Source organism: Phoenix dactylifera, chromosome 13, assembly GCF_009389715.1.
Source record: "Phoenix dactylifera cultivar Barhee BC4 chromosome 13, palm_55x_up_171113_PBpolish2nd_filt_p, whole genome shotgun sequence".
In the NCBI taxonomy this organism is placed as follows: Eukaryota; Viridiplantae; Streptophyta; class Magnoliopsida; order Arecales; family Arecaceae; genus Phoenix; species Phoenix dactylifera.
The window spans coordinates 6,262,284-6,334,372 of record NC_052404.1 but is presented as its reverse complement, the minus strand read 5'-3'; the positions used below and the strand labels follow the sequence as shown (position 1 = coordinate 6,334,372).

The 72,089-nt window shown below is 39.1% G+C and overlaps 1 protein-coding gene and 1 pseudogene across 1 annotated transcript; one reads left to right on the top strand and one right to left on the bottom strand.

Annotated features, from left to right (window-relative positions):
• Positions 1 to 32,080: 32,080 nt before the first annotated feature.
• LOC120112940 (F-box/kelch-repeat protein At3g23880-like) lies at positions 32,081 to 33,202 on the top strand. The gene has a single exon (XM_039133157.1). It carries the CDS (start codon positions 32,081 to 32,083, stop codon positions 33,200 to 33,202), a length of 1,122 nt encoding a protein of 373 aa, XP_038989085.1.
• Positions 33,203 to 34,548: 1,346 nt separating this feature from the next.
• Positions 34,549 to 41,893, bottom strand: LOC120112879 (annotated as a pseudogene).
• Positions 41,894 to 72,089: the final 30,196 nt, after the last annotated feature.

The window sequence follows — 72,089 nt, the reverse complement described above, 5'->3', positions numbered from 1 at the left end:
AGTTTGGATGAGCCAAAAATTGAATTGGATTAAATTTAAGCTCAATTAGGGTCTGACCTGATTAGATTGGATTCAACCAAATTGCTTTGTTTTAATCCGGGTTTAACCAAATTTGATTAGGTGCAACCCAAGGGGATTAGGCTCTGATGATGTGGTAATTAGTGGTGACATGGAATTGGATTTTATGAATTTTAAATAAACCAAATTATTGCATGGCGCATGGACCCATTGCTTGACACATGGCGACATTGTTTGTTGTTTGAATTTGAATTCAAACATTAAGCAATATATTAAATGATTCATGCATCAAATAATTTTTGAAGCTGGCGTGTGAACCTCTGAATCATTTAAATTCAAATTTCAAATGAAATATATGCGACAAGAGGAAGAAAAATTCTGCCGCATGGATTTCAAATTCCTTCCCTCTTGCGCATGTGTTTAAAATTTGAATTTAAATCAGATTTGGTTGAGATCTGATTGGGTTGTTCTTATTCCATTGCATGCACCAACTAAAGGAGATTTTCTGAAGATAATTTTCAAATTTTGAATGAAATTCGGAGGCCATTAAAAGGTGTCAAACATGGGCGCCGGCAAATCATCCATTGCAGCCTTCTTCCTCACACGCCTCCTCCTCCTCTTCTTCTCCATTTTAGATAGGATTTTCAGGGTGAATATCTAGAAGATTCAAGATCAGATCTGAGTCCTCTACTTCCCTTACAAACCTCGTCTCCATCTGCTTCAAGACGATTGTTCAAGAGTTGATTGAATCCCGGCAAGCAGATTTCAGCTTTCAAGTATTCTGCAGCTGCTAGCACTATTGCGGAAGAAGATCCTTCAGGGCTTCGTGTGTACTTCTCGTAGAGGCTATTTGTGTGCGTGGCTGCGAAGTCAAGAATTAGATCCACAACTTTCATCCATCATAAAAGGTATTAATCTAGCATTAATCATTTATTATAGTGTCAAGGTCTAGATCCGATTTCCTGAGGTTTTACCCTCTTTTAGGGCTCCTCACGGAGATATCTCCAGAATCCATTCGATGGATATTCGGAGATTAATTGGAATAGAATTCTTAAATTTCAGATCTGATAGTTAATCATGCATAAAAGTTTTAGCATAATTGTTTAAACGATTTCGGCATAATCTTATGTGTTCTTAATGTGCTGATTTCTAGATTTAGGCCCTGTTTGGAGGAGCTGTTGGCAGTAGAGCTGTTGGAAATAGAGCTGTTGGAAGTAGAGTTGTCTGAAGTAGAGCTGTTATAAAAAGCTGTTTGCTGTTTGGTAACTACATTTCTAAAGTGCTGTGGCGCTTTAACATGTGTTTGGTAAACAAACTGAAAAAGTACTTTTGTGTGACAAAATGACCATAAAGGACATTACTAGTATTATAAAACAGAGCATAATAAAATATAATATGTATTAATACATAAAAATATGATATAGTATAATATTAATATAATATAATATAATATTATTATAATATAGTACTATAATACTGTGATACTATAGAATAATAATTTAATATAATATTAAATTATTTAATATGACATATCAATATATTATGGTATAATGTAATATAATATTATATTTATAGTATAATCAATAATAAATATATAAATATTATAATTGTTAGTGTAAATTTATTTTTCATCCTTCTGATGACCATTTGCAGTTAACCAGCGGCAATCTCGACGGAAGGGAGCCAAGGCGGACGCACGTTGCCGTGGGCGGACGCCGCCGCCCAAAAGGGCACCCCACGATTTCCAATATCATCAAAAATATGAGCATAAATTAATTTTCCATAATATAACATAATATTAAATTATTTAACATAATATATTAACATATTATGATATAATGTAATATAATATTATATTTATAGTATAATACATAATAAGGTATAAAATATTATAATTATTAGCATAAATTAATTTCTCATAATATAATATAATATTAAATTATCTAACATAACATATTAATGTATTATGATACAATATTATATTATATTTATAGTATAATACAATAATAAAAATATAAAAAAATTTAATTATTAGCGTAAATTAATTTTTACTCTGCTGATGACCATTTATCTTCCTAACAAATTTTCTTGCTAGATGATAAAATTGGTTAAACAATTACTAATATTTTTATTTATTTATTTATTTATTTATTTTATTTTCTCTATTTTTTTCATTTCCTTTTCTTCTTTTTTTTCTTTTCTTTTATTTTCTTTTCTTCTTTTTCTTTTCTTTTCTTTTCCTTCTCTTCTTTCTTTTTCCTCCTTCCCGAAGCTTCTCCCCTCCCTTCTTCCTCCCTTGCCTCACTTCTCCCGCATGGTCATGGAAGGGGCGATCAAGCTCCCGGCGGCGCGACGACGGGAGGATGGGCGACGAAGCCGAAGAGAGAAGCTTTGAGGAAGAGGGAGAGCGGTCGGGGGAGAGGGAGAGGTGGTTGGGCGAGGGAGAAGAGGCGGAGGGAGTCAGGGGCGGCGACGGGGGAGAGGGAGCAGCAGAGGAGGATGGAGAAGAGGAAGACGATGTCGGAGGCGGCGGCGGGGGAGAGAGAGCGGCAGAGGAGGAGGGCGTTGGCGACAGCAGTAGGGGAGAGGGAACGACAGAGGAGGAGGGAGAAAAGGCGGAGGGCGTCGAGGGCGGCGGCGAGGGAGACGGAACGGCGGCGGAGGAGGGAGAAGAGGGGGAGGGCGTCATGGGCGGCGGCGGGGGAGATGGAGAGGAGGGGGATGGGCGGAAGAGGAAGAGGAAGAGGAGGGTGATGGGCGGAAGAGGAAGAGGCGGTGGTTGGGCCACTTTGGGAGGAAAAAAGGATTTTTAAATGGGGGTACTTTTGGTAAAATAACAGCTTTCCGACAAAGCTGAAAACAGCTTTTGGGAGGAAGCTATAAATTAGAGCTTCCCCCCAAAAGCTTGAGGATGATAGTGTTATTTTGATGATTAACAAGCAATTATCTAGAGTATGTTATAAGTTAAATCGATACTTCATTTATAAGTTTATTACTCTCAGTACATTTTGAATAAACTGATATAGATACATTTCATTGTTCATTTGAATGAATCTAACCTTGAGATGCAGCAAAGTGTGGATTAAGTCGACCCAAAGGATGATTGGGTCGACCCCGGCACATCAAGAAAACATTTGGCACACTTCTGCAAAAATGGCAAAGATGAACACTGAGTTGGGTCGACCCAAGGAAAGCATGAGTCGACCCAAGGATCAAGATCCTCAAAACAAGACAGAAAAATGGTTCTCTGGATTTACTGAGAGGGTCGACCCAAACAGTAGTTGAGTCGACCCAAGCTTGAGTCGACCCAAACCCTGAGAGGGTCGACCCAAAGGCAAGACAGAAATGAAGACAGAAAAGGTTCTCTGGAAACCCTGTTAGGGTCGACCCAAGAAGAAGTTGAGTTGACCCAAGTGAACTTTGAGTCGACCCAAAGAAAGGTTGGGTAGACCCAAGTGAAGGAAGGCTGAATTATAAAGTTTTGTGTTTCTGAGAGGGTCGACCCAAGGAATGTTTGAGTCGACCCAAGCAAAAGTTGGGTCGACCTAAGGACAGGTTGAGCCGACTCAAACACGGAATGAAGCATAACGGCTAGTTCTGCAGATGTACTTTTTGTCCTTCCAAAAGTCAGTAACGGCTAGTTTTTGAATTCTAACCATTGGGACTTGTCCAATGGATGTAGAAAGCTATTTAAAGTGGCACTATTCATCAGATAGAACATCCTTTCAAAAGAATATCAAAGAGTACACAAGAAAGAGGAAAGTGCCCTAATCTTCTTACATCCAAGTGCTTCATTCAAGAATCAAAGAAAAGGGGTTGAGCAGATTCAAAGAGTCATCTAGAGCTCCATCCCTTCCCTTGAAGAGTGAAGCATCCTTGGACAAAGAGAGAGAAGTACACTACAAGCGATAATACTTTCTAAACTCTTCTTTGTAATTTATATTGTTTCATTTGCTCATCTAGGAGTTTAAATCTTCTTTCTTAGTTTATTAAACTACCTTGTAAAGGTTGGTTGGTTAGCCCGCAAAAACCAACGGAATAGGTTGATTGGTGACCCCGGAAAAACAATTGTAAAAGGTTCGTTGGAGAGCCCACAAAACAACAAAAGGTTCGTTGGTGAGCCGTAAACCAACATAGGTTTTTGGTGAACCCGGAAAAACTAAAGTGTAAAGGTTTTTGGATTGTGAGCCCGGAAAACATCCAACTGTAATCCGTAGGGGAATTATAGTGAATTCCCAAGAGGTCGCTTGGGAGTGGACGTAGGTGCTTAAGGAGAGCACCGAACCACTACATATTTGTGTTGTTTGATTGTTGATTGTTTTAGCTTACTAATCATACAATTGACTAAGTAAGTTAGTTAAAATCGAAAGAAATCAATTCCCCCCCCCCCCCCCCCTCTTGGCTTGTCACCCTTGGGCAACAAGTGGTATCAGAGCAAGGTGCTCTAATAGTACTCATTTGATCTCACAATCAAGAGTTAAAGATCATGACAACCCAAGTGGGATGTTCTATGAGTGAGGGGCAATCCACAAATAGAACCACCTCTATTTAATTGGCACAAAACTACACATATTGGAAAGCTAGGATGAGGATATTCATTCAAGCTTCTGACTATGAACTATGGTACATCATCACTAGAGGACCTCACACACCACACTTAACATAGAGGGCACTATCATACCCAAACCAGAAATGGATTGAAATGAAAGTGATAGAAGATAGCACAGTTAAATGCAAAAGCTATAAATGTACTTTACTGCTCATTAGATGTAAGTGAATTTAATAGAATATCTACTTGCTCTAACTGCTAAAGAAATTTGGGACAAACTTGAGGTCACCCATGAAGGGACCAATCAAGTTAAAGAGTCAAAGATAAACATATTGGTACACAAGTAATGAATTGTTTAAAATGGAATCTACTGAGTCCATAACTGATATGTTTACTCGTTTTACTGACATTTATAAATGGGCTTAAGAGTTTAGGAAAGTCTTATTCTAACTCTAATTTGGTACGAAAAATTCTCAGGTCTCTACCAAGAATTTGGGAGGCCAAGGTAAACCGCTATTCAAGAGCTAAGGACCTCAAACACACTGCAATTAGAGGAGCTTCTAGGATCACTCATGACCCATGAGTTGACAATGAGGCAAAATTCAGAAATGAGGTCAAGAGAAGAAAGCCCATTGCCCTAAAGACTACCACCCCTAAACAACAAACTGAATCGGAAGATTCAGATGATGATGAAGAAATTGATGAAGAAGGGATGGCTATGCTTGGGAGAAAAATTCAGAAAATTTATGAGAGGTAAGAATAGATTCCATAAAAGAAACCCTTCATCAAAGGTAATTCAAGCAAAGAGAAGGGTAAGGACAAAGAAAAGGAAAAAGAAACTCCCATTTGTTATGAATGTGAACAAACCCGGGCATTATAAGATAGATTGCCCGGATTTGAAATGGATGGCAAGAAAACTGAAAAAGAAGAACTTCATGGCTGAATGGAGTGAAAGTGAGGAATCAAGTTCGGAAGAGGAAGATCATCAAGAGACGGCCCAAATGTGTCATATGGCCAATGACGATGAGGTAGATTCTGAACTTGACTGTGATTTTACTGTTGATGAATTACATGATGCATTCTTGGAACTCATGGAAGAACATAAGAAACTAATTAATAAAAATAAAGTTCTAAAGAAGAAATCATTCTCTTGTCAAAGATAAGTTAAAATTGTCTCATAACTGTGAAACATTAAGTAGGAAACTTACAAATGAAACCAAGAATTTAATTGCTGAAAATATCAAGCTAAAAGATGATGCTGAAAAATATAAATCCTTGGTAGATAAATTTACACTTAGTTCTACTAAATTAAATATGATTCTTGATAGTCAAAAAGCTGTATATGATAAGGCTGGTTTAGGTTATAAAACAAATAAGAAACAAAAATTCTTAAAGAACATTTTTGTAAAAGCTAAAAGTGAAAATATTACTTGTTATTGCTGCAATAAGTTAGGACATAGAGCATATGAATGTAACTTTAGAAAGTCCAATCAAAACAAATTAAGTAATAATCAAAAGATTAAATTAAAGAAAGTTTGGGTTCCAAAAGGAACATGGAGTACTAACCCTAAAGGACCCAACCTTAGTTTGGGTACCTAAAGTTTCTTCTTGATATTGATTGCAGGTGTGTCTTACAGCTGATAAAGTGGAAAAAACGATGGTATCTAGATAGCGGCTGTTCAAGACACATGACCGGTGACGTAGATCAATTTGTCACCTTGGAATCAAAGAAGGATGGAGTAGTAACCTATGGAGACAATGGTAAAGGGCATATCATTGGAAAGGGTAAAATTTTCATTACTCCATCTATTTTCATAGAAAATATCTTATTAGTCAAGGGTTTGAAACATAACCTTCTTAGCATAAGTCCAATTTTGTGATAAAGGGTTTAAAGTCACGTTTGAAGCATCTGTATGCATAATCACAAATCCTAAAGATAATAGCATTGTACTTGTAGGACAAAGGCAAAGAAATATTTTACTTAGTAGATCTTCATGAGTTAGGCAAGAAAAATGGATTATGCTTAATTACTAATGGAAGAAAAGAAAAACTGAAACTAGTTGGCTTTGGCATCGAAGACTAGGACATGCTAGTATGGAATTAATATCAAAACTAGTCAAGAAGCAATTAATAAAAGATGTGCCAAAATTGATCTTTGAAAAGGACAAAATATGTGGACCATGTTCATTAGGGAAAACAAACTAAATCATCTTTCAAATCAAAGAATATAGTATCAACAACTAGACCATTTGAACTCATACACATGGATTTATTTGGACCTACTAGAACTACAAGTCTAGGAGGGAAGAAGTATGGACTAGTTATTGTTGATGATTTTTCAAGATATACATGGGTTTCATTTTTGGCACATAAGAATGAAGCATTTTCAGAATTCTTGAAACTATATAATAATATCATAAATGAAAAGAAACTCACCTTAGTAGCAATTCGAAGTGATCATGGTACCGAATTTGAAAATCAACACTTTGAAGAATTTTGTACTAAACATGGTATACCACATCAATTTTCAGCACCTAGAACGCCCTCAACAAAATGGGGTTGTTGAAAGGAAAAATAGGACATTGGCAGAAATGGCACGCACAATGTTGTGTGAGTCAAATCTTCCAAAGTACTTTTGGGCTGAAGCTATAAGCACTGCTTGCCATATTCTAAATCGAGTTTTAATACGACCAATAACCAAGAAAAACTCCTTATGAACTTTGGAAGAATAAGAAACCAACTGCTAAATATCTTAAAGTTTTTGGATGTAGATGTTTCATCTTAAACAATGGCAAGGAGGATCTAAGTAAATTTGATGCCAAGTCAGATGAAGGTATCTTCTTAGGATACTCCACATCTAGCAGGGCATACAGAGTATTCAATAAAAGGACTTTAGTAGTGGAAGAGTCAGTCAATATTATATTTGATGAGTCTGATAGTGAGTCTGCTAGGAAAGAAAATATTGTTGATGATGATACAGGAATTATCGACTTTGAAAAGTTGAATATTGATGACGTACCAAATCAAGATAAGGGAGATGATTGCGTGCCACCTCAATCCCAAAACTTGCTAAAGGAATGGAGGTATGCATATGGACACCCTAAAGACTTAATCATTGGTGATCCATCACAAGGGGTAAGAACTCGATCATCTCTTAGAAATTTAAATGATTATCTTACTTTTGTTTCACAATTAGAACCTAAGACTTATGAAGAAGCTGAAAAAGATACTAATTGGATAAATGCCATGCAAGAAGAATTGAATCAATTTAAAAGAAGTAATGTATGGACATTAACTGAAAGACCAAAGCATAACTCAGTAATTGGAACAAAATGGATATTTAGAAATAAATTAGATGAAAGTGGATTAGTCATAAGAAATAAGGCTAGACTTGTAGCTAAGGGATACAATCAAGAAGAAGGAATAGACTTTGATGAAACATTTGCTCCTGTAGCTAGATTAGAGGCTATTAGATTACTTCTAGCATTTGCATGTTTCATGGATTTCAAATTATATCAAATGGATGTGAAGAGTGCTTTCTTAAATGGTTTTATTGAGGAGGAAGTATATGTAGAACAACCTCCTGGTTTTGAGAATCATGAATTGCCAAATCATATGTTTAAACTACATAAGGCATTATATGGATTAAAGCAAGCACCTAGGGCTTGGTATGATCGTTTAAGCAAATTTCTGCTTAATAATGACTTTAGTAGAGGAAATGTAGATAAAACTCTATTTCTCAAAAGAAAGGACAAAAATCTATTAGTGGCACAAATATATGTAGATGACATAATCTTTGGTGCCATAAATAATACTCTTTGGAAAGAATTTGCTGATTTAATGCATGGAGAATTTGAAATGAGTTTGATGGGAGAACTAAGCTTCTTTCTTGGATTACAAATCAAACAAAGTAAAGAAGGCATTTTCATTCATCAAACTAAGTATACAAAGGAAATACTAAAGAAATTTGGGAATGAAAATCATAAGGGAGTAGGCACTCCAATGAATCCTACTAGTAAGCTAGACAAAGATGAAAAAGAGAAGAGTATTGATATTAAGCTCTATAGAGGACTAATTGGATCCTTGCTCTACCTTACTGCTAGTAGACCCGACATCGTATTTAGTATAGGAATATGTGCTAGATACCAATCGGATCCTAAGAAGTCACATTTAAGTGCTGTTAAAAGAATCCTTAAATATTTAAGAGGAACTACCAATATAGGATTATGGTACTCAAGAGACTCCTGTCTAGATTTGCTTGCATATTCAAATGCGGATTTTGCCGGATGCAAATTAGATAGGAGAGCACAAGTGGCACATGTCAATTCTTAGGAAATAACTTAGTATCATGGTTTAGCAAAAAGCAGAATTCAGTGGCACTGTCCACAGCTGAAGCTGAATATATAGCTGCTGGTAGTTGTTGTGCTCAAGTATTATGGCTTAAGCAACAACTAGAGGACTATGGAGTTAAGCTAGATAATATTCCTATTAAATGTGATAATACTAGTGCCATCAATCTTACTAAAAATCCAGTTCAGTATTCTAAAGCCAAACACATAGAAATAAGGTATTATTTTATTAGGGATCATGTGCAAAATGGAAATGTATGTATTGAGCATATATGCACTGAAAAATAATTAGCCGACATATTTACAAAACCATTGAGTGAAGATAGATTCTGCGTGCTAAGGAGGGAATTAGGCATATGTGATCCTTTTTATTGAAGAAATATAAAAGGGAGCTAGTAGTCTCATGATACATTCCTCTAATTTCTAAAATCCCATGAAACATGAGTCAAACTTGTTATCTATAGATTCCTTACTCATGTATCATTGTCCCAGAAAGGATTTATAAGGATTGGAAGCAAAGAAAATTTTTAGAAGCAAAAAAGAAGAGAAAAAAAAATTCTGCACTTGGGTCGACCCAACCCAGAATAGGGTCGACCCAACGTTGAGTCGACCCAAGAAAATTCTTGAGTCGACCCAACATCGGGACCCCACTGTAAAAGGGGACCCGAGAGCAAAATTAGGGCACTGTTTGCCCTTGTCCTCTTCTGAATACTCTAATCCCCACTCTCCAAACTCCTCCAAACTCCTCCAAACAGTAGATTATCTTAAGATCTTGGAGAAATGGGACCCAAAAGAGCCGTAGCCAAGAGATCCGGAAGAGTCCACACGGATCCAATGTGAGGAAAGGCAACCTACGGAGCCATCTACCGTGTCTCCACGACGTGAGGCACGTGCGGAGCCACCTCCTCCTCCATCCCCCTCTGCTATACTTGCAAGATTTGCGGGGAGACCGGTTACAACGGAGAGAAGGATCCATTCCGAGTTCTTTGATCAAGAAGGATTTCGGTTGAGGGAATGGATCCAAAGGCGAGGTTGGGAGTATCTTTGCTCCCTAGATGTGTTGATCTATCCCGGATTGGTTCAAGAGTTCTATGCCTTCCTTAAAACTGGTATTGGAGGGCTTGTTTCGGAAGTTCAAGGAGTTCGAGTTCGAGTTTTCGAGGAGAGCTTGAGTGAGCTACTTCATCTACCCTGCGTAGGAGCCACTCCGGAAAAGCCTGAAAATAAAATGAGAGACCTACAGTTGATCATGGAAAATGAGAAGTTCGACTTCTCCGAGAAGGTAATAGCTAGTTCTCTTTTTGCTGAAATGAGATTGCTGCTCAGTATTATAAATAGGATTTTATTTCCAAAGACCGGGAGATTCGATCTCATCACAGAGCGAGATCTAGCAGTGATGGAGTGTATGATTCAGGGGAGTCCCCTAAATCTTCCGGCCATGATACTGAGACAGATGAGGAAGGTGATCTGCAACTCGAGGGTATCACTACCTTATGGTATGATACTCACTTTGATTTTTCGACAGCACGGTATATCTCTCGAGGGGGAGGCATCCAAGAGTCTGCATCATACTGACACATACACTGCACGAACACTTATACGCATGGGATATGAAAAAGTGAACGGGCAGTGGCTTCACACTGGAGCAGGCATTCAGGGTGAGGCACCAGAGGGAGATGCACCAGAGGCTGAGGATGAGGAGGATATGGATCATCCTACTGCACCTTTAGAGGCTGGACCATCGTCATCCGTTCCTCCGAGAGATACGGATGAGTTCTGGAGCAGGATGACTGAGCTCATGTCAGCTTAGGCGAGGACTATTACTGACGGGCTGACGAGCCGATTGGACGCCCGATTGGACGTCATGTCTGCTGAGATCAGTGATCTGAGGCAGCAGATAGGAGCACTCCGGAGAGAGAGAGAGACCCATGGACCATCTGTGCCACAGGCTGCTGAGTCAGAGATTTCGGCACAGAGTCATCCAGCTCGTCGTGCTCCACGCCAGACACAATCTCACCAGGCTCGACCTCCCCTCGCCACGTACACTAGAAGGATGAGGGCTAGATCCCAGCCATTAGATTCTTCCCTAGGCTGATCTTAGCATTTCTGTTTAGAGCCTAGGCTAGATATCTAGTTCTCATATATATCTTGCTTTTATCATGTATCTTTAAATCTTGATTAAGGAATATTGTACCTGTTGTTGTTTTTGAACTTGAATGTACTCAAATGTTCCTATTTTGATCAATGAAGTTTGAATGGTTGTTATTTATTGCATCTTTTCCATGTACCTATTTGATGATAACAAAAAGGGGGAGAAGTAAAGAAAGAGTAATAGGGGAGAAGTAAAGATATCTTTAGAGTAAATAAAGTAACAAAAAGGGGAGAAGTAAAAGAAGAATACAAGAGGAAAAGTAAGAAGGAGAAGTAAAGAAAAAGAAATAACTTGTAAAACAAATTGAAAATCATGTAAGAAAGCATATACATCTAAGGGGGAGCAATTTGCAACAAAGAAAATGTTCAACTCAAAAATTTATATCAAATTTCAGAATTTGGCACACATAATTTCAGAATTTGGCACGCACCTTTCACACCTCGATACATAACCTGAAACTCATGTTTTATCTCAAATTTTTGGAGTTTCATCTTTAATGAATTATAAATGAAAGGGGGAGTAACACAAAAAGTCAAATTGGCAACATTTAAATGAAATAGGGGGAGACTTCACTCCTATATATGAAAAGCTGAAATTCAGCAAGTTAAACCCTTTCACAAAACTGAATTTAAGATAAGTATCAATTGGCTCATACTCTTTATTTTGTAATCATCAAAAAGGGGGAGATTGAGGATGATAGTGTTATTTTGATGATTAACAAGCAATTATCTAGAGTATGTGATAAGTTAAATCGATACTTCATTAATAAGTTTATTACTCTCAGTACATTTTGAATAAACTGAATATAGATACATTTCATTGTTCATTTGAATGAATCTAACCTTGAGATGCAGCAAAGTGTGGATTGAGTCGACCCAAAGGATGATTGGGTCGACCCCGGCACATCAAGAAAATATTTGGCACACTTCTGCAAAAATGGCAAAGATGAACAGTGAGTTGGGTTCGACCCAAGGAAAGCATGAGTCGACCCAAGGATCAAGATCCTCAAAACAAGACAGAAAAATGGTTCTCTGGATTTACTGAGAGGGTCGACCCAAACAGTAGTTGAGTCGACCCAAGCTTGAGTCGACCCAAACCCTGAGAGGGTCGACCCAAAGGCAAGACAGAAATGAAGACAGAAAAGGTTCTCTGGAAACCCTGTTAGGGTCGACCCAAGAAGAAGTTGAGTCGACCCAAGTGAACTTTGAGTCGACCCAAAGAAAGGTTGGGTAGACCCAAGTGAAGGAAGGCTGAATTATAAAGTTTCTGTGTTTCTGAGAGGGTCGACCCAAGGAATGTTTGAGTCGACCCAAGCAAAAGTTGGATCGACCCAAGGACAGGTTGAGCCGACTCAAACACGGGATGAAGCATAACGGCTAGTTTCTGCAGATGTACTTTTTGTCCTTCCAAAAGTCAGTAACGGCTAGTTTTTGAATTCTAACCATTGGGGCTTGTCCAATTGATGTAGGAAGCTATTTAAAGTGGCACTATTCATCAGATAGAACATCCTTTCAAAGAATATCAAAGAGTACACAAGAAAGAGAAAGTGCCCTAATCTTCTTCATCCAAGTGCTTCATTCAAGAATCAAAGAAAGGGGTTGAGCAGATTCAAAGAGTCATCTAGAGCTCCATCCTCCCTTGAAGAGTGAAGCATCCTTGACAAGAAGAGAGAAGTCACTACAAGCGATAAATACTTTCTAAACTCTTCTTTGTAGTTTATATTGTTTCATTTGCTCATCTAGGAGTTTAAATCTTCTTTCTTAGTTTATTAAACTACTTGTAAAGGTTGGTTGGTTAGCCCGCAAAACTAACGGAATAGGTTGATTGGTGAACCTGGAAAACCAATTGTAAAGGTTCGTTGGTGAGCCCGCAAACCAACAAAGGTTCGTTGGTGAGCCCGCAAAACAAACAAGGTTCGTTGGTGAGCCCGTAAAACCAACATAGGTTTTTGGTGAACCCGGAAAACCAAAATATAAAGGTTTTTGGATTGTGAGCTCGGAAAACAATCCAACTGTAATCCGCGGGATTATAGTGAATTCCCAAGGGGTCGCTTGGGAAGTGGACGTAGGTGCTAAGGAGAGCACCGAACCACTATATTTTGTGTTGTTTGTATTGTGATTTGTTTTAGCTTACTAATCATACAATTGACTTAAGTAAGTTAGTTAAAATCGAAAGAAATCAATTCACCCCCCCCCTCTTGGCTTGTCACCTTGGGCAACAAAGCTGTTTTCAGCTTCCCGCAAAAGCTGAAACAGCTTTTCCGAAATTTTACCAAACATCTTTTTATGTTTAAAAGTACTTTTGGAGGGCCAGAAAGTGCTTTTTGGCCCTCTAAAAGCTTCCCCAAACAGGGCCTTAATCTTGTAAGCATGCATGAATTAAATTGTTTGATTTATTTTTCTGCTGGATTTTTGACACTTAAAAAGAACTATGTGTGGCTTGATCCTCCTAGTGAAGGGGTACATAGGCAACCCAATCAGGTTCAGCCATGGTTTTCAAAAAAAAAAATTCAGCATGCCAAACACCGAAGAACCTAGGATGTACTTTTAGTACATCTTCATAGACATTTAGCTATATTACAGGACGATCGACGACTGGACTACTTCCTTCGCCCGAGATAAAAAGCAGCTCGAACTCAGAAATCGGAGGATAGTGTTGGGGGGAAAAATGGACCACCCCACAATACAATCAGAGCACCTGAATCTGATGACATGCATGACCTTGGCAAGCATGATCTTGACATGCCCGACCTCAGCATGCATGAGCACAGAAGGCTGTCGAGCTCAGAAGGCCGAGCACAGAAGCTGCCGAGCTCACCAGGCCGAGCACAGAAGGCTGCTGAGCTTAGAAGGCCGCCGAGCTCAGAATGCCGAGCTCAGAAGGTTGCCGAGCTCAGAACGCCACCGAGCTCAGCAGGCCGAGCACAGAAGGCAGCCGAGCTCAAAAGGCTGCCGAGTTTAGAAGGTCGAGCACAGAAGGCTGCCGAGCTCAGAAAGCCGAGCACAGAAGGTGACAAATGGACCACCCCACAAATACAATCAGAGCACCCGAATCCGAGTATGACCCCGACAAGCATGATCTCGACATGCACGACCTCAGCATGCATGAGCTCAGAAGGCTGCCGAGCTCAGAAGGCCGAGCACAGAAGGCTTCCGAGCTTAGATGGCTGCCGAGCTCTGAAAGCCGAGCGCAGAAGGCCGAGCACAGAAAGCTGCCGAGCTCAGAAGGCTGCCGAGCTCAGCAATCCGAACATAGAAAGCTGCCGACCTCAGAAGGCCGACCTTGTCGTCCGCATGGCGCGGCCATGCCTTGCAGCAGTCTCACCACACCATGCTTTGCTTGCCGGCCACGCCACGACATATCAGCCCGGGATCATACCCTGCTACGACTGTCAATAATTAAATGCGCACGATCTCCATGGACCTCTAGCCAGACCAAAATCTCAGGCTATCTACGGCAACTCGTTGACTCACTCAATCTCGTTCAGTCATCCACGATAACTTATTAATTTACATGATCACGTCCATCATGACGGTAACTCATTAATTCGCCCCAGTCACATCACAGGTAACCCTTACACCTCTCCTGTAAAAGGAAAACTCCCTCGCCTCAGGGGAGGGGACTTCTTGACTTTTGACTTTGAACTTTACGTGCCATCTCTCTTTCTTTCTCGATAAAAGTCCTCTTTGACTTAAGCATCGAAGGGCCGCGTCGGAAACCCCGACCATCGGCTTCTTGCAGGTCCCCGGAGGACGCAGCCCGCCGACGCACCACCCATCGGAGCTCCTCCTTCTTAGCCAGTGGTCGCCCTCGGGTCCAGTTTCCAGCAACATGCCCATGCATTGCGAATGAAGTGGCATCATAATTTTGAATGATAAGCCCAGATTCAGAGTAATTTGCCATGATCGTAGCATGAGATTTCAAGCGCTGCATCTTCTGATGGAGGATTCAAAATTGTGAGACAATACTAAATGCCTAAAAGTTGAAGTCATCAGGCATGACCCTTTGAACTGCTGAATAGACTACTTCCTCGATCCGAGATTCTATTCTCATCTTGGGAGAGGAAGTGGGGGATAAGTGATGTAGCAGTTCACGAACATAATGACGTGTTGCACGAGGGTTCATCTAACGCATAGCCCATACTATGATCCTTGTGTGCTTGAGTCCCCTTTAGTGCATCTTGGTCCGTCCTCTTTGGCTGGACCAAATAGAGCAGAAGCATTTAGTCTCGAGTCGGCATCCTTCCAACTTGACCCTGCAACCCTAATTGTTGACCCTAGCTGAGCAAGGTTTTTTTAGGAAGGAGCAACTCGGCTTCTATCATCTTGGAGGCATCCACCATGCGTTGGATTGTTATAGCACGATCCAAGATTGTTATACCATGTCAGTGGGCCATTACACCACGACCCCAAGTTTGTTGCGTTGCAACCTTGAAAATTTAAAGATGATATAGCTAGAGAAAAGTAGTACACATTGTACCCTTGGAAAATGTGGAGATGCTGACAATGTGATTTGCCTCATGTATGCTAACTTTAGAGTTTGTGTTATATTATGAGAAGATTATTTAGTTGTTTTTGGCAGGCAAGCTGTTACAAAACTTGATGTGCACCACCTAGGCTGACCAGGCCTATGGAGATCTCGAACTCAACCAACATTATAACCATAGCTATGTTCAACTGAAAGGCAGACCAAAATGCTGAATCACTCATATAACACATTTACTAATGAATTAACTTCTATTTGCTAAAAGAAAAGTGATATGACATGAATAGTTCTAATATTACAAATGTGGAACTTAAGCACGAGCAAAATTTCATTCAGTTGTGCGACAGCATGTGTTCATGAATGCATTTGAATTAAAATAGATTGCGTCAAATTCGAATGTGGGATCCTAAATTACTAGCCTGGCTTAGCTTTACTTCAAGTTAACTATCAACAAAGTGGGTCATTACCTCTTGCATCGAACAATGGGTCTAGACACACTGGATGGCATTTTATCTTTCTTAACAGTACTCTGAATCTACAGGTTAATTTTCAAATTATTCTCAGTATCTAATTCACTAAATGGTTCTTCATTTTTGTTCTTGAAGGAAAATGGTTCTTCAAATTATTTTTCTATGAACAAATTAATCCACAACCATTCTACCACTCTAAATTTATTAACAATTTTATGTTTTATTCAGGATTTCATTGATGATTAGTTCCAGAGACCTTTACAGATTATAGATCACCATTGTTATTCGTTTTGCTTGGGAATGTTCGGTTCTAGCTTTCATGCGAATAATAAATGGAGAAGATGTCTCTGAAGGTGAATCCTAGGTTCTTCGGTGTTAAGCATGCTGATTTTTTTTTTTTTTTGAAAACCATGGCTGAACCTGATCGGGTTGCCTACGTACCCCTTCATAAGGGGGATCAAGCCATACGTAGTTCTTTTTAAGTTTAAAATGCAGCGGAAAAATCAAATCAAACAATTTAATTCATGCATGCTTACAAGATCAATCTAGAATCAGCACCTTAAGATACATAGGATTATGCCGGATCATTTAAACAATTATGCTAAACTTTCATGCGTGATTAACTTTCAGATATGAAAGGTAAACACTCTATTCCGATTAATCCCGATATCCATCGAATGGATTCTGGAGATAACTCCGTGAGGAGCCCCAAAGGAGGATAAAACCTCGGGGAATCAACCTAGACCCAGACTCCAAAATAAATATTGATGTGGGATTAATACCTTTTATGATAGAAGAAACTTGAAGTACATGCAAGCCCTAGTAGATCGTCTTCCACGGGAGTGCTCGCTCGCCAGGAACGTTGCAATGGCTGAAGCTGTCTCCTTCTAAACACTCAACCTTGGATTGTTCTTCAAGGATATGGAGGATGGATGTGAGAAAGAAGGAGAAGAAGGTATGGAGGCCCTCAGAGAATTTTTTCAGAATTTTTTTGAAACTTCTAAATATTGTATATCTTCAACCCAAGGCATGGGGATCTTTTATAGCCAAAAGACCACCCCATGCCTCATACCTAATTTAGCCAACTAATTTAGCTGATAAAATTCCTAAAAAATTTGGTGGTTTGGCAGCTAAGAGAAGATAAACATATCCAAATTTGTGCATTTTGGATCTCTAAAAGATGAGAATTCATACGTCCAAAGTTCAGCGGCAGACCACCCTATTTCATGCACCATGCAATCCCTACAAATTAGGAATTCATCTAAATCTTCTAGAAAGATTTAAGGTGCCATTTTTATAGAAATATAGCCCCGCGCCTTCTCTCTTCTCATGCCAATTTTTGGCCAAAAATAAGAAGGATAGGCATGGAAAATATTGGGGATAAATCAAGGTATCATTCTTCTCCAAGAAGATAAGGATGGGTTCCTAAAATTTAGGGATTCTTCTCCTTATCCAATTCTGATTATTGGACTCATAATCTCATCAAATAAGGTCTTCTAATTGATTTGGGTCAAGCCTAATCCAATTAGGTCAAGTCCCATCAATTGGATCAAGCTCAATCTACTTGGGTTGAACCCAATCCAATTAGGTCAAACTTTGATGCAGCCCAATTGATCCTATTCAATTTGGCTCAACCTAAGCCCAATTACTCAATCAAATTGAGTTCATTAGCAATCTAATTACTAATTAATCCTCCAATAATTTAATAATTATTTTAATGCAACTTTTGCTTTAGATAATTTGTCAATCGAATTGACCAAATTATCCCTAAATGATTCTTAATCATCAATCAGCCATTTGATCAACCTAGAAACTTCTATGCGTGTGACCTCATAGGTTCGAACCTAAGTCGGTAGTATAGGAACGTCTTCTTATACTAATCGATGTGACCATCTAGCAATGGTACTCGATGTCCGGATAGGCCAAATATATGCGAAGCAAATATTCTGAAATTCTGGACTATGTTACTGTATATTCAATCCCTTTGACTCCTAATGTCAGGATGACTTAGAGCTCACTATCAATCCTATAATTAGTACATCCATTATGTGGTTAACTTTACATATCCCGTGACTCCTCACTGGGATTACCCTGGCCAAGATTTTGCTAAATTAATCACAAGACATTATCTTCTGTTTCCAGGAAGGGTCAACTCCATCTCGACTCACAACTGACTATGCAAGTACTTGACTGCACCCAATGACCTTCCGTCACTGAATTAGAAATTCAGGTAGATCGGTACCAAAGTACAGTAAGTTGCTTGCTAGTTACAGGTTGCGATCTCAGATCAGAGGCCAAACTTATATCCATATCCACTCGGAACATCTCTTGACAGTAGAGCATTCCGAAATTGGTCACGTTCAGTGAAATGTACTCCTACACTTCACCTGTGTGGCATACCAGTGTCTCCATACTCATTGGTTAAAGGACAACCAACGTATATGTCACACAACGACCTAATCTCGATAATGCTGTCATTCCAGTAACAACATATCATTTGGTCGCGAACCAGTTTAAGGACTCAAAGATAAATTCTCTTTATCATAACATAAGTCCTAAGGACTTCATCATATAAGAGTTCATTGAAGATGAAATGACGAATAATGCAAATAACACTTTATTAATTTATCAATTCATTCACAAATTCAATCATCAATATGCTGACGATTGACATTTAGGATACAAATCCCAACAACTCCCACTTAGCCTAATGCCAATCGGCATAGTATCTAATACCCATCTTCGACTTGTGTCGTCGAACTCTTCGATGCCGAGGACTTTGGTAAATGGGTCAGTCATATTTTCTTTTGTATCAATTTTCTGTAGAATCTGCCACTGTGTGCTGCTTGGAATTCTTCCAGCAGATAGCACTACCCTTAGAGTAAAGATATAACCTGACACGCTCTTGCTATCATCTTGATCTGACTGAAAACTTGAATCGGTATTCCCTCAGTTTTAAGTCAGAATCCCGTAGACAAGCCACTGATCTTTAGTATTCTCAATACTTAAGGATGGTTTTACCAATCTTCTAGTGGTTGCTACCTAGATCAGACTGGTATCTGCTTACTACTCCTAGCGATAATGCCACATTGATCTAGTACATATCATGGTACATTATAGATCCCACTGCCGAAGCATATGGAATTCTATCCATACTATCTCTTTCTTAAGGGGTTGTCGGACAATCCCTCTTAGACAGGTTAATTCCATGGCCCATCGGAAGATAGCTTTTCTTGGAATTAATCATATTTCTGTAGAATCTGCCACTGTGTGCTGCTTGGAACTCTTCCAGCAGATGCACCACCCTTAAGAGTGAAGATATATCCCGACACGCTCTTGCTATCATCTTGATCTGACTGAAAACTTGAATCGGTATATCCCTCAAGTTTTAAGTCAGAATCACCGTAGACAAGCCACTGATCTTTAGTATTTCTCAAATACTTAAGGATGGTTTTTACAACCTTCCAGTGGTTGCTACCTGGATCAGTACTGGTATCTGCTCACTACTCCTAGCGAGTATGCCACGTCTGGTCTAGTACATGTCATGGCATACATTATAGATCCCACTGTCGAAGCATATGGAATTCTATCCTATATCTCTTTCTTGAGGGTTGTCGGACAATCCCTCTTAGAGAGGTTAATTCCATGGCCATCGAAGATAGCCTTTCTTGAATAATCATACTGAACCTCTTCAGTATAGTATCAATGTATGTGGATTGGGATAATCCAAGCAATCTTTAGATCTATCTCTATAGATGTTCATTCCTAGGATGTAAGATGCTTCTTCCAAATCCTTCATGGCAAATTGAGATGATAACCATACCTTTATTCCTTGTAATGCAGGATTGTCATTCCCGATTAGAAGAATGTCATCCACATACAAAACAAAAATATAATAACTGAACTATTTGCCATTTTAATTGCAAGGTTCCTCTTCATTCTTAATAAGCCATATGATTTGATCACTTATCAAATCGTATGTTCCAACTCCGTAAAGCTTGCTTTAATCCATAAATGGATTTTTGAAGCTTGCAACCTTAGACTCATCTGCAGATATAAAATCTTCAGGTTGCATCATATACACCTCCTCTTCTAAATCCCATTTACAAAAGCGGTCTTTGCATCCATTTGCAGATTTCATAATCTAAAAGTGCTGCTATCACAAGTATAATCGAATGGACTTGAGAATTGCCACGGAAGAAAACGTCTCGTCATAGTCAATACCATAACGTTGGCAATATCCTTGGCAACTAGACGGGCTTTATAGGTCTCCTCTTTCCGTCTGCGCCCCGTTTCTTTTGAATATCCACTTACACCTATGGTTTAATCCCTTCGGATGGGTCAACTAATATCCATACATCATTGACCTTCATGGATTCCATTTCGGATTGCATGGCTCCAAGCTATGCATCAGAGTATGCCTCTGATAGCATCCATATAGGTGATCGGATTCTCATCGTTTTCATCAAGTTCGACAGGATCTCCATTTCGGACCAAGAAACCGTAGTATCTGTTCGCTGACGTGGTACTCTACCTGATTCTTAATGGTGCATCTAAAATGGGTTCTGGATCTGATCTAATCAAATCCGACTCAATTGATTCAGTAGATGGTGTTGATCTTTACATGTTGAACTTTCTAAGCTCAACATTAGAGCTTTTAGTTCCTTTACTAAGAAATTCTTCTCTAAGAAAACAGCTCTATTGCTTACAAAAACTTTTGTTCTTCAGCAAGTAGAAGTAATATCCTTTAGTTCTTTAGGGTAACCACAAAGAAACATCTGTCAGACTTGGGTTTACGTTTGTCTGTTTAAACGTTTGACGTACGCTGGACACCCCAAACCCTAAGGTGAAGAGCATCGGCTTACGTCCAGTCCACATCTCATGTGGTGTTTTATTTACCGACTTACTTGGAACCTTATTTAGAATATAGCAGGCTGACTCAAGGCATATCCCCAAAAGAATATGGGCAGATCGCAAACCCCATCATGGATGAACCATGTCTAACAGAGTTTGATTTCTCCTTTCTGACATCCATTATATTGTGGTGTACCAGAAGGAGTCCATTGGAGAGAATCCATTTTCTCCTAATATGTCAAAAACTCATTGGAAGGTATTCACCTCCTTGATCTGATGAAGAGTTTTAATACTCTTTCAGTTTATTTTTTACTTCATTACGATATAATTTAACATTTCAAATGATTCAGATTTATGTCTATTAAATAGACATAACCATACCTAGAAAGGTTGTCTGTAAACGTAATAAAATATGAATACCCACTCTAGCACTTGTGCTCATTGGCCCACATACATTAGAATGTACAAAAGTCAAAATCACTGGCTCGTTCACCTTTCCGATAAAAGGTGATTTGGTCATTTTACCAAGAAGCATGATCACAGGTGTCAATGATTCACAATCATTAACATTGAGAATTCCCTCTTTACTTAACCTGTTATCCTGTTCTTGTTAATATGACTAGCCTATGATGCCAAAGGTAGACATCCGTGACATTATCTATTCCAGGCGCTTACTTGACGTGTACATTACATTAACAGGTTGTGATAACAAGTAGATGCCATTGCTCAATTGTCCATGTATTACAGTAACACCATTCATAATGATATCACAAAAATTTCTTTATTAATTTCATAACGTTTATGGCCAAAAGGCCTACGGAAATTACATTCAATAAGATGTAGGACAATAGTGACAATCACTCAAGACAACTACTGAGAATTGAAAACAAGTTTGAGATTTCATAAAGCAGAACTGGAACAGATCTTCCATCTCAACATTCAGGAATCTCTCACTGTTTCCAAATCTCTCATTGACTGAAGTCCTTGCAACGAATTGCATATATTAAACGGACTTCAGTATCTAATACCCAGGTCGAATTATCACATATAGAGAAATTACAAGGTGTTATCATATAATACCTTAATCAGCAACTGATTGCCTTTCTCTTGCTTGGCCTGTTCGGGTCATGTGAGAAGGTACTGAGGAATTCCTCTTCTAATGCCCCTGTTTTTACAATAGAAGCATTCTGCCAGATGGTGGTCAGCCTTAATCTTTTTGGTCTGACTTGGCTTAGCACGTTGCACCTTTTTCTTTTATTCTTATTTTTCTTCTTCCTTTCTTAAAGGTACCATGACCCTGGACGAACCTCCCACTAAATTCACCGACCCTTTAGAAGTTGGTGATCCTTCTTAAAAGTTTGTAGTAACCCAACAATTAGTGATAATTTACTACCAGTTTCGTCATACGAAAGTTGGTGAGAAATGGGCAGTACGAACCAGGAAGAGAATTCAATATAGCATCCTTCCCCAATTGATCATATAGGGAAAATCCGAGAGTGCCTAGGGCACTCGATTAACTCAATCATGTACAATACATGATCGGTCACGAATCCCATCCTTCATACGTGTGCTGAAAATAGCACAACTAGTCTTGTGCCTTTCAATGTCATCAGGAATACCGAATGATTCATTCAACACTTGAATGATGTCTTCCGGTTGCGCATTCTCAAAGTGCCTACTAAAGTATCATTCATTGCAGCGAGCATAATGCAACGGACAGTGATATGATCACTGAGCCACTTCTGATAAGTGTCTCTGACCGTACCCCGTGCATTAGCAGCGGGCTGCTCAGGGTGCCAATCTGTTATCAATAAAAGATCCATTCATGCTTTAGTACAATTTTCAGTTTCCTATACCAATTATTGAAGTTGGGATCAGTCAACTTGTCATTATCCAATAATGAGCGAAGTGACAAATTAGTGGCCATTTCTGTATAAAGAAAATTTGGCTATTAGTATATGAATTGACTAAACACATTAAACTTTGACTTTAGTCTAAAGGTACTTCCACTATTTTATACAAATGGTCAGCCTCTACCTCAATTCGAAAAATTACTCTAATTCTTTAGTAGGCACTAGAACCCAATAGATCGCATATAGGTCCGAGTGTGGCTCGGGCAACCCATACGCACCTATTGGTAGTTTCTTAACCAATTGCTTCACCAAGCACTTCCTAGTGATGATTTTGCCCTAGGTTTTTCGGGCAGGCATGTGGCGCCTCCACCGAATACCTAGTCAGGTCAACCATTAATGATAGGGTTAAGTCTAATCAATTAATAGACGACCAAGCCCGAGTGTGGCTCGGGCTCATCTGACCGCCTATTGAAGGTACATTTAACTCATCATATATTGAATGACAATTTCAATGCTTGATAAGTTACCAGGTGGTGTGGCGCCTCCAATAATTATCAAAACATTGGACCCATTATCACCCAACTTAATAGGAGGCTATGACCTAGTTATCACCATAACCATTTCATTTTAAGGACCAATAATTTTAGAGGATTTCATATTAGGATAGATGAGAAGATCCGGGTTAGTCGAATTTCTCCCACTGACTTCACCAATCAGATTAGACTGAAACGGTTAAGGAGGCACCTAAATTAGTCAAACTGGATTTTTCTTATAGGCATGGGCTAACTCGAATCAGTAAGTGATCCAATCCAAAATGTGATTGACCATGTCGGCCAGGTAAGTGAGATCGGTGGAAGGGATATGCCATTAACTCGACAAAGGACGAATCAGTGCGAGTAGCTCCCAATTAAAAACCACCGGTCAAAACTGCCAAACTTACCTTAGACACTGACTGGTTAATCAATTTTGATTTGATTACTCAAAGTGACTCGGGCTACACCTCTGAGCCTAAATCAAGTTTCTATCTTTGGTCTAATCAAAGACATGGACTTGATCCATCTACAACTATTGTAAATTAACCTAGAATTTTTTTAACCTAATCTAGTTACTACTTAATTAGATTTGATCAATTAATTCTATTGTCCATGTATGATTCTAACCTTAGATCTAACCCAATCCTAGTAACTTGATTCAAGCTAACCCATATGCCCAAAGAATTATGCAATGTCAATTAATTGAGTTACAATTCTATTTCATAACACTTAATTCTTAATTAAGTTAGACTTATGAAAGTTTTGATCATTGTATATTTCTTTTTAATTTCATATTAATAACAATCTTTCAGTTCTTAAAACACATTTTCATATCTGAGTATTTGTAATTAATCATATGTAATCAGATTTAACTCATGTTTAAGTCATTATGTTTTATGTTGATGCATCACATATACATAACTACATGAATTAATTCAAAACAACATACATCTTATGTAATAATTTTTTTTTTAATTTTTAGATCTGATTTGCTCTTTAAAATCAGATATCAATTGAATCATAAATTTAATTTAGATCTAATCTAAATAATATTATGATTTTATATTTGTTTATGTTACAAATCTTAGACAAACATGCATCATATGCATTCAAAATTTCAGATCTAGTTATCATGCATAATCAGCAATTAAATGAATCATAAAAATCTTTAGATCTAATCTAAATATATTCATGATTTCATATTTAATTACACAAATTAAAACATAAAAGTTTAAACACGAACCTGGCTCTGATACACTGAAAGTGAATCCTAGGTTCTTCGGTGTTAAGCATGCTGAATTTTTTTTTTTTTGAAAACCATGGCTAAACCTGATCGGGTTGCCTATGTACCCCTTCATAAGGGGGATCAAGCCATACTTAGTTCTTTTTAAGTTTTAAAATGCAGCTGAAAAAACCGAATCAAACAATTTAATTTATGCATGCTTACAAGATCAATCTAGAAATCAGTACCCTTAAGAACACATAGGATTATGCCGGAATCGTTTAAAACAATTATGCTAAACTTTCATGCATGATTAACTATCAGATCTGAAAGATAAACACTCTATTCCGATTAATCTCCAAATATCCATCAAGGATTCTGGAGATAACTCCGTGAGGAGCCCCAAAGGAGGGTAAAACCTCGAGGAATCAGACCTAGACCCAGACTCCAAAATAAAATATTGATGTGGGATTAATACCTTTTATGATAGAAGAAACTTGTAGATCTGATCCTTGACTTCGTAGCCACACACTCCAATGGCCTCTATGAGAAGTACATGCAAAGTCCTAGGTAGATCGTCTTCCACGGGAGTGCTAGCTCGTGCAGGAACGTTGCAATGGCTGAAGCTGTCTCCTTCTAAACACTCAACCTTTAATTGTTCTTCAAGGATATGGAGGATGGATGTAAGGAAGAAGAAGAAGAAGGGATGGAGGCCCTCAGAAATTTTTTTCAGAATTTTTTTGAAACTTCAAAATATTATATATCTTGAACCCAAGGCATGGGGGTCTTTTATAGCCAAAAGACCACCCCACGCCTCACACCTAATTTAGCCAACTAATTTAGCTGATAAAATCCCTAAAAATTCTGGTGGTTTGGCAGCTAAGAGAAGATAAACATATCTAAATTTTGTGCATTTTGGATCTCTAAAAGATAGGAATTCATACGTCCAAAGTTCAGCTGCAGACCATCCTATTTCATGCAACATGCAATCCCTACAAATTAGGAAATGCATCTAAATCTTTCTAGAAATGTTTAAGGTGCCATTTTTATTGAAAATATAGCTCCACGCCTCCTCTCTCTCATGCCAATTTTTGGCCAAAAATAAGGAGGATAGGCATGGAAAATATTGGGAATAAATCAAGGTGTCATTCTTCTCCAAGAAGATAAGGTTGGGTTCCTAAAATTTAGGGATTCTTCTCCTTATCCAATTCTGATTATTTGGACTCATAATTCTTATCAAATAAGGTCTTCTAATTGATTTGGATCAAGCCCAATCCAATTGGATCAAATCCCATCAATTGGGTCAAAGCTCAATCTACTTGGGTTGAACCCAATCCAATTAGGTCAAACCCTGATGCAGCCCAAATTGAATCCTATTCAATTTGGCTCAACCTAAGTCCAATTATTCAATCAAATTGAGTTCATTAGCAATCTAATTACTAATTAATCCTCCAATAATTTAATAATTATGTTAATGCAACTTTTGCTTTAGATAATTTGTCAATCGAATTGACCAAATTATCCCTAAATGATTCTTAATCATCAACCAGCCATTTGATCAACCTAGAAATTTCTATGTGTGTGACCTCATAGGTTCGAACGTAAGCCGATAGTATAGGAACGTCTTCCTATACTAATCGATGTGACCATCTAGCAATGATACCCGACGTCCGGATAGGCCGAATATATGCGAAGCAAATATTCTGAAATTCTGAAATATGGTTTCTGTATAATTCAATCCCTTTGACTCCTAATGCTATGATGACTTAGAGTTCACTGTCAACCCTATAATTGGTACATCCATTATGTGATTAACTTTAGATATCCCGTGACTCCTCACTGGGATTATCCTGGCCAAGGTTTTGCTAAATTAATCATAAGACATTATCTCCTGTTTTCAGGAGGGGTCAATTCTATCTCGACTCACAACTGACTACGCAAGTACTTGACTGCACCCAATGACCTTCCGTCACTGAATTAAAAATTCAGGTAGTCCGGTACCAAAGTACAGTGAGTTGCTTGCTAGTCACAGGTTGTGATCTCAGGTCAGAGGGCCAAACTTATACTCATATTCACTCGAAATATCTCTTGATAGTAAAGCATTACGAAATTGATCACGTTCAGTGAAATGTACTCCTACACTTCACCTGTGTGGCATACCAGTATCTCCACACTCCTTGGTTAAGAGGACAACCAACGTATATGTCACACAACGACCTAATCTCGATAATGCTGTCGTCCTAGTAACAACATATCATTTGGTCGCGAACCAGTTTAAGGACTCAAAGATAAATTCTCCTTTATCATAACATAAGTCGTAAGGACTTCATCATATAAGAGTTCATTTGAAGATGAAATGATGAATAATGCCAAATAATACTTTATTAATTTATCAATTCATTTACAAAATTCAATCATCAATATGCTGACGATTGATATTTAGGATACAAATCTCAACAGTCCCCGCCTAGTGGTTCGCCCGAGATCTCAAATTCAGGGGAGTCTTGACTACGAAGTGGAAGCCTTTTCAGTGGCAGAGGACCATTGTGTCTTCCCTTTTAGGAAGGAGATTGATCAGAAAGTTGCTCTGCTCTGTGGGCCGTGGGTGGTGGCTGGATAGTCGAGGTGATGGAACCATGGGTTCTAGACTTCATTCTCGGGGTAGATAAGGTGAAGATAATGGTGGTTTGGGTTCAGTTCCCATACTTGCCGTTGGAATACTGAGAAAATCGTCGATTTTGGAGATTGTGGCGGCAGCCGGCTGGCCGTTGGTCCTTGACGACTTCACCGAGCAACTACGGAAGTTGGGGTATGCTCATGTGAAGCTAGAAATCAGTGCCCTAGATCTGCTCAAACTTGGGATTCTAATTTGGGGGAGATCTAGGGTGTTTTAGCAGTGCTTCGTCTATGAAAATGTGCCTCCATTCTACTACTCCTGTGGTAGAATCCACCACAAGGAGGAGGACTGCCAATTCTCCCTACTAGAGCTGGTGATGGAGGACCTTAGACGGGGTGGGGTGGCCCCAATTCCCATGGTGGTGGAGATGGACCCCGATACAACTGCTTCGACGGAGGAGTTGTTAGATTTGGTGAGGGATGCAGTGTTCAGGCCGTGGCTTGCGACAGCCAAGATTCGGATCTCGAAAGGCCCTAGAAGCGGTGCCCGATTGAGGAAGATGACTGAGTCAACCCCAAAGAAAACCTTTGGACCTAGCTCGTCCCAATCTAGGTCAAGTTTAGTCCGGATGTTTGGGTTCTTTTGGAGACAAGGTTATCTAGAAGAAGTCTTCAGAGTGCCAGACGTCGATTTTCCCCCTTGTAGGGTATTTTTGCTATTGATTCCCAGGGTTTATCTGGAGGCATTATGTTGGTGTGGAGGTTGAGCCTTGCTAAGTTTGACATTTTCAATAGATATAGTTAGGAAGCAATTATGGTTATTACTGATAACAATGATGACCCTTGGTGCTTCTCAGCTATGTATGCTTCTACTGAGTACAAGGATCGAAGAGAACTAGGGTGTGACGTGTCTTGTATCATTCGGCAAGGCATCCCTACTTTGGTGGCTGGTGATTTCAACTGCATTGATGGGCCGATGGAGAAGCGGGAAGGCAAAGGGTTCTCAAGAAAGATTGAAGTCAGGGAGTTTCGGAACTTTATCTCAGTTAATGGTCTTGTGGATCTGCATTTCTCTAGGCCAAGGTTTATCTAATGCAACAACTGGTAGGACCAAACAATAGTTTGGAAGAGGATCGATAGAGCCTTTGCCACAGCTAGATAGGTCCAACGACATCCGAACTACCATATCCAGCATTTGCCCCATATCGGCTCGGACAATAGCCTGATTCTTATTCGCATTGATTCTCCTACCTAGAATTGTTGCTAATTTTGGTTCGAGAAGATCTGGTTGTTGTATCTGCTTTCTTGGAACTTTGTGAGGGAGGTGCGGTGCAAGGTGGTTCGGAGGAATGTGATGTAGAGGGTGGCCCGTAAGCTTGAGTTGCTTAAATGTAGGTTTTAGAGATGAAATAGGGAGGAGGTAGGAAATATAATAATAAGATTGGAAGAAACCGAAGGATGTATTGCCAGGCTACAGACCAAGGAGGAGCGGGATGGAAGCCTACCACCCGAGGACATAATTGATCTAAGATCGCAGTTGGCCTTGTATCATTCGTTTCTACATCAGTAGGAGAACTTCTGGCGTCAGAACTCGAGGATAAAATGGATCATGGAGGGTGACAGGAACACCAGATTCTTTCACTAGGTAGGAGTCTTCGTCAGATAGAGGATGCAGAGAGCCGTGGTCAGATGACGGAGGATGCAGAGAGCTCAGCCGAGAGCTTCTACTGTTCTTTAGGTCGAGATGGTCAGCCTAGATTGGGAGTGGTGATCATACCTTCGGACCAGAGCTTGAGGCAACATTGTCAGAGTCCGGGAATGAAGACCTGATCAGACCGGTATCGGTTAAGGATGTCCAGGAGGTTATTTGGTCCCAACGGAGGTCAAGGCCCTAGGGATGGATGGATTCCCCCCCTTTCTGGAGGTACTGGGCCATCATCCATTCTGAGGTGGTGGCCTCTATCTAGTAGTTCTTCCACTCCACCTCGATGACGAGGGAATAGAAGCGGACATTTGTTACTCTAATCCCCAAGTGGCAGGAGGCCACTGAGCCAAAACACTTTAGACCTATCAGCTTGTGTTCCACTCTCTACAAGGTAATCACTGGGGTCATGGTTACCAGACATAGAGAAATTCTTTCCAGACTCATCAGGCCTGAGTAGGGGTCCTTTGTGAGAGGACAAAGCATCACCGACAATATCTTGATTGCTCAGGAGTTTATGCATAATCTTAGGAGGGCCCTGAGTCGCCGGAGTCTTATGGCAATCCAGTTGGACATGGAGCGCGCCTACGACTGGATGAGTTGGACCTTTCTTTCCCACTCTCTGGCCAGGTTTGGGTTCCATGAGGTGAGAATTCAGTAGATTATGGGCTATGTTTAGGATCCCTCCTTTGCCATTTTGGTGAATGGCACACTTACGACCTTCTTCCATTCTACGGCTCGCTTGTGCCAAGGTTGTCCTTTATCTTCCTACTTGTTTATCATATGTGTTGATGCCTTGTCCAGAACTCTTCACGTGGCTTTCTTGTCCTAGAGGATTGAGGCTTATTGGCCCACTCTGCGTGCCAAGCCGATCTCTCACTTGTTGTTTGCGGACGACTATATGCTCCAAGCCCGGGCTACTACATAGAGTGCTTAGGGGATTAGGAGAATCCTAGAGAGTTATTGTTCTGCTTCTAGTCAGTGTGTCAACTTGGCCAAATCCATTGTCTTCTTTCGTTCGAAGACCAAGGCGACTCTCACGGTAGACATTAGGAAGATTCTGGAGGTTGGTGAGCAGGTTGTTGGTTGAAGGTACCTAGGGGTTTCCATTATAGGAGGCGACTTCAGGGGTTAGAATGCATCAAGATTGAGCAAGGCATCTGGCAGAAGCTACAGGGTTGGCAGACAAAAGCTCTTTCCATGGTGGAGAGAGTTATCTTGGTGAGATCGGTTCTCAGCTCCGCCCCGATCTATCTATTGTCCCACACCGCCATATCAAAAGTCTAGCTGGTTAAGGTGGATCAACTATACTTCATCTGGGGGGTGTAGGATCGTAGGAGGGGTCTTCACGTTGTTGCTTGGGGCGATTTGCCAACCTAGAGGCAAAGGGGGTAGGGGCATCTACTCCCTGTTGATGAGAAGGGAGACTTTGGCAGCCAAGCATGTTGCCTGATTCCTAGTTACACCAGATGGCCTGTACAGTTCCTTGATGAGGGCCAAGTACAACAACCAGATCTCGACATTGGACTTTCAAGTAGGTCGACATAGTTCCTTCATCTGGCGAGAGATGTGCGAGTTCTAAAGGATTAGGTGAACATTTGGGGATGGCCAGTCGATTGATGTTCTAAAGGATGCCTGGTTGTCGGATATTCCTCTCTGATTATGGTCCACTATGGTTGGTATGGAGACCTCCAGCCTCAGGGTGTGCGACCTTCTCATCCCTGGGGAACGGTAATGGGATATGGCGAAGATTATGTGGCTCTTCAAGCCTCAGTTAGATAAAAGAATCCTAGTTGTGCTGGTTCTCTAGGGAGAGAGCCTGACAGAAGGACTTGGAGTACGACTTGCTGACCCAAGGTTTGAGCTGCTGATCTAGGAGAGCTTTATAGAGCTGAGACTTTTCGGTTGATGGATAGTGGCTAGCTATGGAAGTGCTATGTTCAGCTCCGCATTGCCTTGTTTTTGTGGAAGGTGGTGTGGGGCTGCCTCTCGTCCAAAGGGGGTCTTGTGTAGGCGGGGAGTGGGGATTCAACCCTCTTGTGATGAGTGTCGGAATTTGATGGAGTCTATCAGACATGTCCTTTTCTAATGCTCGAGAGTCGCTCAGGTGTGGTAGCATGCTAGCTACAACTAATGCTTCTTAGAGTCCTAAGGGCCAAGTGGAAGCCTTCTTGGAGTATTTGAAAAGCTCATTTATGAGAACCTCCATTGATTGTGGGGATATCAGGCCTTCTTATATTGTTTATCATAAATAGCTGAATAGAAACTCCAAAATCTTCAAGGGGCGGCATCAAAACAGTAGGACAATGGCTGATACGGCGCTGCTCCAAGCCTATGAGTTTCTATCAATGCAGCTTCTTTGAGGGTTTGAGATGGCAAGGGACATCTGGGCTTTTCATTCAGCTTTTGGAGCATTTTAGATAATTTTTGTCGCTTGGGAGGCTCCACGCCCGAGCTTTTTCAAGATAAACTTTGATGGTAGCATGTCTAATGATGGGAGTAGAGGAGGGGCTAGATTTGTGATCAGAGATGCTGATTCTAGACTGGTTGCGGCTAGAGAGTGTCGACTCTATGAGACCTGCGTCCCTGGAGCCGAGCTTAGAGCTGCTTAAGAGGGCATTACCTGCGTACGACTCACTTGAGGGCAAACCGGATTCACCTGGAAGGGGACTCGGCGACAGTGATTAGGTGGATCCAGGGTCATGCTAGGACTCGCAACGAGCATCTATTGTTGCAGAATATCCACAACGATTGGGTGGATCCAGAAAATATATGGCCACCCAATTATTTATATTTATTGTGAGACGAAAAGGGATACTAATTGGGTTGCATCGTTTATTGTAAAGCTATAATGGCCTTGAGACTTCACCATTCTCTTTCCGCTAAAAAGGGCTATTGATTGTGTTGCATTGTTTGTTGGAAAGCTGCAATGGCGTTGAGACTTCACTATTCTCTCTCTCTTTCTCTGATTTTTTTTTTTTTTAATCCATGTTCAGATTGTACGATGATGTACCAAAAAGAATAATAATAATAAAATAGATTTATCTATCTCACTCGTAGTCGGACTGCCATGGCCATAAATATTCCTCAGGAATGTCATGCGTACGACGCGGACTTGCAAATTGTAGGCACGGTATTTCCGAAAGACAAAAAGATTCTGGTCACTGTACTACCAAAAATTGGCCCCGCTTTCCTAAACAGGCCCCATCTCCCACTTTAAAAAGCCCTCTCCCGGTACCATGAAACCAAATCTCCAAAACTCCAAGGCCTCTCAGCGATGGCCATCATCTTTGAAGACATTCCAACTAAGAAAGGCCACAAGAAGGATGGCCCACTCAGCGACGCCGTCCTCGTCAAGATCCTCTTCCGCCTTCCCCTCGATACCCTCTGCCGCTTCCGCTGCGCCTCCAAGGCCTTCCGAGACCTCATCGCCGGCCCCGCCTTCCAAAGCGCCATGTTCCTCCCCACCGTCCATGGCCTCCTCCTCCGCACCGCCGCCGCCAGCGGCGGCTACCGGTACATCCCCACCAACCCCGGCCACATCATTCACGCCCTCTTGGCCTCCTCCCTCCTCGCCATCCCCGGCCACCCGGCCGACATCGACGTCCTCGACAGCTGCCACGGCCTCCTCCTCTACCGCACCTTCTCCCACCCCGACCTCTACAACGTCTACAACGTCACCACGCGCCAGCACCTCGTCCTCCCACTCCCCTTCCTCGTCGCTGGCCTCGACGTCGCCGGCATAGCCTTCGACCCCCGCCGCTCGCGGCACTTCAAGGTAGTCCTCATCTCCAAGCCAGCCTTCAAGTCTCGCCGGGCCTTCGAGGTCTACTCGTCGGAGCGGGGGAGCTGGTTCAAGCCCCGGGTGCCCGTCGAGCTCGTCGACGGCCTCCCGGTCCTTCCACCAAAGAAGCCGGTCTTCGTCGCCGGCAAGCTGCACTTCGAAGCGCTGCAGGGGAAGCTGCTGAGGTTCGATTTCAAGAAGGAGATCTTCGACGTGCTGCCGCTGCACCGGGACTGCGTGGTGGACGCAGCCTGGCGAAGATTCGGGGATTGCGGGGGCAGCCTATACCATGCGGAGTACGATTGCAGCAGACTTCGGCTGAGGGTGTGGAGGCTGGACGTGCACGAGAGGTGGGTGCCGACGTACAGTGCAGTCTTCCCGCCGTGGTGCACCATCAAGGCGTTCCACCCGGCCGTAGAGGGGTATGTCATCCTGAGTAGCTTCGACGGGATATATTGGTGCCATCTTTGCACGCCGTTCGTAGCGGCGGGGATTTGCAGATTTGCGCATGAGAATGAATCGCGGAAGGTGGGGGAGGTGTTCCTGATAATGCCCAACTTCCTCTACTCCTTCCCAGGGCCAGACCGGTGGTGGTGCTTCTCTCCTAAAAGCTAAATTCTGACGCCAACTTTTTTTTCCTTTTTATTTTTTCTTCCCCATTAGTTACCGTTTACTAACATTGTTGATCTGCTATTGTGCTTCAGAGGAAGGAAACAGCAGAATTGTTGTCTGTCGTTTACACTTTACGTATTCATTATTCTTGCTCACTGTACAGGTGTACTGGTTGTTTGCCATACAATTTAAATTTTTAAGAAGCTTTGATTTCTCCCTGTTTATCTTTTTTGGCACTCTTCCTTTTATCAGGGGCAACAAATCCATAAGAACAGAGTAATTCATTATTTTCATGAAAACTTTTGCATGTAATGTTGAACCCAGGTTGTCAGGTTTGTTTCGAGAATAACACATCAGAGACCAAGCTGCAAGACATTTTGTATCACATGCCCAGATGCTCAAAGACAGCATCAGTATAGGAGTTACGGTTGCAGATGATCATCAGAATAGATACATGACAACAATAGCAATTTCATCTTGATAAAACTCCAATCAGAAAACATAACGTAAGATTGGCGAAACTAGTGGGTAATTAGTACGAGGTCATCATGAACCACTAGCAGAAAATAAGGTGGCCAGGCACAGGTAGAAACCTCATACCATAATGCCATAACCTGAATGAGTGATGCTCTGAGGCAAAAGAAGCTTGCAAAAACGCATGCACTTCCTAGAATAAAAACCATAATCCAATTGTTTTAACCATCAAGGAAGCATATAATAAGACTATGCAAACAACCAATCTTGATACAACCTTAGCACCGACTCTACATTGGTTGCGTAGAGACTGGAGAGGCATATGTCCAAGCACCATCTTCCAAAGTACCTAGGTCGACCCAAGGATGCAGTTGGTGTGCGTCAACCATAGGGAAGTACAGCAGGTTTCCGAAGGAATCCAGAATTCACTCCTCGCAATCATGAACAATGTCACAAACTGGTATAGTTTTATTGTGAATGAACACACAAACAATATACCAAGTATATGATTCAGAGAAACAGATAATAACACAGGAAAGTTGCAGCATGTCAAATGCCACCACAAGAAATGCCCATAGTAAATATTCACTTTCAACCAGGGGAACCAGGGTTATCTTGCACTGCAGGACTTTGTAAAATCTTGTCAACAAATCCTTGTTCATTGGCAACCTCCACAACCAGGTTTCATTAAAATTAACTTTGATGGCACTTTCAGTCAAAGCCATACGGGTGCAGGTTTTGTATTTCACACCAGTTTGGGAAGGATTCCTCCAGCCGGTTCTTGTCCACTTCAATCTAGTTCTATTCCTGTTGTAGAGATAGTGGCGGCATGGCTCAGACTGTAGCAGCTATTCAGCATTTCCAAACAGAGAGGATTGTTCTGGAAGGTGATGATTCCACTACAGCTATTGCTTGAATTAACGGAAACTACATCATTACACCCAGTTGCTTGGAACATCAAAGCATTACAGAACATCTTCAGAGCTTCTCTTGCAACCATGTTTTTAGAGAGGCTAATCAACTAGCAAATGGCTACTACAACTCAGAGGCGGACAATCGGAATGAATGAGTTTCCTTCAGCTATTAGTCGCTTGGTGATGGCCGGTGCTTCTACTATAGCGTTTGTTCGTTTCTGAACTTTGTTCTCACACAACCAAAAACAAAAATGTTCGCTCCCACTTTCCTATGCAAATGGATTCCCCCCAAGAGATGCTATTGGGCCTTGTGCAGGTATATTCCTTTGATATCACCATATATTTATACTACAAAACACCAATCTCAGAAACAATATGTTGATGAAAGCAACTTACTGCAACTGGGATCCTGGAACATGCCCTGCCATAAATGCTAGCCGTCCTAGATGTTGGGGAAAATAAGTCATATTAGCAAAATGATAAGACTTGCCTTAGTAATGATATCAGTCATGAGGAACATACCTTGAGGTACAGAAGGAACATATGTTGTCACTGAGTTCTGAGGAAACCATGTCTGAGACAAACCTCCTAAGGAAAGCAGTAGGCAACTGTGGATTTGGCAAGGCTGCTTGCAGTGAGCTCATGTCCAAAAACTGCAACAAAGATAAAAGATGCAATTTTGAGCAAAGTACAGAATCATAGAGATCTAGCTCAAAGAGTTTGCAACTATATAGCTAAAAACCCACATTGTTATTTAACGCACCTGAGTTCTGTGAGAAGTAGTAGAGACAGTCCTCATTAGATATTAGTAATAAACATCACATGTTGAAGAACAACTACCATATTCTACACCAGGATAAAAAGAAAATTGCTGTGCTAGACCTCATTTCCCATTTTATAACACACAAGCAAGGATGAACTTGGAAGTACCTATGAGATATGGTGTTTGAAATGATTTTCTGAGGCATAACGACAAATAATTCAAGCAACTTGTATCAATAACGAATATAAAAAACATGCATTTAAGTTCAAACCCAATTCACCAAAGGTTAACTAAACTTGGGAATATCATAAACCACTACGAACAAATGAATGCAAATTCAGAACTCCAATCTATAATATTCAGTTATTGTTAAATGAGAAGACATACGAGTCATGTTCTCTTTATATAGATAATTCCCCATCTCTTTTAAGACAAATATGCGTAATCTACAACTATGAGTTCTTCACTGTACAAGAGGTCCAGATAACTCAAAACTTACTTCCGTTACTAATATTGCTTATAACCTTAGTACTCAATAACCAAACATACTAAACATGATTCACATGCAAGCTTCCAATGAAATGACATGTCTGACGTCCATCTCTGTACCCATAGCACTCTGAAACTTTTGTTGAAACACTTGAGTACAAGAAAGCAACCTTTGATGGGTTGAAAACAGTTAGGCAGATATGAACTTCTGAAGGTTAACAACAGTAAGCTGCAAATCAATCATTATGTTGACATCTCCACCTCACCTCAGAGACTATAACATATGGGAGAAAAGCAGAAAAAGCACTTATTGTCACTGGTTTTTCCACATTAAAATATTCCTTACCTGAGAGCTGTTTGTATCTGTAAGTCCTTTAACTTCATGTAAACCCACTTACCACTGATCAGTAATTGATAATGAAGATTCATGAGTGGCAGAATTTTGTACTGAAAACCACTGTGAGTCATTATTTATTGATGCAAATAAATCGGTTTTCCCCATAGGTAACTCTCCACCAGGAGGCACCACAGAAGGAAGTCCCTTAGTTGTTTCAGAACTAGGTCCCACTTGATGAGGTAAGTCAAATGTAGCCCATCCAACATTTTCTGGTGAGGGAACAGCCAAAGTTTTCTGCTCAGATGGGGTAGTAGATGAGGACTGACGATATCCACAAACAAATCCATAGATGGAGTCAAGGAAGTGATTGATTGGTGCTCAATTGATAGACTGAAAGGGTCCTGGTTCATGGCATGTGCAGAAGCATATAACTGTGAACCGGGGGATATGGATGGCTCAGATTGCTGGGTTCCAGGAGCATGCTCAGGCTTAGGGACTATATCAATTAAGCTGCCTGAATTAACTGACTTCAGATATACTGAGTTGCTCTCAGAAGATCCAAAGCTGCCTGATGATGCAGTTCTCTGATTTTTTTTTTTAAGAAAAAGGATAAACTTGTCATGTGTATGAAATTCTAACTCAACTGCTTTACCTAAAAAAAGGGCAAATTACAATCAGTAGCAAGAGATGTATCACTCACCAAGTGTCGGATCCATCTAAATTATTGTTAACATTTGTCTCAGAGTATATATTCAATGTCTGGGGCTGTCCATCTTAATTAAGATATTCCTTGCTTGTTGTGAAGGAGAGCTACTATATCCTTCATCTTCAATGTTTGGTGACTGACCATCAATCCTAAGCAGATCTCCTCTGCTAGACACTGAGTAGTCTGAATTCCTCAAAGCATAATTTTCATTGCAAATCTGTCCTCATACATCTCCTCTCCCTGACGACCTGGACTGTATATGAAGCGAGAAATCTTCCCTTCATAATGCCCACGATTTGAACCAGGTTTTCTACTCAACATCCCACTTTGCTTTCTGTCGCGCCTTTCTTCATATTGATATTCATAAGGTGGACTGAGGAAAGGAATGATAAGAAATGGCCCTCCTGTGTTCTTCTTCATGGTACTTACAGCTCTATCCGGAAAATGAAGACCTCAATGTTAATAGTAATAGATGAGTGTGTAATAAGGAATAAGTTGTTCTGGGAATAAAAGGGCATGAAAGCATAAGATGCACAAATGAACTTGGAATCTGAAACACAAATAAGTTGGTATTATGTTAGAAATAAATCACCTGCATGTATCTAGGTCGCTTGTCAGAGGACCTCCCTCAAGGATATTTCTTATCCACATCAACATTTTTTATGAATTCCCTAATCTTGTAGACATTGCTGCCACAGAAAACAAGGTCAAAATGGTACCTTTTCTTCATAAAATATTGTAGTACAAAATTCACGACCACATGTAATGAGTAACTTTACCTGCTATCAAGTAATCTCATTTGTTGCATGTCCCAGTCCTTTAGAGACATTTACCTTGCACACTGCAACATTCAATTATCACATGAAGATGGGGACAGGATATTTTATTTTCTGCCAAATAAAGAAAATCTAGTGAGCATATAACTTATATCTGTACCTGATTACCACCTTTTTGAAGAGCCTCAACTTCTTGAGTAGTAAATTTAGCCACGGACACTGTTTTCACACAGTGAGTAAACTCACAACTGCATGATAAAGAAGATGCGCACACATCAGAAGAAAAAGAAGTATTGCGAAACTGAAATAACAATTTTTTCTGCTATTATGCAGCAAAAAATCAGTCCAAGATTCTCCAGTTGCAGTAATATGAACATTCCAACAAGAAGTTAAGTGCAAACAATAATGAACAGGAATTCTCCACACTTGTTGACGTATCTGCATCTGTTTGGCAATACATAAGATGGCATATGACTTCCTCGAGTAAATATGCTTAGCAGTTGAAATGTATTACAAGAAACCAAATGAATGGCATGAAAGAAGGGGCATCAAAAAAAGGAAGCTGTAGTACATCATGTTATATCACCAATCCTAGACTATGACAATTGAATGAGCATGATAAAGAACTTCTCAACATAACTCTTCTACCCTTTTAGACAGTGATAAAAAGTACAGCATCTAAACAGAATGGCAAATGCTGGAGTTAATTCAACTGTTTGATCCATTGATTATACTATGGTTATCTAATGCATACCCATAAAAGTGGGATAAGATTAAATTATCATGACTAAGCTTCTGCAAATGCAGAGTATTTACAAGTGCACAATTTTACAAGAACTGCATTTCATAATGTGGTAATCTCTGCTCGAAAGTGACCCGAAGGTCCGAGCAGCTATATACACAGTTTAAAGTAGAAGTATTTCCCATTTTCAAGCCCCCACATTCACTGGTTTGTCTGCTACTTCTTGCAATGTAAAAGTTATCACACGTTATTTTCTAGCCAAAAAAGTCAATTTTTTTCCAAAAAAAAGGGAAAAGCATGAGAAGCCAAGAAATTACACATCATTTTAGAGTATCTTGTATGTTATACAAGGTCTTTACTTGTATAAATTTATACAAGTTTGAAATTTCAGCCAAAAGCAATCCATTTTGGCCAAAATATATCTGTTTAAGCCAATACTGTGCCACTTTTATTTTTGGGTTTTGTCAGGTTTCAGTGGTTTCAGCTGGTCTCAATCAGCCCAAATCGAACTGAAACCAATTAAAAGCTTTTTCTATATGATAATTCCAGGCTCTTATCTCTTGTTACTTAACCTTATACAGACTCTTAGAACCTTCTTTTGAATATTGTACTGTTAGAAAGCCCATTCTACCTTGAAATTCTTGAAATTTATAAAGCTTAACATCTGATTGATGATTCCTTTGGTCCAATTTATCATTGACTAGTTATCTGCACTGATGTGACCATTTATTAGATATACAAAGACGAATCAATGAGTAGTTAAGTCATTTTTGCTGAAATTGCTTTGTTTTTTAAATTTCCTATTTTAAAACCTACTCAAGATGTTGTTGCATCTACTAAAAATTTCAGGCTATTGATAAATATATGCCCTATCAATCTTACTTCTTACTATAGATAATGCCAAAGCCTTGGAAACCAGTTTTGAACAGCTGGCCTCCATAGCCTAGAGCCTCTGTCATGTTAAAAAGTCCCATGTCGGTGGAAATAATTCTCCCAAGATCAATTACCAAGCACCTGGAAGAAAGCGGGGAAGTGCTATATTTTTCTTCTTGTTCTTTTTTTTTTTACCTTTACAGCAGGTAGCTGATAGAGATAAGAGTCTTTCCTAGTGTCAACTATGAAGAAAGTTTTTTAAAAAACATATATTAGATATGTCAAGATCTAGTGTGCATTAGTTACAATATTCTTGAAATCAAGTTGGGAATTGAATAAAAAAGGCTCAAACTTATTTTATCCATTTTTAATCAATTACCAGTCAGTCCATTAACACGATTAGTTTTCCATGTTGAAGTTAATTCTGCAACATTCCAGTAAATTCTATGCAGGACCTAAAGTAGTAAAGAATGGAAATCATCCTCTATCGCTCATGCACCCAAAACAAAAATGGAAAGTTTTTAAGAGCATGCAATTAGAGTTGTTTTAGGCTCAAAATTTGTTTAAATAAATCTACAGTATGAAGAATAACAAACATACGCATGCTCCTTCTCTTATTTGTTTCATTGAAAAATTGTCGATGTTCCACTCTCTCTTCTTTTCTTCTATATATGGCGAGGACTAAATCCAAAGCAAAAGTTTATTGTTCAGAACACATTTTCCTTTTTTCATTTCTAGATGTAGCAAACAAAACATCCAACATGAAACCAGATTTTACAAACTATCTAGCTAGTGAGTAATCAAAGCTAAACATTCTGGATTATGCAGTCACCTAAACAAATAAGCCAGCAGTGCCAACAAAAGATAGCTTGACATCAGGTCCAGTCCAATCCTCAAAACATCAATGCCCCATCAAACTAAATACACTTATATGCATCTCATAGTAATCAAATAACAACTGATCAATTTAGTACAGAAATACTCTAACAAAATCTTTCCTCCAGAATCAGAGAAAGCATATGTGGAGAACACAAATCATTTCCTACAAAAAGGACCAAATCATTTCTTTGCAGTTCAGCAACAATAACAAAGATATCAATCTGTTCCAAACAATGAATCAGCATGTGTAGGAGGCTCAAATATCATGAGCTAAACAGAACCAAATCAAATACTCACTGAATCCCGCTGCAAGTCATGAAGACAAAAGTCTAAAAGTTTGTATACACGTGCTGCGGACCCTGTACCACAAGAAAGAGCGTCAACAAACACTTCGCCATATTTTTCAAGAAGAACCTCCCGATTACTGATTATAAAAGCCAAATTTTTTGAGAAAAATCTTCATTTACGCCATATTTTACAATAAAAAAACTTCCACTTACTAATTAGAACGGGAAGAAGTCGCCCATCTCGATCAGTTAAGCAACTATAAGGTGACAAAAAAGAAAAAGAACTTAAGAAAAATTACCAGGCTGTTGCAATGGATGCACTTTCTATTGGGAGGAAGCTTCAAGAGACCTCTGATGATCGTCTCATTTCTCTCTTCCTCCCTTTTACTACTCATTTTCGCAAAGAATCACAAGAAACCGAGTCCAAAAAGGCCATGATTGCAAACGAAAACCTTTGCGAGTACCCAACAAATTCTGCAAAAAGTTGGGTCTTTTCTGCTCCGAATCAAAGTTATAAACCCCAAAAAAATTAGTCCAAAACCGAGTTCCGCAGCTCCTAGCCTAAACTCATCCACTGCTGACCTAGAATTCAACAGCAACCGATCGATGGATCCGATTCCACTGCAAGGGTTTAAACCCAAGATTCGCTTCAGAAAACTAGGGTTTCCACTTCGAAGGATCGAATTCTCCAAGAAATAAAAGTACTTGGGATTCACATTTAGGGTTTCTGGAGCTAGAAATTTGAAGAAATGTGGGGAAGTCTGGATTGATCCAAGTGGAAATGAGGATTTTTTTTTCAAATTATTAAAGGAATAAAAAAGGCCAAGAGACAAGTGGTGGTTCCCAATTGCATCCACCTAGAGTGGATTCGGCTACTGTGATTGAGGGAATTCGAAGATGGCGTGCGATAGACCACGAGTTTCTGCTTTATAACATCCAAGGATGGCGGAGGACCGTGGCTCTTTTAGGACCACTTATCAGAAGACAAATGCAATTGGGTGGCCTCTTTTATGGCGCGAAATTTTTTTTTCTCTGAGTAAACCAGAAATAAATTTTTTGATTGGGATTCGATTCTGATTGGAGCCGGCCTCCAAAGAGTGGGATAGGTATATGATAGAAAAGATGATGATTAGCCCCACTTAGTTTGGAAAAAATAAAATCTCATTTTATCCACTTGAAATCGGCACTAGGTTTTGAATGTTCTACTAATAATCTAAATTCTTGCCTCTGTGTTTGCAGCAAGAAGACTGGGGTTTAGTTATGGAGATAAAAATAAAAAGAAATATGCAGTCTTCCACCAATTTTTGGGAGAAAAAAAAAGTGCAGTATTGTGAGCATTACAAAGATGACCAAGTTGAGGTGTGGATGTGGTTGTCAAGATTTAATTTGTCTATGGGAGGCTTAAGAGCATTATGGCCATTTGAGGACAGATGGTTTGATTGTGTAAAAGAAAGACTACAGATGAGATGCTAGAAACTGTGATCAGTTTTACACGAAAGGATAGTGTATAATTTGCAAAGATATAGATGCAGGTGATGAAATATTTATGACATCACTACTTCAAAAAAAAATTATAACAGCTTGCTTATATTGGAAATAGACTGCCTGAGTTCGCTCTAGTGTGAGAGCAATAATGAAATTGTGTGTTGGGGTCACTATTTCTTCTTGTTTTTTCTTGTTCTCGTATGTTGTGCCCCTAAGTTCATTATCTTGGGTGAGTTATGCCTCCCTCTTTTATCAGAGAAAGGAAAAAAAAAGAATTTAGTTAAAGCCTGTATGGAATTCTTTGCTTATGATTATGGCCATAATCTGTTCTATCATAGTCTATGGTAGCTCAGCAATAATTCTCTTCTTTAATATAATGATTCATGTATGCATATCATCGCCCTACATTGAGATTTAGGAAAGTAAAAGGATCTTTTAGTTATTCTTAATTAGTTTGAGTGGTCTCTTTGTATTTATAAATCTAGTTTTATCTGAAAATATTCATACACTAGAAGGTTAAGTTGCCATAGGTCATGTTTGGTCATTTAGCTCACCTTATGCACTGTCCCTACATGATTACTTCCAGATTTTGCTAGCATGTCGACTGGTTCTATAAATTATTACACAACAATATCAATAATTTTGTCAATCTGATGATATAATTGTGTTTTGTTTACTAACTAGATAATACATTTGCACGGGTAGGTCCTCACTGATTATAGTGTGGCTAAAGTTCTTGACTCTAGGTGGGAAGAGTATAGCCTGATAACAATGCCCCAAGCCAGCTTGCCCTCTCTGTGGCAAAGAAGATGAAATGACTAACGATCTATTTCTGAAGTATTCCTTCACAATAATGGTTTGGCCACAGAACATCAATAAAGTTCTAGTGCCCTCACTCCCTCCAACAATGGAAGAACAATAGAACACATAGAGAACAAGAATAAAAGGTAAAGAGAAGAAAATAGGATGGGACTGCATGTTCTCCATAGTGTGTTGTTGCCTATGGAAAGAGAGAAATAAAAGGATTTTTGAAATTCAAGCTACATCTTCAGGACTTGTGACTCGGAAGGCAATATCCCTTCTCTAAGATTGGAAGTCCTTTTACAATAGAAAAGCAAAAGAAATGATCGTGGAGATTTGCAATACTGTTATAGGAGCAGTAGAGGAAAGCCCATGTACATGACTTCCATGATGTACAAAAGAAAAGACAACAAAGCACGTTACTCAGGAAGAATGAGATAGTCGAAGTCATAAATCCACAAACTCATGTCTTCGGTTGTTTTTTTGTAAGGGTTCGGGATTAGTCCTTTTCTAATCTAATATGTACATAATTCTTATTTAATATAACAAAGGGTGGCACAACCTCCCATTCAATAAAAAAAAAAACAATGCCCCAAGCCCTAACTCACAAAAATTGAATACTTCAAATAGTGTTTTGATTTTTCGACAAGATCAACATAACTTTAGATAGTCTCTTAGGGAAACTTGGGATATTTACATTGAATATAATTTTTACCTTCGAGTGTAAGGCCTGTAATTTATTTTTGCAGCTCATGAGATAATTCAAATTGACAGAAAGAAAAATGAGATGAAAAGGCACCCGCATACTCTACCTACCTACTGTGTGATGGTAACATATAGATGAAATTGATCACTAACATTTAGCACTCCACAGGACTGCTAATTTTATGATGGATTTGTGAGGCATGTCACTCTAACAACACCACCCGGCCGGTATGCCGCCCTCATGGCATTTCTTATCCCATTATTCTTAATAGATTGGTCAGATGTAGCCAGCCAACCCAGAGGAATGAGACTTGCCATTTTGGTGAACGGAAACATAATGGACAAGAGATGGTAGAAAAGCTGGCTATCAGATTCATCAACAAGACCTGCCATAAATGAAACCATGCTTATCATTTAGGGGACTATGGCATTGGGTTGAGATTTCCTTTCTTTCCATATTTGCCTGGACATAGCTAGAAATAGGAATGTATGGGGACCTAAATGGATTCATGAAAGATATGGAGATATGAGGTTAATGACATGACATAGCGAAGCAGATATTTCCCAAAACGGCTTGGCTCATATCAGCCTGTTTGGATAATCTAGTAGAATTTAGATTGAATTTTTGCTGGATTCATGGACTGGAAAGTCCATTTGAATATGGCCTGCATCAGGTTATGTTTTCCTTCTAGGTGCAGTAAAAAACAAAACTGTGTGGCTCGACAGTAACCAATGGCGAAAACTCAAAAATCCATAATTTCCTAGTAGAACCCTATTTCGACCAAGTTCCGGAATCAAAAAAAAAGAATCGGTTTTCCGGCCAGGTTGCCCTCTTTTCTTTTCCGCACCAACCCTGATTATCAAATCGGGTATATAGCTCAGTTGGTAGAGCATTGGGCTTTTAACCTAAGCACCATGAAAGTTGAATATATTGCTTACAGCAATGCAGCCTTAGAGACAATCTAGATAAAAAATTTCTTGCAAATTTAAATATTAAATAAATAGCCGACGGGCCTATAGAAACTATGTATGATAATCAAGCAACAATATGTAGCAAAAAAAAATGGCGAACTCTATTTGAAAGGAAAGCATATAGATTGTCAATATTACTATATTTTTGACATGGTAGAAAAGAATGAAATTATTGTGAATTATGTATCTACAAAAGAAATGGCAGTGGATTCGATAACTAAAGCAGTTGCTCCTGAAATATTCAAAGGATATATCTTATCAAGGAGTGTTAAAGAACAATGATCTCAACCTAATTGGACAAGTGGGAGGGGTTGGATTGAGTGACCAAATAGCTCTCGATGCAACAGTCAAATAACCTTGCATGATGTATTTTCTTCTTCCTTAATTAAATAATTTTTATTATTTAAGGCACTAACTAGAATGAGAGGTATTTGTTTGATCATGTTGGCTTTGTAGGGTTTGACATGGTCAAACAAATTGTTAGGTGGTTGCCCTTTAGCCCATTATATGTTTAACAGGTAAGATTGAGCATGCACACAGTCCTAAGGGTAGCAATTTATGACCCAACCTGTTATTCCAATCCATCAATCCGACCTGCTAAGCAGATTCGGGTTTGATATAAATGAGTTCGGATCATAAACAAATCAACCTGTTTTGACCTTTGACATATTTAACCTGTTTTGACCTATTTAATAATTAGGTTGGATCACCCATTTAACCTATTCAAGATCTGTTTAATCTATTTAAAATATACCTAACCTATTTCTATTATGTTTAACCTAACCCGCTTAACCTATTTAAATCTATTTAATCTATTAAAAATACGTTTAACCTATTTAACCTGACTTAACCTGTTTAATAAATAGATTATGTGGGTCATATTGGGTTACCTGCTTAATAAACAGGAGGTCCAAACCTCAATTTTTGATCTATTTAATAAACAGATCGAGTTTGGGTCGATGAACTTTTGATCTGATCTGACCTGATGTCACCCGATTGCCACCTCTACACAGTCCATATGAGTTCTTAGCAAGGAGATTGCAAGACACTTGGCTACTCAAGTGGTCGTCCATCTACTTCTAAGGTTAGTATGTCACCCTTCAACCAATTGCGAAACAACATAGAAACTATAAATTGGAAAGTGGTGTAAAGGTTTGAAGGGTGAGAAAGCCATTCATCATGAAAAAGAAGTCATAGTAGACAAATATTTAATAATGAGATTTCTCATGAAGAAATAGGATTGAGAAATGAATGGATTTATATTTACAAAGAGAATATGAAAAAGATGGGCCAAGAATTTAGAGACAATTTAAAGTAGTCAAGTCATATTTTTATTTTTTTGGTAAAGAGTAATCTGATAACATTAGTGAGCAAATTAGGGGTAGAGAAGCTTTGTGTCACGGACTAAGCCTAAAAGCTTAAATTTGAGGAGGAGGATCGGCCCGCACTAATAAATCCATGTGGTACCCTTTTTATTAGTCAATGTGGGACTAAGATAATTTTCCTCATCTAATCTCGTTGTGCCCTCATCACGGTTGGCTCCTACTCCACAAAGGAGGGCCCACTCATAGCTTGGATCCCACTAGACTCTACTAGGTCCTCCTCGATCTGGGTATCTACAGTGAAGAGTCTACATAAGTAATAAAAGTTGTAACGTGCGATGGTTCTGGATTTGATACCACTTGTCATAGACTCATAGCCCAAAAGCTTAAACTATTAAGAAGAAGACCATCCTAGGCTAATAAACCCATGTGGCACCTTTTTTATTAGTCTATAAGGGACTATGATAATTTCTCCTGACCAATCTCGTGAAGCCCTTATGACGGTTGGCTCCTATTCGGGAGAGGAGGCCCATCTATGACCTGGTCCTCATCAACCTTAGTATCTTCCGATGAGGGGCTTGCATAACTAATAAAAATTATGATGTGTAATGGGTATGGCTTTGATACCACTTGTCATGGACTCATATTCCAAAGCTTAAGTTGTTGAGAGAGGAGTTGATAACACCCTTGTCATGGTTGGCTCCTATTCGAGAAGAGGGGGCACCTAGCCATAGTTTGGGTCTTCCTCGACCTTAGTATCTCTTGGTGAAGAGCCCACATGATTAATAAAGATTGTGACGTACAATAAGCCAAGGTCTGATATCATTTGTTATAGACTGATAGCCCAAAAGTTTAAGCTATTGGAAAGAGAACTGGCCCAAATTAATAAAATATGTAACACCCATTTTATTAGTCATTGTGGGACAATGACATCTCCTCCACCCAATCATGGGAAGCCCTTGTCACAGTTTGTTCCTACTCGAGAGGGGGGAGGGGCCTTTCTTACTACCTGGGTCTTCTTTGAACCTAGTATCCCGTAGTAAGGGGGAGGAAGCCATATGACTAATAAAGATTGTGATGCACAGCATGCTTGGCTCTGATGCCACTTGTTACATACTCATAACCCAAAAACTTATGCTATTGGAAGGAGGATCGGGTTACACTAATAAAACATGTGGCATCTCCTTTTGTTCGTCAAAACAAGACTCTGACTGCCTTCTCTATCCAATATCATGGCATCCTCATCATGGCTAAATCCTACTTGAGAGAGAGAAACCCACCCACGGCCCGGGTCCTTCTTGACTCTACCATATCCTCTTTGATCCTAGTATTCTCCAATGAGGGATCCACCTAATTAGTAAAGATTATAATGTGTAATGGGCCTAACTCTGATAGGACTTGTCATAGATACAACCTAAAAACTTAAGTTATTGGGAGGAGGACTAGCCCTCCAGTGAAGGGCCCAACTGACTAATAAAGGTTGTGATGCATAATGAGCTTATCTCTGATACCAATTGTCATAGATCACAGCATAAAAACTTAAGTTATCAAGAGGAGGCTTGATCTAAACTAAACTCATGCAAAACCCCTTTTATTAGTTAATATAGTACTATGACAATCTTCCCCACCCAATCTCATGATGATCTTATCATGGTTAGCCCTTACTCGAGAGAGGGTTGCCCACTCATGGCATGGGTCCTACTCATCCCTACCAGTCCTCCTCGATCAAAATATCCCTTGGTGAAGGGTCCATATAACTAATAAAGGTTGTGACACATAATGGGCTTAGCTTTGATATCATTAATTACGAACTCACAACCCAAAAGCTTAAATTATTGGGAGGAGGATTGGACTAGGCTTATAAACTCATATGGCACCGTTTTTATTAATCAATATAGGACTATGATACTTAACATACATTTTGGAAAATCATTACATACAAAAAAGATTATAAAATAAAATACAAATTAGAAAAGATGGAGAGAGAGAAAGAGAGAGAGGGAGTGAGAGAGAGAGGGTTCTTAGAGCCAGACTCTCTTTAAAATATAATGAGTTAGATGATGCTAAGCAATGCATGAGTTATTTTACCTTAACTTTTATGGCATTTTGAAACCAATGAATGCTATACAATTGGTAGACCAACCCACGGCCCAGGTCTTTTTTGACCCTACTAAGTCCTCCTTGATCCTAGCATTCTCCAACGAGGGTCTACCTAACTAGTAAAAGTTGTAATATATAATGGGCCAAACATTGATATCACTAGTCATAGACTCACAACTTAAAAACTTAAGTTATTAGGAGGAGGACAAACCCTCTAGTAAAAGGCCCATTTGACAAATAAAGATTCTGACGTATAATGGGCCTAACTCTGATACCACTTGTCATTGATCATAGCCTAAAAGCTTAAGCTATCGGGAGGAGGACTCGCCTAAACTAAACTCACGGGAAATTTCTTTTAATAGTCAATGTGGGACTATGACAATCTTTTCCACCCAATCTCATGATGCACTCATCATGGTTAGCTCTTGCTCGAGAGAGGCGGCTTGGGTCCTACTCATCCCTACCAGTCCTCGATCTAAGTATTCTTTGGTGAAGGGTTCATATAACTAATAAAGGTTGTGACACATCATGGGCTTGGTTTTGATACCTTTTGTTACAAACTCACAATCCAAATGCTTAAACTATTGGGAGGAGGATTGGACTAGGCGTAAAAACCCATATGCCACCCTTTTTATTAATCAATATAAGACTATGACACTTGACATAAATTTTGGAGAATCACTATATACAAAAAAGATTATAAAATAAAGTACAAATTAGAAAAGATGGAGAGAGAGAGAGAAAGAGAGAGAGGGAGTATTCTTAGTGCCAGACTCTCTTACCTTAACATTTATGGCATTTTGAAACTGATGAATACTATACAATTGGTAGACCCACCCACGGCCCAGGTCCTTTTTGACCCTATCAAGTCCTCTTTAACCCTAGTATTCTCTAATGAGGGGTCCGCCTAACTAGTAAAGGTTATAATCCATAATGGGCCAAGCATTGATATCACTAATCATTAATCGACCTAAAAACTTAAGTTATTAGGAGGAGGACTCGCCCTCTGGTGAAGGACCCACCTGACTAATAAAGGTCTGACGCATAATGAGCCTAGCTCCAATATCACTTGTCATGGATCGTAGCCTAAAAACTTAAGTTATCGGGAGGAGAACTCGCCTAAACTAAACTTATGGAAAATCTCTTTTAATAGTCAATGTGGGACTATAATAATCTTTCCCACCCAATCTCATGATGCTCTCATCATAGTTAGCTCTTACTCGAGAGAGGTGGCTTGGGTTCTACTCATCCCTATCAGTCCTCCTCGATCTAAGTATCCCTTAGTGAGGGGTCCATATAACTAATAAAAGTTATGACACATAATTGGCTTAGCTTTGATGCCATTTGTTACAAACTCATAGCCCAAATGCCTAAACAACTGGGAGGAGGATTGGACTAGGCTAATAAATCTATATGTCACCCTTTTTATTAATCGATATAGGACTATAACACTTGACATACATTTTGAAAAATCATTATGTACAAAAAAGATTATAAAATAAAATACAAATTAGAAATGATGGAGAGAGAGAGGGAGTGTGTGAGAGAGAGGGTTCTTAGTGCTAGACTCTCTTTAAAATATGATGAGTTACATGATGCCAAGCAATGCATGGGTTATCTTACCTTAACTTTTATGACAATTTAAAACTAATGAATGCTATACAATTGGTAGACCCACCCATAGCCTGGGTCCTTTTTAACCCTACCAAGTCCTCCTTGACCCTAGTATTCTCCAATGAGGTTCACCTAACTAGTAAAGGTTGTAATGCATAATGGGCCAAACATTGATATCACTAGTCATGGACTCACAATCTAAAAACTTAAGTTATTAGGAGGAGGACTCGCCCTCTAATGAAGGGCCCACTGGACTAATGAAGGTTATGACGCATAATGAGCCTAGCTCTGGTACCACTTGTCATTGATTATAGCCTAAAAACTTAAATTATCAGGAGGAGGACTCGCCTAAACTAAACTCATGAGAAACCTCTTTTAATAGTCAATGTGGGAATATGACAATCTTTTCTACTCAATCTCATAATGCACTCATCATGGTTAGCTCTTATTCGAGAGAGGTGGTTTGGGTCTTACTCATCCCTACCAGTCCTCGATCTAACTATTCTTTAGTGAAGGGTCCACATAACTAATAAAGGTTGTGATACATCATGGGCTTGGTTTTGATACCTTTTGTTACAAACTCACAACCCAAATGCTTGAACAATTGGGAGGAGGATTGGACTAGGCTTATAAACCTATATGCCACCCTTTTTATTAGTCAATATAAGACTATGATACTTGACATACATTTTGAAAAATCATTATATACAAAAAAGATTATAAAATAAAATACAAATTAGAAAAGATGGAGAGAGAGAGAAAGAGAGAGAGGGAATCTTCTTAGTGCCAGACTCTCTTTAAAATATGATGAGTTATATGATGTCAAGCAATGCATGGGATTTCTTACCTTAACATTTATGGCATTTTGAAACTGATGAATACTATACAATTGGTAGAGCCACCCATGGCCTAGGTCCTTTTTGACCCTATCAAGTCCTCCTTAACTCTAGTATTCTCTAATGTGGGGTCCGCCTAACTAGTAAAGGTTATAATGCATAATGGGCCAAACATTGATATCACTAGTCATGGACTCAACCTAAAAACTTAAGTTATTAAGAGGAGGACTCACCCTCTAGTGAAGGGCCCACCTGACTAATAAAGGTCTGACGCATAATGAGCCTAGCTCCGATATCACTTGTCATGGATCGTAGCCTAAAAACTTAAGTTATCAGGAGGAGGACTCGCCTAAACTAAACTCATGGAAAATCTCTTTTAATAGTCAATGTGGGACTATAACAATCTTCCCCACCCAATCTCATGATGCTCTCATCATGGTTAGCTCTTACTCGAGAGAGGTGGCTTGGGTCCTACTCATCCCTATCAATCCTCCTCGATCTAAGTATCCCTTGGTGAGGGGTCCATATAACTAATAAAAGTTATGACACATAATTGGCTTGGCTTTGATACCATTTGTTACAAACTCATAGTCCAAATGCCTAAACAATTGGGAGGAGGATTCGACTAGGCTAATAAATCAATATGGCACCCTTTTTATTAATCAATATAGGACTATAACACTTGACATACATTTTGAAAAATCATTATGTACAAAAAAGATTATAAAATAAAATACAAATTAGAAATGATGGAGAGAGAGAAAGAGAGAGAGGGAGTGAGAGAGAGAGAGAGGGTTCTTAGTGCCAGACTCTCTTTAAAATATGATGAGTTACATGATGCTAAGCAATGCATGGGTTATCTTACCTTAACTTTTATGGTAATTTAAAACCGATGAATGCTATACAATTGGTAGACCCACCTATGGCCCGGGTCCTTTTGGACCCTACCAAGTCCTCCTTGATCCTAGTATTCTCCAATGAGGGGTCCACCTAATTAGTAAATATTGTAATGCATAATGGGCCAAACATTGATATCACTAGTTATAGACTCACAATCTAAAAACTTAAGTTATTAGGAGGAGGACTCGCCGTCTAATGAAGGGCCCACCGGACTAATAAAGGTTATGACGCATAATGAGCCTAGCTCTAATACCACTTGTCATGGATCGTAGCCTAAAAACTTAAGTAATCGAAAGGAGGACTCGCCTAAACTAAACTTATGGGAAACCCCTTTTAATAGTCAATATGGGACTATGACAATCTTCCCCACCCAATCTCATAATACTCTCATCCCGGTTAGCTCTTACTCGAGAGAGGTGGCTTAGGTCATACTCATCCTGAGCAGTCCTCCTCGATTTAAGTATCCCTTGGTGAGGTGTCCATATAACTAATAAAAGTTGTAACATATAATTGGCTTGGCTTTGATACCATTTGTTACAGACTCACAACCCAAAAGCTTAAATTATTGGAAGGAGGATTGGACTAGGCTTATAAACCTAGATAGCATCCTCTTTATTAATCTATATAGGACTATGACACTTGACATACATTTTGAAAAATCGTTATATGCAAAAAAGATTATAAAATAAAATACAAATTAGAAAAGATGGAGAGAGAGAAAGAGAGAGAGGGAGAGAGAGAGAGAGGGTTCTTAGTGCCAGACTCTCTTTAAAATTTGATGAGTTAGATGATGCTAAGCAATGCATGGGTTATCTTACTTTAACTTTTATGGCATTTTCAAACCGATGAATGCTATACAATTGGTAGACCCACCCATGGCTCAGATCCTTTTTGACCCTACCAAGTCCTCCTTGATCCTAGTATTCTCCAACGAAGGGTTCACCTAACTAGTAAAGGTTGTAATACGTAATGGGCCAAACAATGATATCATTAGTCATGGACTGACAACCTAAAAGCTTAGGTTAATAGGAGGAGGACTGACCCTCTAGTAATGGTCCCATTTGACTAATAAAAATTCTGACGTATAATGAGGCAAGCTCTGGTACCACTTATCATTGATCATAGCCTAAAAACTTAAGTTATCAGAAGGAGGACTCGCCTAAACTAAACTCATGAGAAAAGTCAATATGGGAATATGACAATCTTTTCCACCCAATCTCATAATGCACTCATCATGGTTAGCTCTTATTCGAGAGAGGTGGCTTGGGTCCTACTCATCCCTACCAGTCCTCGATCTAACTATCCTTTAGTGAAGGGCCATATAACTAATAAAGGTTGTGACACATTATGGGCTTGGCTTTGATACCTTTTATTACAAACTCACAACCCAAATGCTTGAACTATTGGGAGGAGGATTGGACTAGGCTTATAAACCTATATGCCACCCTTTTTATTAATCAATATAGGACTATGATACTTGACATACATTTTGGAAAATCATTATATACAAAAAAGATTATAAAATAAAATACAAATTAGAAAAGATGGAGAGAGAGAGAGAGAAGGAGAGAGAGGGAGTGTTCTTAGTGCCAGACTCTTTTTAAAATAGGATGAGTTAGATGGTGCTAAGCAATGCATGGGTTATCTTACCTTAACTTTTATGGCATTTTGAAACTGATGAATGCTATACAATTGGTAGACCCACCCACGGCCCGGGTCCTTTTTGGCCCTACCAAGTCTTTCTTGATCCTAGTATTCTCCAATGAGAGATCCACCTAACTAGTAAAGGTTGTAATGCATAATGGGCCAACCATTGATATCACTAGTTATGGACTCACAACCTAAAAACTTAAGTTATTAGGAGGATGACTGGCCCTCTAGTGAAGGGCCCACCTGACTAATAAAGGTTCTGACACATAATGAGCCTAGCTCTGATACCACTTGTCATGGATCGTAGCCTAAAAACTTAAGTTATCAGGAGGAGGACTCGCCTAAACCAAATTCATGGGAAACCCCTTTTAATAGTCAATGTGGGACTATAACAATCTTTCCCACCCAATCTCATAATACTCTCATCATGGTTAACTCTTACTTGAGAGAGGTGGCTTGGGTCCTACTCATCCCTATCAGTCTTCCTCGATCTAAGTATCCCTTGGTGAGGGGTCCATATAACTAATAAAAGTTGTGACCCATCACTATTTTGGTTTTGATACCATTTGTTATAAACTCACAGCCCAAGTGCTTAAGATATTGGGAGGATGATTGAACTAGGCTAATAAATCTATATGACACCCTTTTTATTAATCAATATAGGACTATGACACTTGACATACATTTTGAAAAATCATTATGTACAAAAAAGATTATAAAATAAAATACAAATTAGAAATGATGGAGAGAGAGAAAGAGAGAGAGGGAGTGAGAGAGAGAGAGAGAGAAGGTTCTTAGTGCCAAACTCTCTTTAAAATATGATGAGTTAGATGATGCCAAACAATGCATGGGTTATCTTACCTTAACTATTTTGCCATTTTGAAATCGATAAATGCTATATAATTGGTAGACCCACCCATGGCCCGGGTCCTTTTTGCCCCTACCAAGTCCTTCTTGACCCTAGTATTCTCCAATGAGGGTTCCACTTAACTAGTAAAGGTTGTGATGCATAATGGGCCAAACATTGATATCACTAGTCATGGACTCACAACCTAAAAATTTAAGTTGTTAAGAGGAGGATTGGCCCTCTAGTAAAGGGCTCACCTGATTAATAAAGGTTCTAACGCATAATGAGCCTAGCTCTGATACCACTTGTCATGGATCGTAGCCTAAAAACTTAAGTTATCGGAAGGAGGACTCGCCTAAACTAAACTCATGGGAAACCCTTTTTAATAGTCAATGTGGGACTATGACAATCTTTCCCATCCAATTTCATGATGCTCTCATCATGGTTAGCTCTTACTCTAGAGAGATGGCTTGGGTCCTATTCATCCCTACCAGTCATCCTCGATCTAAGTATCCCTTGGTGAGGGGTCCATATAACTAATAAAAGTTGTGACACATAATTGGCTTGGCTTTAATTACATTTGTTGCAAACTCATTGCCCAATTGCTTAAACTATTGGGAGGAGGATTGGACTAGGCTAATATATCCATATGGCACCCTTTTTATTAACCAATGTAGGACTATGACACTTGACATACATTTTGGAAAATCGTTATGTACAAAAAGATTATAAAATAAAATACAAATTAGAAATGATGGAGAGAGAGAGAGAGAGAGTGAGAGAGAGGGAGGGTTCTTAGTTCGAGACTCTCTTTGAAATATGATGAGTTAGAGGTTGCTAAGTAACGCATGGATAATCTTACCTTAATGTTTATGGCATTTTGAAATCGATGAATGTTATACAATTGGTAGACCCACTCACGGCCTGGGTCCTTCTTGACCCTACCAAGTCCTCCTTGGCCCTAGTATTCTCCATTGAGGGGCCTACCTAACTAGTAAATGTTGTAATGCATAATGGGCCTAAGTCTGATATCACTTGTCATAGACTAACAACCCAAAAACTTAAGTTATTGGGGGGAGAACTGGCCTCTAGTAAAGGGCCCACCTGACTAATAAAGGTAGTGACGCATAATGAGCCTAGCTCTAATACTATTTGTTATGGATCACAACCTAAAACGCTAAGTTGTTGGGAGGATTGGCCTCAACTAAATTCATGTGAAACCCTTTTTGTTAGTCAATGTGGGACTATGGTAGTCTTCCCTACCCTATCTTATGATGCTCTCATCATGGTTAGCTCTTACTCGAGAGAGGGTGGCCCACTCATGCCTTGTGTCCTACTCATCTCTACCAGTCCTCCTCAATTCAAGTATCCCTTGGTAGGGGGTGCATATAACTAATAAAGGTTATGACACATAATGGGCTTGACTTTGATACCATTTATTACGAACTTATAACCCCAAAGCTTAAACTATTGGGAGGAGGATTGGACGAGGCTAGTAAACCCATATGACATCCTTTCTATTAATCAATATAGGACTATGACACTTGACACACATTTTGAAAAATCATTATGTACAAAAAGAAAAGGATTGTAAAATAAAATACAAATTAAAAATATTAGAGAGATAGAGAAAGAGAAAGAGAAAGTGAGAGAGAGGGAAGGTTCTTAATGCCAGACTCTCTTTAAAATATGATGAGTTAGAGGATGCTAAGCATTAGGAGTTATCTGGGAGAGGCATCCATCAAACTCTTTTTTCTTTTCTTTCTTTTATTTTGGAGATTCAACGTGAGAGAGACCGAAAATATAGTTAATTTCTATTTCTTCTGGATAGTTGATATGTTAATGAATCACTTAAGATGGGTGAAAAAAGCAAGAAAGAGAAGGATTGTTCATGTATATAACAAAAGCTTATATATATATATATATATATATATATATATATATATATATATATATATATATATTGAGAGAGAGAGAGAGAGAGAAGAGAGAGGGAGAGACTACGCTCCATTCGAATGGATCTGAAAGCAAATCTGGTCGCTTGCAAAGCTGTCCAACCCTGCACCAATCCCCAAGTAATAAGGATCCCAGTTAATAGGTTAATGGAAGCCATTAAGGAAAAAAAAAAAAAGCATAATAAGTCACTCGTACACTTTTTCCCTTTCTCTCTATTACAGTGCTATATTTCATAAAAAAAAAAAAGCACTTCATTAGTTGCTGGGATACCAGCATCAAGTTTCAAAGAAAAGCACTTTATTAATTTTTGGGACCTACGTCTTTGATATTTCTATGGTGTTTTTTTTATCATTCTAGATTAAGTGTGTATCCGGGAGTGTTTATGTTTATTGATAATTGGTTAGTGTTTATGCTTCAGGCGCTTCTATTTATTTCTAAAGAGGAGCGCAGGAAGGTAGTGAACACCTCACAGGTTTCTACTTATCCATGGCCCATTTATGTTTACTCTCATAAAATTTATATTTATTTTAGACTATTTTATGTTTATTGTATTCAAATTTTGTACTTATGCTCCATCCTTGCTGTCTATTACAAGTGAGTTCTGACTTGACCAAAGGTGGGGGTTCGGGTTTCTATCTATTTTTATATTATTTTATTTCTTGGTACAGACTGGGTATTTATCATAAAGGGTTAGAATTTATCCTAGAAGGGTTAGTATTTATTTGATGTTTTTATTTATTTTTGCTAGTTTGTGTTCACTTTTAAAAATTAGTGAAGTGGGTGCCAGCAATTACTCAAGTATCCAGTTTACAGGGGAGAGTGAAGATCATGCACTCTCAACCTCTCTCTCTCCATTACAGCAACGCTACATTTCAAAAAAAAAAAAAAAAAAAAAAAAAGAAGAACTTCCCTATCCTATGACAATGTTTTGTCTAGCTTGCTGCAAGAGGAACTAAGTAGTCTCCGTCAAATTAAATAGATGAAAACATGTTTGACTTTGCCTGTAAACACTATGAATTTGTATTAAGAATGTTCAAACTCTACTATATCATTAAACAAATTTCTTAATTGAGGATAAAGCATTATATATTTGGAATTTGTATTAAGAACGTTAAAACTCTGTCGTCGCATTAAACAAACTCCTTAATTGAGGATAAAACATTATACATATATATTATTTTGTTATTATAATTAGAATTGGCTTTCCATGTCCAACTTATTAACCTGAGTTATAATTGATCAATTATAAGCAAGTTCAAATTTGACATAAAATATCTTCGATCATAAATGGTTCGATTTTCTTAACTCATTTTTCCAAACGAGCTTGAGTTCAAGTTTAGAATCTTGATTATCTAACTTATTTCTAGGTTGGAACTGGGTTAGAGAGAGAGGGAGAGGTAGAGAAAAGCTGGGGTGCAATGGCTTTGGGGGCGGGTTGGGTTTTGGCTAGGCTGAATTGTTATTTGATTGTACGACCCAAGCCTGAACACTTTCGAGCCAGGCCCAAAGCCCGACTGGGTGCCCACCGAGCCCAACTACGTTAGCAACTCTACTTGTTCTACCCAATTAATGTTTAAGCTGATTCCGCATTGTTACAACTCAAACCATTTATGACCTCTTGACTCGTTAACTTGATTAAGATCCATTTTAAATATTTTTTATTGATTGAAATTGGCTTAACAATTTATCACACATGTAAAGTGATACAGTGTGATTATTAAATTTGATTACTTAATTAATAGATGCACTATAACTTTGAATTTTTGACCTATTTAATAAATAGGTAGAGTTTAAGCTGTATCAGTTTTGCTCATATTTTTGTTCAATCTGATCTAATCCGCCATCAACCCTGATTATAATAAAAACTTTGAACTTTCTATTTGTGAAGCTCAAGAATCTCTTAATATGGGATTGCATTTATCTCTCTGGAAGGTTGGAAAACGAAATTAATAAGTGCAGACTTGATTGGGATTGCCTCGTGAAGGTGATGGCTTGGTCCATGTCAAGGAAGCAGAATGCTAGGAGGTTCACTCAAGAAGGAAGCCACTGCTTGGTGCTCACGTCCAACTTTGGTTGTTGTTGGTTTGAAGCAGAGGATAAAGGAAGTTCTTACTTTATAGGGGTTCAATGGGTTGGTGGTCGAGAATTTCTTGAGTCTTCTCTTTTTTTTTGGTAAAGCAGATGAATAAATTAATACGAGAATAAAAAAATTCATAGGAATTAGAAAGTCAAATATTCATAAATTAGGTAAAAAGATTTGTTCAAAAATTTTATAATATAGTTCTAGTGTGATTGGCTACATACTTGCTCTATTTTTGCATATGGGTTTGATATGTATAAGGTTGCAAATGGGTTGGGTTGATCCGTGACTCGACCCGATCCGACCTGCTCAGATTCGATCCAATCTGTTTTAAAGAACATATAGGATCGGGTCGGATTCTAAAATTGGATCCGTTCTATTTGCCGAGTCGGGTCTAGGTTAATGAATTCTGACCTGACCTAACTTATTGTTTTTTAGGTCAATTTTGAATCGCTTACTTTACGACCCGACCCTACCTGAATCCGGATATACCGTTAACATATATTCTTATGAAAAAACTGCACAAAGAGAGGATTGCACAAAGTAATTGCTAAATAAAGTTGGCAAGAATAATTCTCTTCTAAATTGATGTCCAATAAGCCCCATTATCGTATGCAAAATAACAAGTGTTAATTACTTTCATTACACCATGACATAACAATAGTATGAAGTGTTTTCAAAATACTAGGCAAGGTGGTTAAGGCTAAGATCCAACAAAGTCAATAGAATAGGTCTTGGCAGTGCAAGAGCTAGAATTTAAATAGGCCCAAATAAGTGAATCTGTTCAAGACAATGCAAAACAAATCCTATAGTTAGTTCAGTCTATTGAGGCCAAGCAAGGCTTATTGTAGCAGAACTTAGACTAAATTAAATTCTCACGGTTTCTTATATAAGGGTAGACTTGGACCTGACCTGGATCCGATCCAGATCTGACCTGGATCCAAACCGGATTCGACTCGGATTCGAATTTTTTGGATTGGAACCGGATTATACATGGACCCAATCCGACTCGAATGACTTGTTGGGGCAGAGATTTTAGCCGTGACTCAATCTAACCCAATCTGATCTTCTATTAGGTTGAGTCTGGGTCCAACATTAGGATCCAAACAAAAAAATGGGTTAGGTTGGGGTCACTCATGATCCAGTTCGACGCGAACCATTTGCATTTCTAGATATATAGTTAGCCGGCCGATGCGATCTTGGTGGGTTGACTGCGACAAGTGAGATAGCTCTGTGACCATTCTAGCTGGATATCCAGCACTTTACCTTCCTCTCTCTCTCTCTCCCCTCTTTTTCTCTTTCTCTTGTCTCGCTTCTCCCCACAACTCCGTTGTCTAGGTCTTTCAACATATTCTTCACAGTAGTGTGAACTCTCAATGAAATGGTAGTGGCACATGCTACTGTTTCAAAAGAGAGAAAAAAATTAGCAGTGCCTTTATCAATGTAGGATAAATGTACGTACTCGTTCAAATAATCTCCATATCTATTCAATAGAAAGAAGAGAGAAAATTTGACCCCTCTCTGTAATTTAAGAAAATTAGAAAAAAACATCATAGAAAAATGAGACATTTTTTCAAGTCATGTAAGAAAGGAATTTTACACAAAAAAAAGACTTTTTGAAAGTCATGTCAAAAAATAAATTTTGCATAAAAAATTATATGCATGCACAAAAAAAATGAATGCAAGAAAGAAAATTCAATCGTACTAAAATTAGGTTCTTAGATTTAAACACACAAAATTCAAATTTTTATACATAAATACAAATTTTTATGCATTAAATTTAAATTTTTGGAAGTCATGTTAAAAAAGAAATTTGCACATATTTTTACACAAATTAATGCATGCCAAAAAATGGAAATTAATTAAATAAGATAGAAATTTTACATAAAAAGTGCATTTGAAATAAATTAAATTCTAATAAAAATAATTATTTACTGATTTAAATTTTTTATGTACTAAATTTAAATTCTCGGAAGATATGCTCAAAATGAAAACTTTCACATATTTAAATACAAAAAATTACATGTATACACAGAAAAAGGCATGTCAGTAAATTCAATCATACTAAATTAGGATTTTAATGGCATGCCAAAAAATTAAATCATACTAAAATTAGATTTTTACTAGCATAAAAAAGAAATTAATTAAATTAGATAAGAATTCGGTACATATTTATGCACAAAAATTGCACATAAGCACTAAAATTAAACATGTAGTGGCATAATAAAAAATTTAAATTAGATTCAAATAAAAGAAATCCAAGCATCCAAAAAAAAAAAATTAGTGATTCATACGCACAAAATAGCTTCACTCAAAAAGAAAAATCAAGTGCACATAAAAATGGAAAGAAAATTCCTTTGTACTAAAATTCAGTTTTTTGTGGCATGAAAAATATATGCGAGAAAATTCAAACATACTAAAATTAGAGGTTAAAGGTAGAAAAAAAGAAAATTAATTAAATTAAATTCAAGTAAAAGAAATCTATGCACTCACAAAAAATTAAAATTAGTTTTATTTTTTTATTGATTTTGTGCTCATAAAAAAAATTGCATGCAAGCACAAAAAACTCATGCAAAAAATTCAATAATACTAAACAAAATTTTTAGTGATAAAAGAAGGAAATTAATTAAATTATACTATAAAAGAAATCCACATATGTACAAAAAAAGGAAACTTAGTTTTAGTATTTTAGTGATTTATGCAAGAAAAATTTTCACTAAAAAAAATTGCATGCACGCACAAAAAAGGAAAGGAATTTTTCTTATCCTTACACACAAAAAAAATTTGCATGCATGCACAAAATATGCATGCAAAAAAATTGGACTTCTAGTGGTGTTATATTCAAATTAAAGAAATTCATATAGAGACAAAAAAAAAAATTAGTTTTTTAAGTACTAAATTTAGGTTTTTAGTGATTTGCTTTTGATCTATTTTTCTCCACATATGTCATTTTTTTATGATTCTTTTAATTATATATTTTTCTTATAGTACGAATGGTTGTAGAAAAATTAGATTTTTAGTGATTCACTTCTTTTCTTTTCCTCCACACATAAAAATTTTAAATTTCAGTTTAGTGTCATAATGATTGAAGGTTGTTGGAGACCGAAAAATATCTTGTCTCTATTTCTTTCTATAATTGAAATGCCAGTCCATGGTGATCGAAGCAATTAAGAAGGTTAATTAGTATTGTATTTTTTTCATTATTTCTTCAATTATTCTTGTTGTCTTATAGTACGAATGGTTGAAGAAAAATTAGATTTTCCATGGTTTCCTTCAAAGACATATAGTAAATTTAATGCATACCAAACTCACAAATCTGGTTGCTATGGTCATTGAATGCTCAACATAAGAAAATAGTTCGAAACCAAGTCCTTTATTTAAAATTTTAGGACAAAATTAGGAATCACATTTAACTACTTGGTCAATACCAATGAACTCCAGTGCTACGAGCTAATTCAATATTCATTAGATCATGGTTAAATTTTATGCATCCTTGCTTCAACTGCTATTCGTACCAATCACAATCCAAACATATTGGAGCAAAATATGGTGCTACTAGGTAAGAGGTAAATAACTATTTACTTTAATTACAAATGGTTTGCACTATCTTTTCATAATTTTTTAAATTTTTGCAGTATTAGGTCCATTACATTAACACTATGGGGACAAATTACGATAGAAGAATGGGCAATTATACAAGAAAATATTCAATAAAATCAAGTTATATGGGACATTGCAGTCAAAGCAATATCTTATAAAGGCACAAATTTGTAGATTTAAACATATGTATACATATGTCTATAATTGAACAAGTGCTAGCCTATATATTATAGATTGTAGTAAGATTATAATAAATCCATAGGATCATCACAGCAATGGAAACAAAGGATAAGAACTTTTATTCATGATATTACCATATAAAGAAGCATATGCAATGGTTTATATTGAATTATACCTACCCAGCATGATGAATCTGATGCAGACTTTGCATTCTTAGGAAAGGTTGTAGATCTCCTAGAGTTATAATATGATACCAAGGGAATGCACTATTAGAAAGGCTTGTCCGACAAGCTTTTCCTCTCTTTCTCTCTCTCTCTCTCTCTCTCTCTCTCTCTCTCTCTCTTCTCCTGGCGGAGAAGATAGCCCTTGAGCCTCATATTAGGAGGCCATCCCTTTCCTTCTACAAGTGTGTCCCTAGAGTACTTCATATAGTAGGAGTGCCGACTTTGGAGGCTAACTCCCGCTTGGGTCTTGCCCAAGTGGCTGGTTGGCTATTATGTTAGGTCTTTCTCAAACCAACCTAACCCAATCCTAGTGTCCAAGGCTATTTCCTAGCCTAGTCCCTTCTTCAACATAATTTGGACCTTTCTTGGTCCAATAAATTAGAGAACACGCAATTAGAATCCAATATTAATTAGACAAGAGATAGATGATAGACATTGTCAAACCCTTAGCCATACACTTTCATATCCTATTAGATCTTGGATCAAGTTAAATATGCTTCTATGAGAATTGTTCACGCGAGTTACTTTTGAAAACAATTAATTATTATACATATGAATTAGTAACATAATTGTGGAGTGATTGATTAAAACCCTATTTGATTTTGATGAGATCAAAGCAATTGAGTATATTTCTTGTTTACTAATGAATTCAATTAAGTGTTTCAGTGAAAATCTTGTCTAAGTGTCTCAAGACTTGGTTCATAATTTTGGATAAGTTAAGAAGACAGCTTGAACCAAAGTCTGAGACTCGAGTCGACTCCAGAGTATCACGAGTCGACTCCAAGCGTATCAAGTTCACTGGCACGGGCTCGAGTCGACTCCAGATCTGTACGAGTCGACTCCGACTGAGAACAGACAGAAGAACAGAAAGCTTCAACTCCAGAACCTGTCAACGAGTCGACTCCCAAAGTGCGCGAGTCGACTCCGATGTTCACCGAGTCGACTCCAGGATAGTAAGAGTCGACTCCAAGAGGAACACAAAGAAAAAGTCAGAGAGCAGTTTTCGGGTCTGAGATTCGAGTCGACTCCAGTGAAACGCGAGTCGACTCCGATGGATGGCAAGTCGACTCCAAAGAAGGTGAGAGTCGACTCTCAGAGGAATACAAGAAAAAGTCAGAGAGCAATTTTCGGACTCTGAGATTCGAGTCGACTCCCGCAATATGCGAGTCGACTCCAAGACTCCGCGACCATCAACAGACAGAAGACCAAGTTACTGCCTCTGAGATTCGAGTCGACTCCCAGACAGCTCGAGTCGACTCCAAGACAGCTTCACATCAAAAAGGCAGAAGACCAAGTTTCGGAAACTGAGAGCCGAGTCGACTCCGAGGAAGTTCGAGTCGACTCCAAGACTGGACGAGCCAAAAGACAGAGAATCGGGAGTTCGGGCTCTGAGATTCGAGTCGACTCCCAGGACAGTCGAGTCGACTCGAGTGGATCAAATTCAAAATTGGATCCACGGACTTCAGTGGATGAGCCGACTCCGAAATTGCCAAGTCAGCTCCAGAAGTTGGCGAGTCAACTCCAGGTCAAGACGAGTCGACTCCCAGTCGTGAAGGCAACTTTAATTCAAATCTGGAACAGTTGCCAAGTCGACTCCGGAAAAGCTTGAGTCGACTTCCGCTACAGCCGAGTCGACTCCTGATCGCGGCGAGTCGACTCTAACCCACCAACGGACACATTGTCAGGCTGCGCAGAGTGTGCAGAACGGGCAGAAAAAGCTCTCTAACGGCTAGTTTCTGTGGGGGGTTGGTTTAAATAGCCACAGAAGACTGTAGCAAGGCAGAGAAGAACCATTCCACTCCAACTAATCAAGCATTCAAGCTCTGCAACGTGTTCTTCAACGAAAAAGAGGAAGATCTGCATTTACTGCATCCACCTACATCTTCCCAGCAATTAAAGCCTTCTCCTCCTACATTCAAGTCGACTACTCACTCAAGAGGAGACCAGAAGTTTAAGAAGCCATTCCTCTTCTCCAACCTAAAAGCGTTTGAGGCTTCTTAACTTCATTTATTGTTCATATTGTCTATTATCTGCTTTTGAGAAGCTGTATTTTTCTGTTTCTTCTTTTTATTTACACATTGTATTTGCTTGGTTCAATCGGGGGATTGAATCAAGGGGATTGAGGTTGGTTGGTGAGCCGAGTGTAAAACCAACGTGTGTAAGGGTTCGATTGTGATCCCGAGAAAACAATCGGGGTGGTTCTAGTCGGTGAGCCTGGGAAAACCGACCGAGTTCGTTGTGAGCTCGTAAAACAACAAGTTTGGTTGTGAGCTTGGAAAACAACCGGCTGTAATCCAAGGGGGGTTATAGTGAATTCCCAAGTGAGACTTGGGGAGTGGACGTAGGAGCAAGGGTTAGCTCCGAACCACTATAAAACTTGGTGTTTGTGATTGCGTGTCTCCATTCTTCTTTCTTTCATATCACTCACAGCACATATAATTAATTAAATAACTTACACTAGTTTTAATTACTTATCCACATCGTTTAAAATACCCAAATTATTTTAAAACCCAATTCACCCCCCTCTTGGGTTGTCTATCTGGGCAACAAGTGGGTATCAGAGCCTAAACTCTTCCACCCAAGAGTTAAAAGATCAAAATGACAACCCCCATTTGGATCTTCCCACATTGAGGGTCAGTCCACCCAAAGACCCCCTTTCTTTAATGGATCCGACTACTCATACTGGAAGGCTAGGGATGAGAATATTCATCCAAGCCCAAGACTATGAGATGTGGACCATTGTAGTAAATGGCCCATACATCCCATCCACATATGTAGAGGGTATCACGGTACCCAAATTAGAAAAGGATTGGGATGAACATGACATGAGAAAGGCACAACTAAATTCTAAAGCTATGAATGTGTTTTACTGTGGCCTTAGAACAGAATAAATTCAATAGGGTCTCTACTTGCAACTCTGCAAAAGAGATCTGGGATAGACTTGAAGTGACCCATGAGAGCACAAATCAAGTTAAAGAATCCAAAATTAATATATTGGTTCATAAGTATGAACTATTTAAAATGGATTCTAATGAGACAATCACTAGCATGTTCACTAGGTTTACTGACATTGTCAATGGCCTAAAAAGCCTTGGCAAGAACTATACTAACAGTGAGCTTGTCAGAAAAATCCTTCGGTGTCTACCAAGGTCGTGGGAAGCTAAAGTGACGGCAATCCAAGAAGCCAAGGACTTGAACAAATTACCACTCGAGGAGCTTCTTGGATCCTTAATGACGCACGAGCTAACCATGAAGCAACACAACGAGGAAGAGTCCTCCCACAAGAAAAAGGTAATAGCTCTGAAATCTACTTCATCTAACAAGGAATTATCTTGCAGTAGCAGCAGTGAAGGAGAAGAACATATGAGGAAGATGATGGTGAGGCACTTCTTGTGCGCAAGTTCAAAAAATTCATCAACCACAAGAAGGCTTATCATCAAAGGAGAGGCCCTCAAATTCCTACCCGCAAGGACAAAGGTAAGGAAAGGGAAAATGAGGAAATTGGGTGCTATGAGTGCAAAAAGCCGGGACACATCAGAGCTGAGTGTCCCTTACTAAAGAAGGGCAGCAAGTACAAGAAGAAGAAAGCCCTTGTCACCACCCTATCGGACTCCGACACATCATCTTCATCATCGGATGAAGAACAAGAAGAGAAGGCCAATTTCTGCTTCATGGCCAATGAAAATGAGGTAACTTCCGAAACACAGCTTGATTTTACATTTGATGAACTTTATGATGCTTTTAATGAATTAATGATAGAATATAAGGCAATAAATCTTAAGAATAAAGAACTAAAAATAACTAATCAATCATACCTACATAAATACGATAAATTAGTTAAGGATAAGGATTTAATCACCAAAGAAAATATAGAACTTAAGACAAGCAACCAGCTTTTAACTCAAAGACTATACCTTAACTAAAGATAATGAAAAACTAACTAAGGAATTTTCAGAATTTAAAAACCATAAACAAATCTTAAACAAGGATCTAACAAACAAACTAAATGATCTAAAAACAGAAAATCAAACACTAACTAAAGAACTTAACAAATATAAACCCTTAGTTTGAAAAATTTACATATAGTTCTGAAAAGTTAAATATGATACTCAATAGTCACGAGCAGTATTTAATAAAGCGGGTTTAGGATATAAACCAAGAAATAAACAAAAACTTCTTAGTAACTTCTTTGTTAAAGCTGGAGAAACTAAAAACTAAGAAAATAACCTGCTTTTGTTGTGGAACTATAGGTCATAAAGCAAATGTGTGTAACTTTAGGAAAGGTAAATCAAGAAGGAAAATTAAAAGGGTATGGGTTCCAAAAGGAACCAACCTTGACTAACCATGAAGGACCCAAGAAAAACTTGGGTACCTAAGTTGACATGATTTGCTTGTGTAGGAGTGTCTTGCAGCCAAGGTCAACAAAAACTGCTGGTATTTGGATAGTGGCTGCTCAAGGCACATGACGGGTGATAAGGATCAATTTTTCACCCTTGAGCTAAGAAAGGGAGGTGCTGTGACTTTTGGAGACAACAACCAAGGTCACATCAATTGGTATTGGTAAAGTTCAAATCACCCCTTCAACTTTTATAGATAATGTTAGATATGTTGATGGTCTTAAGCATAACTTGTTAAGCATATGTCAATTATGTGACAAAGGATATGATGTTATGTTTAAACCATCACTATGCATTATAACAAACCCTAATGACAATAGTTTAGTTTTTAAAGGGATTAGACGTGGAAATGTATATGTTGTTGACCTAGAAGATCTTGCAAAACATAACCAATGTTTAGTTGTTAATGAAACTAAAGATAATGATGCCAGTTGGTTATGGCACCGTAAGTTAGGTCATGCAAGCATGGACACAATAACTAAACTAGTTAAAAGGAGATTCCGTGATAGGTTTGCCAAAATTAAAATTTGAAAAGAACAAAATATGTGAAGCATGTCAATTTGGCAAACAATCTAGGAACTCATTTAAATCCATAAAATGTGTCTCTACCTCTAGGCCTCTAGAATTATTACACATGGACCTATTCGGACCAAACTAGAACAACAAGCCTAGGTGGAAATAAATATGGTCTAGTTATTGTAGATGATTACTCTAGGTACACATGGGTCATGTTCCTAGCACATAAGGATCAAGCATTTTCTGTTTTTAAAGAAGTTCCATAAGGAAGTAACAAATGCTAGAGAGTCTTCAGTCATAGCCATTAGAAGTGACCATGGAACTGAAATTCGAAAATCAGTCATTTGAGGAATTTTGTAGTAAAAAGGGGATAACCCATAATTTTTCTGCACCTAGGACACCACAACAAAATGGAGTTGTGGAAAGGAAAATAGGACTTCTAGAGGAAATGGCTAGAACTATGTTATGTGAAAGTAACCTCCTAAGTATTTTGGGGAGAAGCCATTAATTACTTCTTGCCATATATTAAATAGAGTTTTATTAAGACCCATCATAAGAAAACACCTTATGAACTTTGGAAAAATAGAAACCAAAGGTTAATTACTTTCATGTTTTTGGATGTAGGTGTTTTGTTCATAATAATGAGAAAGATAATCTAGGTAAATTTGACTCTAAATCGGATGAAGGAATATCTTTAGGTTACTCCTACAACTAGTAAAGCCTATAGAGTCTTTAATAAAAGAACCTTAGTTATAGAAGAATCTATACATGTTGTATTTGAATGACTCTAGTGACATCTCCTCTAGTAAGAAAGTTAATTTTGATGATGATGTTGAAATTCTTGAAGAAAAGATAGATGAGATGGCATTACAAGATGATAATCAAAAGTTGAGTGAAGGAGCATCATCAAGCCAAGAGGCTATTGTGGATCATGGGCTAACTAAAGCTTGGAGGTATGCTCACGGGCATCCTAAGGAAACTAATTCTAGATGATCCATCTCAACCGGTTAGGACTAGAGCATCCCTTAGAAATTTAAATAACCATCTAGCTTTTGTCTCACATTTGAGCCCAAACACATAGAAGAGGCCGAAAATGATGTAAATTGGATAAATACAATGCAAGAAAGAATTAAACCAATTTACTAGAAACAAGGGTATGGAATCTAATAGAGAGACCTTCTGAATATCCTATTATAGGCACGAAATGGATTTATAAAAATAAACTTGATGAAAATGGAATTGTTATAAGGAATAAGGCTAGACTAGTAGCAAAGGGTTATAATCAAGAAGAAGGTATAGATTTTGATGAAACCTTTGCTCCTGTAGCTAGACTTGAGGCTATTAGACTATTATTAGCATATGCATGCTCCTAAGGACTTCAAACTTTTTCAAAATAGATGTAAAAAGTGCATTTTTAAATGGGTATATTAATGAGGAGGTATATGTAGAACAACCTCTTGGTTTTGAAAATCATCAATACCCTAATCATGTATATAAACTGAACAAAGCACTTTATGGTTTAAAACAAGCACCTAGAGCATGGTATGAGAGACTTAGCAAATTCCTATTAGAACATGAATTCTCTAGGAGAAATGTAGATACAACCCTATTTCTGAAAAAGCAAAAACAAAGATATGTTATTAGTACAGATTTATGTTGATGATATCATTTTCGGTGCTACTAACAATCGCCTCTGCGAAGAATTTGCTGATTTGATGCAGAGTGAGTTTGAGATGAGCATGATGGGAGAGCTGAACTACTTTCTCGGGCTTCAAATCAAACAGTCTGAAGGAGGCATCTTCATCAATCAAGCCAAGTATATCAAGGAGATGCTCAAGAAGTTTGATATGGAGGGAAACAAGTCAATCAGCACCCCCATGAGCTCATCATGCAAATTAGATCAAGATGAATCAGGTAAATCTGTAGATCAAAAACTTTATAGAGGTATGATAGGATCCTTATTGTATCTTACTGCAAGTAGACCTGATATTATGATTTAGTGTTTGCATGTGTGCTAGATATCAGGCTAATCCTAAAGAATCACATCTAGCTGCAGTTAAGAGAATTTTTAAATACTTAATAGGAACTAAGAACATAGGGCTATGGTACTCTAAAGAATCTAGCCTAAACTTAATAGGGGATACACAGATTCAGACTTCGCTGGATGTAAGCTTGATAGAAAAAGTACCAGTGGGGTCGTGTCAATTTCTAGGAGAAAAATCTTATCTCATGGTTTAGCAAGAAACAAAACTCGGTTGCATTATCTACTGCTGAAGCTGAATATGTTGCAGCCGGGAGTTGTTGTGCTCAAATCTTGTGGATTAAACAACAATTAGAAGATTATGGCATTAAACAAGATAAAATTCCCATTAATTGTGATAATACAAGTGCCATTAATCTAACTAAAATCCAATTCAACATTCAAGAACTTAAACACATTGGAGATAAGACTCACTTCATAAGAGATCATGTATTGAATGGTGATGTGACACCTCCAATTTGTTTGTACTGATAATCAATTAGCAGACATTTTTTACAAAACCCCTAAGTGAAGAGAGGTTTAGTGTGCTTAGGGAGGGGATTAGGAGTGATTGATCCATCCTAGTGGTGGTTTTCCACTAGATCAATGTGATTTTGGATGACTAGATTGTGGGTTAAAATAGAGTTTCTTTTCAATAATCATCAAAAATCAGATCATACTTTAGTGTTTTTCCCTCATTGGCACGATTATAAGCATGATTTTTTAGGTGCGTGCCAAGGTTAGAGACGACTCAAGTTAAGTTTCAGAGTCGGCTCCTAAGGAGGAGTCGACTCGCGCATTTGCGGGAGTCGACTCGCAAAGATGGCAGCAGAGGGGGAGTCGACTCGCATATAGTCGGAGTCGGCTCGAAGTCTACAGGCGCATAAGGAGAGTCGACTCGCGCATATTCTGGGAGTCGACTCGAGGTCGAGTCCGACTCGCGACTCAGTGGAGTCGACTCGCAGTCGGGATCCAACTTTTTAACCCTAGATTTGTCGTTTCGAAACACTTTCTCTCAAGCCGCCACTGTTCAAAAGCCTAGAGCGACTCCTAGGTCGTCCCCGATCGTCTCCAACCCCTTTTCCGTCGATCTTTCACCGGTTCTTAGGTTTTTCATCCCTTCCTAGGTCGCCCCCGGTCGGTCCAAGCCTCCTCCGTCGACCTTTCTCCGTCCTTTAGGTTTTCATTCCGTCTAGGTCATAATGCCGCGTAAGACCGTTGTCCGGAAGAGGTCCCGACCCGAGGCCGGTCCCGAGCGGGCGCTCCAAGGCGCGGCACGATCCCGCGAGGCAACCACCTCCGGCTCGTTCCCGCCTAGGGCGGTTCCCCGCGAGGCCATTGGCCGGGGAAGGCCAGTCACCACCGGGGAGATATGTCGATTTCGACTATCTCTCCCGGGAAGGATTCAACCATAAGGTGATAGGCTTAGGGCACAGGGATTAGAGTACTTCCTCACTTTAGATCTCCCCACTTACCCTGGCCTTGTTAGATGGGGGTATCGAGGGCACAGTAGCCGGTGTCCCTCTGTTTGTTACGGAGGATCTTATTGCCCACATCCTCCACCTTCCATTAGTAGGGTGGCTCCCACACACCCTGAGGACAGGGTTGAGGCCTTACGGCGTTCTAGGGCATCCACCCCAGTCACCTCTAGACGAGGTTTCTGCTAGCTCACTTCCGATTGAGGTGAGAGATCCTTTTGAAGTATACTGTCTAGGTCCATCTTCCCTAGAAAGGGAGATTTGATTTTGTAAATGAGAGAGACTAGCTCTTATGTTTTATATTCTTCAGGACACCCCGATCAACTTCCAAACTCATCTATAGGTATATGTGTGAGCCCCCTAGATAGACCTAGGCTCACCCTCCCATCACGGCATGATATCACCTTCTGTTTAGGGAGTACGAGATTCCCATCCTGAGGGGGAGCCCTTTCGCGCATGCGATGGACTGATCGCATGCGTGCAGGGACCCTACACAGGATGGGGTTTCGGAAGAGAGAGGGGATCTGGGTTAGGAAGTCGTCCCTCACCTCACAGACCACCAGGACCTTCCCCCAGTCCTGAGCCCGATTTCAGACTACCCAGACCTTCCAGACCATCCAGATCTTCCATCCACTCCTGGCCCTACCACCTCCGCCGGACCCTCCTCCTCAGCTCCACCCACTCAGCCTATGGAGGTCCGGATCTCGTCTGAGCAGCCCGGGAGCTGCGGCAGGAGATAGTCCGAGATCTGCTCCAGGAGCTCCGGGGTGCGGTGCCTACTCCCCTCTCCTGCGCCCACATCTTCCGCATTGGTCCCTTCCCTGACAACCGTGACAGACATGACGGCTGAGGTGCGGCAAGAGATATACAACATGAGGACCTTGATACAGGCCCAGTTCCACAGCATGAGTGAGGTCACGAGCACCACTCGACAGATGCGGGATGACATCGGCCGTGACATGTCCACCACCACCGTAGGGGCCGAGCGCTTGTCGAATGTGCTCATCGACAAGCTGGCACGGACTGCAGAAGTCAGTACTCGAGCTAGATACGACACAGAGCAGGGCCATCCAGGCCATCATTCGCCAGCTAGAGAACGTGACCAATGCGGTCCAATCACTCGTGGAGCGCATGCCTCGAGGAGATACATCCTCGAGAGGAGGAGCCACATCCTCGAGAGGAGGAGTCACATCCTCGAGAGGAGGAGATACATCCTCGAGAGGAGGACCTACATCCTCGAGGAGACCGTAGCTACTTTTTGTATTTGCTTTGACATGTATTGCTTTACGTTACTTATTGTATTCTGAAATGTACTTACATACAAATTAATACAATGAGTAGCCGCATTTTTCTTCAATAATGTGCCTTTGATCTATGTTTGATTGGTGTGTTCTGTTTACCTTCTTTTGATATGATGACAAAAAGGGGGGAGAAATATGTAAAAGGAAGAAAAATATGCATAAAATATGTAAAAGGAATCAATGGAAATCAATAAAAAGATAAACTCTTAAAACACACAAATTTGTTCTAAGTGGATTCGGTACCCCGAGGCTCATTATCTCTCTTTTGGGGCTCCTAATGGAGTAATCTCCAGAATCTATTCAAGGGATATTCGGAGATTAGCTGAATCCTACTCAAGAACAAATTGACAGATTTTTCCTCTAAAAAACCAAAATTTCAGTTCAAAAACTTCAAAGCATTAAAAAGGAAATTCAAAGAATCAAAATAAAGTAGAATGCATATCTTGAGGGGGAGAATCTGAATTTTAATCAAGCAAAATCATTAATGACATATAAGCTAAACAATTGATTGTATAATATGAAGGCTTATATAATTCCAAATGAAAGGGGGAGCTTTAACTCCGAAATTTATTGTTTCAACTCCTTTCAAGCTTGGATAAATTGAATTACCAGACATTTGAATTCATTTATGGATTTTATTTCATTGTTTATTGTGCAATTCACTTT

Bases quoted from the DNA above. Each gene is read 5' to 3' on its own strand.
- LOC120112940 (XM_039133157.1), top strand. From the start codon at position 32,081: ATGGCCATCATCTTTGAAGACATTCCAACTAAGAAAGGCCACAAGAAG.